The sequence below is a fragment of the Phoenix dactylifera genome, chromosome 15 (assembly GCF_009389715.1).
Source record: "Phoenix dactylifera cultivar Barhee BC4 chromosome 15, palm_55x_up_171113_PBpolish2nd_filt_p, whole genome shotgun sequence".
NCBI classification, from domain to species: Eukaryota; Viridiplantae; Streptophyta; class Magnoliopsida; order Arecales; family Arecaceae; genus Phoenix; species Phoenix dactylifera.
This window is the reverse complement of record NC_052406.1, coordinates 11,952,806-12,024,894: the sequence shown is the minus strand read 5'-3', so window position 1 is coordinate 12,024,894 and position 72,089 is coordinate 11,952,806. Positions and strand designations below refer to the sequence as shown.

Genomic DNA, 72,089 nt, shown 5'->3' with positions numbered 1-72,089 from the left:
CTTTCACTTAGGCCTTCATGTTTCTGGGGTTCACGCAACATTTCGAAGCACATATTTACTTGGCCATTTCAATTGATGCCTAACTATGAAGCATAAACACAGATATAAGATGGATTATGCTCCTCTAAAGAGGAGAGGGTATTAGTTACCAAAAAAAAGAGGAGAGAGTATCCTCTCAATTCCAAAGTCAATAAAAGGGCATTCAAATCAAAGATCCACATTATTGATCATGATCTTTAATGATATATATCACGACCAACATTGTAGATCTTTAAGTTGGATGCTCCATTATTGATTTTGGAGTCGAGACAAATAAATACCCTCTCCCTCGAGAAGAGCATAGTCATCTCTTTTTAAATATATCTATTGTTATGTATACATATATGCATACATGCACACATGCATATGTATGTATACATACATACACACACACATGGGTTATATGTGTACACACACACATAGGTCCATGTATGTATGTACGTAAAAAGCATCCAAACAGCAATTTAGAATATCAAAACAACATAGTCCATACTTCATACATCAACTTCTACATGATTGCCATTCAGTTATCATTCAAATCTATAGAATTTATTCCATATTTCATATTTCAATATTAATGTCATAGACTTAAAAAAAACGAAAACATCCTCCACTGCATATTTGAAAGTGGCATGGAAGTATTTGGATTGTAGAGTTTATCCAAGAAGTCTCCGGATTGTTTTTTCAATTTTTGAAAAACAAGATACTTGACACAAGTATCAAATGCATATCCAAATGTGATGCATGCCCAAAGCGGTCATGCATGTGATTTGACATATCTGTGCTTTCTAGGTGCTTGACATTCTTTTATCTTCTAGTCAAAGTTAAATTTCACATACTCTTTCGCTGGTCTCACTAATCCAATTCACTACACCAAAGGAATATGAATGGTGTATGTCACTTTTTCTGTATTTTTGACAGAATCCCAGTTCAAATGGAAGTATATTGGTTTTCACCTTTTTTTTTTTTTGGGGGGGGGGGGGGGGTGTTAATGTTTTCTTTTGTTCTTTATATGTGAAAGTTGCTTTCTTCAGGGACACAATTTAAGCTTATAACACCATGACTATATGTTGTTTTTTCCTCTTTCCTTATCATTGCTTATGTGGCTTTGTTTTTCTTAATTCTAGGCAGATATAGTTGTTAGAGGTTATGGTGGGTATAACACGAGATGGGCTTTGTTTTTACTTGATCACCTCTTTCCTCTGGTAAGGTTCGAGCCAATTTGCAATAGATCTATTACCATTATGCCTGTTTCTTTGAGTTAAATACATAGATATACTTAAATACAAACATGTATATGTATATATATATGTGTGTGTGTATGTATATGTATATATATGTATATCTACACATAAATGCAGATGATTTGTTTTTCTTTTTTTACTTTTCTCCTTGACGTGTCAAATATTTCTATGCTATTATATCGTGCAAGTGCTGTAATTAAACAGTTTCCACAACTCGTCAAACTTCTTTTAACTGGGCTAGATTGGCTCATTGCTTGTCTATGCCTAGATGGAAACTTTCTTTCCTTTCATTGCTTGTCTATGCTATGTATATCAAATTTAAATCTTTTGGTGGTCTGCGCACATTTGCATCATTTAGTTGAGCTTCTAGGCTACCTTTATGTCTATATTGTGTTGATGATCCATAATATGCAATCAATACTTGCATTCCCAAATTGATAAACATTATCTTGATATTTGTGTAACTTTCTAGTTCAATATCTCTATGCTGCTGTTCCTTTTGCATATCATCATTATTATATAGAAATTCTGATTGATTCTTTTTCTGATTTATTAATTCATCTTAAATGACAATGCAAAGTTCACTCTTTCTTTCTCCTCAGAGCTGTCCAACACCTCCTGTTGCTGCAACTATATTTTTTGGCGCTAATGATGCAGCCCTCCTGGGAAGATCAAATCAACGACAGCATGTGCCTGTTGAAGAGTACAAAGAGAATCTCAGAAAAATTGTTGATCATCTAAAGGTTATAAGTTATAGGTTTTTATATTAAAATGTCTATAGGTTTTATGTCTAAGAGTTTAACTCTTGGACTTTGCTGGTTCATGTCAGGCAGGTATTGGCACGCAGCAATAAGTTGGTATGGTGTAGTGTCAACACACTGGCACAGCTTGTGTTTTCCAGGACAACTTGTGCTGTGTGTCAGCATGGCATGGCATGTACATGCTACCACTGGCTAGCACATCCCAGGATAGAGAAATTTAAATCCTTCATATACATGCATTTATATGAATATATGTATGTATGTGTTTATCTATGTATACATATACATATCTATGTACATGTATATGTATGTATGTACAGAGAGACTACTCTCCTTTCTGAAGGCTCAATCCTATGAAACTAAAATTAAAAATAGACATTCTGAATGAACGATCCACACTGTTCACTATGATCTAGATCATCAAAAATATGTATAAAGTAGTAATCATGTGTTGGAGATGATTTGCCCATGTATTAACTCGGTAAGAAAAACTATTTTAATGGCTTGATATTCAACACTAACATCTTCTCTGGGGCTTCTGGCCCTCCATTTATAAGAAGATCAATCTATCAATTAAAGCTGATGATACAGCTTCTCTGACCCTCAAGTGCTGTTTCAGGTCTCTTCCACTATCTTTTTTCCTTCACTGGTTTTTATCTATGATTGGCAGCATATAAGTACTAAAAATGACCAGAAAGCCAAATATTATATCCTTCAGCTTAGCATTATAAATTCGCTTTCGTTATTTGTCCAGATCAAGGTTCAGTTTAAGTTCTTTGACATACCACCACTTACCATCCATGTTTCTATTGAGGAAAATCCAATGTCAAGGGGCCTTAATTTAATTTATGATTTGGATTAAAGAATGTCGCTTTACATCGATTAACTATATCCTGATAGATAGCAAGTTACACTCATCTCAAGCTACTCTGGTACAATTTCCATGATTTGTGTATAGGATATGAATTCTCAAGTATCTTCAAATAGATTTCACAACAAAGGATGGCTACGTTAGCTGTTTTGGAAAATTACAAGTACTAGTCATTGTTAGTGTTGTCTCATCTTGCATGAAAAATCCTAAGAAGATGTTACATGAGTGGATAAAGGACATGTTTGACCTAAAAAAATGTTGGCCTGTTTGTTTCTTGAAAAAATTATGTCGAAGCCTTGAAGGCATTATGTGCATTCTAGAATAAGTTGTTGCTGTTATTGCAGTCTAGATATTCCTTTCTAATTCTAGAAGTATTATGGAATGCTGCATTCTCAAAGTATAGAGCCCAGCTGTAACCAGTATTATTTTGGAGATCATAGCCTGGTAAATTTAAGAGTTTTTTTTTCTTTTTTTCTCCAGTTAGGATATAATCAAGAAATTTTTCCTTTTTTTTCTGCTATTGAATTCTCGGCATGATTGCCCTCCTAATTTCTTAATTTAGATGCTTTTGCATGTTTTTCAAATCTTAATTTATATTTGCACTCTTTTGTATAGATGCATAAATTCCAACCTGGTATCATCTCATGCACTATGTGATCTTCCAGGAAAGTTTATCCAACATGCTGGTGGTATTAATCACTCCACCTCCTGTCGATGAGGATGGACGGAAAGAATATGCACGGTTTGATGTCTTCCCCTTCCATTTTCATACCATAGGGATTTGTGATATTTCTCATATTAGATTTGGTCCCTGTTAACTGATTGACTAAACAATATACTGTAATTAAAATTCCCTTGCAAGGACCAGTATTCAAATGAGTATGACCCAGAAATTATAACAGTATTTTCCAAACTGCAATTAGATTTTATGAAATAGAAATACCAACTTCTAATGGTTAATTAACTATTTGTAAAGCATTTAAGTATCTTAAATTTTTAGGTTCAAAACTATGATGTTGAAAAAGTTTTCTTGTGGAGCCTCCATTCATTTTTCATCAAAGTTAGGTCACAAAGGTTTACAAAATGCTTGTTTGGGTTTAAAAAATGCTGTTGAACATTTGAACATATTCGAGTCAGCTCATGACACATTATCTGGTTAGTTATTTCCTGAAATAAAGCTGCCTTTTTTTTCTTAAGATCTGTATATGGTGAGAAGGCTGCGACACTACCAGAAAGGACAAATGAGATGACTGGCGTCTATGCAAGGCAGTGTGTTCAGTTGGCTCAAGAGTTGCATATTCCTTGCATTAACTTATGGTCGCAGATGCAAGAAACTTCGGGATGGCAGAAAAAGGTTCCTCAGGTGAGTTGTCTTACAGACTAACTTAAAGGTATTGACTAGTAAGGTGGTTAGGTGGCTTATGATTTTCAGTAGTTGTCTGCAATATGATAGCATATGTTTAAAACTAGCATGACTGCAATAATATTACCTTTTATCTGTTACGATGCTTCTACAAAGAACTTCTCTTTGTTTATGTATGGTGAAAGATCATGGTACTTTCTTTTGGTGCTATGTATGTCTTACGTTTTTCAGCATCTCTGATGTCCTTATGCGTTATTCCAAGCTTTTGCATGTTTTTACTGCAATATGTCTTCATATATTGTTTACATGAAAGTCCTCCTGGTGAATTTGAACCACATTCCTATTAATGCCAAAACACATTGAGACCAAATAATTTAGAAAGCATACTGTTAATTTTTACGATTTAAAGTACTTAGACGACTGCCTAGAACTCTGATGAAACTTTTGCATCAAAAGTGACCAAAAAATCAGAAAGTTTTGATGCTAAGAAAGCACCCACATTTTAAATGCTAACTATACAAGTTTTATGATGTCTATATTATTATAGCAGCTTGAATTTTTGTTAAGTAAAATGCCTTTATTCCTAACAACCCATGCTGTACGACACACAGATTTGCTCTTATCCATACCAGGAGCTAATTACTTGTGTTCTACCAAAGCATGATTACTCTACCATAGCATTATGACTCTACCATACAATATACATGCCTGCATGCATGAAAAATACATGCATAGGTTTGTACATGTGCAAATTGTGTATGCATGTGTCCATCTTTCTGTATATAATGCCCAATGCCCAAGTTGAGGCTTTCTACACCATTAGTCAAATATGTAGGTGAAAGAAAAAAGTTAAATACACTCCTTACAGGATAGATATACTCTGTCCTCCCTCTTGCACAGACATGCACACGAGCGAGAACAAGAAATGTGGATCAAACTAAAAATGAAAGTATATTCACTAATACACAGGAATGTAAAAAAGAAAAGCATATATTAGTTGATGGAACCATATGTCTCACATGCCATGCTAAGTATGTGTCTTCATGCCTGGAGAGATGAGCTGCAATTCTTTTGGGGGCCGGGCTCAAATCCTACCAGTGCAACATGAGCATTATGCCATTTAATCTTTACTTGACACCATTAGCATGATCAGCAATATTCTAAGCCTATGATCCAAAATAGAAGTTTTGAGGTTTTTTAAGATTTGCTTAAGCGCCACTGAGGTGGTAGCCCAATGGGAGCGTGGCCTTACTTCCAACAAGTGGTTCCGAGTTCGAAACGCACGGACGTCGATTAAATTGTGGGGACCGGATGCTCCCAGCTCGGACACGGGGTCTGGAAGGGCATATCGCTCTGTTGGTAGCCTCGATGGTGCCAGTGTGACGTACTCACACGTGGTATTCGTACCGGAGCCGAGAGGGGTAACCGAACCGGGCCCACGGGTGGGAGGGTATGAGTAAAACCTGCCGGGTGCCCAACACACGGTCATTCTGCCTGCATCGAACATTCTCCTGGCGGATGGGGGCCCAGTGGGGGCTGCTACGTGGGGTGGGCTTATCCCTTCCTCCCCCCTTTCCCTTTTATTTACCAAAAAAAGGATTTGCATTAAGCCATAAGAATTGACAGTTCTTGGTACCAAGTCTTATGGATAGTCTTTTGTCTATGCGTCATGTGTGCTGACCTTGTAAACTTTTTAGTCCTTGCAACGTTTATATGGCTCCATAGATATTCATATATTTCAGTGCAAGCAAAACAGATCTCAAGATCAAGATCTCTAACTTTATTCTTTCTGACGTGAGAAAACAAACCTTGGCATCAAAAATATTTTAGATACCTTCATTTTCCCTGTGATGGCTTGCATCTGCCAGCAGAAGAGAAGTGTTTTTTATATATAATGAAAGGACAGGGATACTTTCTTTTGGAGTTGTTCGGTTAATTTAACTTGAGTTTCCATTCATGCATGCATATATATGTTTGTGTATATGTATGCATGGTCTATTTTTCAGTATCTGGTGTATCTATACTTTATTGTAGGCTTTATATTATCTCTATTGCATTGTATTTTCATATACTATTTATGCTACAGTCCTATGGTAGGATTTGAAACAGATTCTTATTGCTGCAAAATACATGGGGGCTGTCTAAATATAAAGGCACACTGTTAATTACAATCTCCAGTATTTAAACTGCCTACAACTTCAATGTAAATTTATGCGTTTTTTTATGCTAAAAACACATTTTGAATACTAGCATATACAAGTTTAAAATGTCTAGTTATACTAGACAGTTGAATTTTTGTTAAGAGAATGCCTTTAGTTGTAACAACCTATGCCTATATGAAATAAAAGTTTGCTATCATCCATTTTTGCCAGGAGCTAATTACTTGTGCTCTCTAACCAAAGCAACATAACTCTACACTATAATAGACGTACCCACATGCTTGCGAGTACATGCATAGAAATGTATGTAGATGTGTAATGGCGTATGCATATATGTATCTTTCGATATATAATGCCAGTGCATAAGTTGAGGCTGCTACAGTGATCGTCTGTCAAATTTCTAGGTTGAAGAAAAAGAGTTAAAATACACTCTTACAGGTTTGATGTACTCTCTCTAACGCCTGTGCATGCACGTGCACACACGCATACACATGTGAGAAACAAGAAATGTGAATCCACTAAAAGTGAGTATATTTATTAATATACATTATAGAAAGAAGAAAAACATATTATTGGTTGATGGGAGCATCAATCTAAATTCCATGCTCTCATTTATGTATGTGTGCGCACCTGTGCGCGCACGTGCACAGAGAGAGAGCGCGCACACACACAGAGAATTAGTTAGTTAAGCTGTAATCCTCTTGGGCAGGGTCCAAATCCTGCAATATTATCAGTGTGCCACTTAATCTATACTTAACACCATAAGTGATGGCTAACAATATCTTCATGCCTAAAATCCAAAATGAGGTGTTCTGTTTTTTTTGTTCTTTTTTTGCATGAGGCCATCAGAGAATTGCCAGTTTTTGATACCAAGACATGCATAGTTTTTCATCGACGCGTCATGCATGCAGACCTAATAAAGCAGATCTCAAGTCACAATCACTAACTTTATTCTTTCTGTCTTTGTGATAAACAAACGATGCCTGGCATCTAAAGTATTTTACGCAACTTCATTTTCGCAGTGATGGCTTGCATCTGACAGCAGAAGGCAATAATGTTATTTACAAAGAAGTCCTGCAAGTATTCAACAATGCTCATCTCTCTGTTGAAGAGATGCCTTATGATTTCCCTCATCATTCTGAGATTAATGGGATCAACCTGAAAAGGTGTTCCAACAGAAAATCTAAATGTTCGCTTGCCTTTCTGTTCTGTGAAATTCCTGAGCTACTTTAAACTTCCTTAGATCCTTTAGGCAGACTGTTACTGTGAGATATTATTGCCTAAATTGCTTGATTCTATTGTTCTTGGTCATTATATTTCTTGGAAGTACAGTATGTTTGACATGCCTTTGGTCTTTGCGCCCGTCTCCTCCATCAGATGTTCCTGTTCTTTCTCTGGAAATAGAATAGATGTATATTCATGATTTGCCGCTGTCATGCTAAATTACTGCCCCCCACTTTTCTAGATTTGATATTTTGTTTTTTCCTTGTATAAAGATTAAGCTAACAAGTCCGGTGAATTACACAGTTTTAACTCACACAACGCGAACCAGTATTATTTAAACCCACCATGTAAATTGTTAGTCATATTTGAAGACATCTGAGATTATTGGTTGTCCATTTGATTTGTTTGTTCAAAAAGAGCTTTTTATTCAATTTTTAAAAAGATGTTTCTATTTGTCCATAGCAGCATTAAACGGAAATGCTAGGTTAACAAGTATTCATAAAGCCAACCACAATATGCGAGGCAAAGTTTGATGGCTACGGCCGTTGTAAGAAGAAATTCTTTCGCTGTTGCTGCTGCTTGTTTTGTCCGTAAGTATGCGTTCAAGCATTCAAGCACACGTTCATATGCAGTCTATTTGAATGCAATTGTAAATTACCCTTACCTCCCTCATGTAATCAATATAAAAGAAATGACTGATCTTTAAAATACAAGAAGATTGTGAAGTGATCCATTCAGGAGATCTCATTGATGACTTTGTTGTGAATTTTGAAATCCCTGACAAACCAAACTGAGAGACAGTTTTAAGTGGCCTTAAATGGAGCAGAGGAGTTCAATTGAACGCTTTAGTAGGCATGCTATTCGAAGGGGGTTCGCGTATCAACTGTTCAAGTCCAACCTGTAGAAGGTGGCAGAAAGAAGCACGGATCCTTTGCATGGCTAGTACATATCTGCAAGGGTGATTAGGGTGTTAAAGACCCTCAAGGTCAATAAGTTTGTTAGTGTGCATACATGTAGCTGATCTGGAAGCAGGAGCGACCCAATGTATTTGGGGGCCTAAGGCTATTTTGTCTTTGAGACATTTCCTGCAGTAGGTCGGCCTAAGCAAACTCACAGGAGGAGCCTTTTTTCTTTCATTTTGTCTTTGAGGCTTTTTCTGCAGTGGCCTTCTTTGGGCCGAGGCCTTAGGCAACCGTCTCAGTCGCCTAAGAGTTAGGCCGGCTCTGTCTAGAAGAGATAACCGGCAATGCAATTGCTCCCTTATATGTAAGGAGGTCAGGCAGCAAGTGCTTGATGATGCGAGGTTCAGATCCAATCAGATTCAAGCTATGCTACAATCTACTTTGGGTGTCAATACAGGCTACTAGAAGACCTACCCCTTGCAAAGTTAGAAGTGTCCGAGGAAGTGCAAGGCAACTTTGAGCAGTTGTTCACATTTCTGCAACATTACATGCGAGAGTCATCCTGGTAACTACTGCATTCTTAAGTGGCATGCTGGAAGCTGCTTTTGTAGATCTTTTTGATCCTTCTCTGCGTCTGCATGCTTCCCAGTCATATGAGGCCAGTTATTGGATTGCATATATGTTTTTGAGCGACAAGTTCCTTGGTGTCATGGTTATAACTGTACCGATGCACAGAGACAATCACGTTCTCCCCATGCATTCATTGTAGTTGAAAAATTTATATTTGTGATTTGAATTGCCTCGATCATAGCACTGATATGCTTATATACAAGTTGAACTTCAAATATAGCAGAATATGGTATCAGAGCGGGTTTTTTCTTGATCAGTCAATCCTTCATTCTTGTTTTCTTGTCATCCTTTTGGTATTTGTTTTCCTTGGCCCTCTATTCTCCATTTGATAATCATGGCTCTTCTACTATTATTTCCAATCTTAGTGTTGATATAACGTCATCGTTCTTTCTCCATGACTCAGATAACCCAGGCATGGTCTTAGTCTCTCAAGTCCTCACTGGCGATAATTATCCTCTATGGAGGCGTGCCATGAACACCGCTCTTTTAGTCAAGAATAAAATTGGCTTTATTGATGGCTCGCTTAAGAAGCCTGACAAAAATTTAACAACACTTAATGCATAGCAACGTTGCAAAACAATGTGCTTCTCTAGATTTGGAACGCAGTTCAAAAAAATCTTGAGTAGCATAGTTTATTTTGAAACCGCAAAAGAGGCATGGAAAGATTTGGAGGAGCGTTTTTCTCATGGTAAGGCTGCCCAAATTATCGTATCAAGGGAGATACTCAATGCATATTCAAGATCAATCTTCTGTTGCCTTTTATTTTACCATACTCAAAGTATATTGGGATGAAATTAATGATCTATGTCCACTTCCTACTTACACCTGCGGTGCAAAAAAGAGTTGAATCGGATATCTAAGATGAAAAAGTTTTTCAATTTTTTATGGAATCAATGACTCCTTTTCAACCATTCGGAGTCAAATACTCATTATGGAGCCACTACCTACAGTAAGTAAAACTTTTTCTCTGATTTTACAAGAGGAGAAACAAAAGGCACTACAAGTCAAACCGATGACGTCTCTTGAAGGTGCTGCCATGGCTACTTCAAGTTTTGATAAGCACGATTCTAGTCACTTCGTAACCAACGAGGAGGATGTGGTCGTGGAGGTCATGGCGGTCGAGGACGATCACACCATGATTACTGCAATTATCTTGGTCACACATACGTGACACTTGCTACAAATTACATACCTACTCGAACCATCATGGAAGAACCAAAACTCCTACTCCTGCTACAAATCACGTTGTCAATAGTGCAAATCCTCTCGGCCCATCTATTGTGCCCCAGCTCACTCCAAAGCAGTATGTCCAATTGCTATCCATATTAAACATCGACAAAGCTACCACGTCCATCAATATGATAGGTATTCCTTCTAACTCACAACCTATGATATGGGTAATTGACACAAGTGCTTCTGACCACATGGCCTCCAATTTTAATTTTTTTATCATTTGAATCTTTACCAACTCGTCAATCCATTAAACAACCTACTGGAGATACAGCAAATAACCCAAAAAGGGACCATTACAATGTCCCCTTCTTTTTAGTTAAAAAATTTTCTTTGCGTGCCTACTTTTAGTTTAAATTTACTATTCATTAGTAAGTTTACTAAAACATAATTGTGTTGCAATCTCTTTTTTTTTGACTTCTATGTTTTTCAGGACCTATCAATGAGGAACCTGATTAAAATAAATGATGGTCTTTACTACTACGGGGTCCAGTTTCTCCTATGTCTACAACTTATTTCACCCAGTTAAGTCTTTGACATAATTGTTTGGGTCATCGTCAACATTAAAATTAAAAGTTTTAGCCCAAGATATTTCTATTCCTCTTTCTACTTTTCAAAAAAAATAAATTCTTGTACTCTTTGTCCCCTAGCCAAACAAACTAGAATTTTTTTCCTATAAGTTCTACTGTTACTTTCTTCATTTTTGGACTTATTCATATTGATATTTGGGGAGGTTATCCTATTCCATCTCATACACTATTTTTTAACAATTGTGGATGACTTTTCACGTTGCACATGGATTTTTCTCATATGATTCAAACATGAAACATTTTATTTGCTTAAAAACTTTTATTGCTCTTGTAGACAACCAATTTTCTCGTAAAATTAAAATGGTTAAAAGTGATAATGGGATGAATTCATGGATCATCAATTGCAAACTTATCTTGATTCTTTAAAATTATTTATCAAACATCTTATGTTGGCACGCCACAGCAAAATAGTATAGTTGAGCGCAAACATAAATACCTCCTTGAAATAGCTCGACCATTACATTTTCAAGCCAACCTACCAATCCAATTTTGGGATGAGTGTATTTTAACTACCGCTTATCTTATTAACTAACTTCCTTCTTCTATTTTAGATGGTAAATCTTCTATAAAATGCTTTTTGATAAAAAAAAATTTTACCACTATTTAGGTACCTTCGGACGTCTTTGTTTTGCTCTTATCCAAACCAAAAATAAATTTAGACCTCATGTACATAAGTGCATTTTCGTAGAATATCCCTATAGCCAAAAAGCTACCGCGTGCATGACCTACTTGAGAAAAAATATTCACTAGTAGGGAGGATGTTTTTTATGAATCAGTTTTTTTATTTGCTAACACATCTCATATTTTTCCTTCCTCCCAATCACCAATTCTTCCTCACATTACTAATAATGGTGATGAACTCATCCTCTCTATTTCTTCCACTTCTATTCAAGATTCTATCGAACCAGTTGATCTTTTTGAAACATCCGTCGATTTATCTCCAAGACGCACCACAAGGATCCGACGTCCTTCCTAATGGCTTCAAGATTTTTAGTGCTCTCAGATTTTATCTTTTTCGTGCCGATACCAACAACCTTGTGATAGGTACCAAGTATCCACTCCAAAATTATTTTTTTCTTTGATAAATTCTCCAACTCTCATCGCGGTTTTCTAGCTTCTATTTTCTCTTATCAGGAACCGAAGTCCTTTTTCTCAGCAATGAAACATGTTCACCAGCACGATGCTATGGCAGATGAAATTAAGGCCTTGAAGTTTAATCACACTTGGACCATGATTTCACTTCTACCAAGCAAACATGCTATCGGATGCAAATGGGTATATAAGATCAAATATAAGTCTGATGGTAGTATTGAACGGTATAAAGCAAGGCTTGTTGCTAAAGGCTACAATTAAACTGAAGGCCTAGATTATCATGAAACATTCGCTCCTGTTGTCAAATTGGTCATAGTTCGTTGTCTTATTGCACAAAAAATGGCATTCTTCTGCTTTGCAGATTTTTCTTTCACATTCCTGAGATTCTACATCTCTTTACTTTCGATAGCACTATTGACCTTTCCACTAGTGGAAGGACCCCTCTCTCTTAGCTTGCCACTCTACCAAATTTGTTCTAATGAACTTTTAATTGTAAGGCTTGCATTTTTTCCATGAGATACTCTTCCCCCATGATCTTTCCCATAATTTTAGCATGTGGATCTTGGGAATCAGTTGTTGTAGAAGCGCCTTCTTCTTCCTTGGATTTCTTTCTGGTGAAGGAGCATCACTGGACATATAGTACATTTGCTCTTGCCACCTTTTGCATTTCAATTGAAGTGGAGGCTGTGCGACTTTGTTTTCTAAAAATGTGCATTCGCATATAATAAATGCGAAAGTATATTCATGGTTTTGAAGCATGCATTGATAAACAAAATGTGTGGTATTGATAGATGCGAAACTAAGCATCTGCAAAACCAAGAAGTGTATTTGATATTAAGTGTATATCACGTTGAACTAAATGTTTATCTCTACAAGCATATATGCTGAACCCTAAAATGTATATAGCTCATTACTGAAAGTGCGCATCGAATACTACAAACATGTATTGACCGTCAATAATGTTTGTATCGCTAAACAATAAAGATATATGTGTACCAACCCTAAGACTTAAGTTGGGACAAATATGTAGAATCTTCTGTATATAATGTGTCTCAGAAAAAAAAAAGTTTACACATGAAACGCGATTATCTATCTGTATTCCATACATCATGCATTTTTATTGCTTATTCAATATGTGTTTAGCATTCAGAGGTCTACAAAGTTGTTAGTGTTAGAGGGATAATGTTTAATTGAAGGAATTGGCATGGATTTGGCTCCTATAATGATTAATTAAGCTGATTCAAAATAAGTGTTTTATTTGAATTAGCAGCGCTAGAATGGAGTGGAGATGAGGGAAAATGGGGGATATGCCTCAATAAGCTTGAAAGGATCAAAAAACATGAATGGAGGTTGATTGCATAACAAATCAGATGTGATCGCACTTTAAAGTTAGATTTTTCAAGTGGTGCACATTTTGCTATGGCCGAGAAGAGAAAAATTTGGCGAGGAATGTGACTATAGGATCATAGAGGCCTACAAGGAGAGGGAGTGGATGGGGTGAATTAGCAAGAGGGAGACAGAGAGAATAAACCTTTACTGATAGCAGCATCGACAAGGCACACAGAGGCACGCCCAAGACTGCAAACCATCGGCTGGGGCGCCTCCACGATCGGGACAGGCATTTGGTCATGAGAGCCAGGCGCAAGCCAAACTGAGGCCACGAAGGCCAAGCCAAATAACCAGCCGCGTACATGGTCTAGATGCCTTTGGCCCAGACCAATGCGCATGCGAACCCACAAGCAACCGACAGAAAGACCGGCACGACCGCGCCATGGTAGTCCCAGCACAAGCCAAGGCACGCGCACGCAAGGCGGCACACCTTGTTTAGGCCAACGCCAAGAAGCAAGAAGGGACTCTTTGGTGTGGAAAGTGAGTGACCGACACTTGTCCCCACCAATTTGGTGCTTTCATTGAGAGATCTTCATCAAGGAAGACACTACAAGGTTCAACCCTTATTCTGGTGAAGAACATCTTGAAGGTAGCGCTACTTAACAACTTCTGAACTTTCCTGCAAGTAAGTCAAATCAACCTTTATTCATCTTACCATTTTCGAGTGGTAAAAGAGGGAAGGGCCACGTGAGTGACCTTGTGGGAAGTGAGGATTCACTACTAGTTTTTCCCTTTGAATGCCTTTGAAGGATTGTTCTGAAATCATATAAAATTTCATGGATTCCAGGGATAACCAAAGATTAGAAGCCCTTGAAAGTCAGTCCAACCGAGTGAGTAAAGTCTTAGAAGATCTTTCCAATTCAATAGCTGAAATGAGGAGAAAATTCTAACAAGGGCCTTGGCCGCATGCTAGTGAGCAGGACCAAGGAAGGGATAGTGAAGAAGAATTAGCAAGCAATCATAGTGGATTTCGGGTGAGAGAAAAAAAGAGTGAAGGAATAAGAAGAGGAAGTCGAGTGGAAGGATTTGGGGTGTGTGTGGACCGATTTGAGAAAGGAGTAGAATATGAAGAAATCCTTAGTGTGAGGGAGTCCGAAGAGGAACCCTGGATTACCACTAGACCGAGAGGAAGAAGAAGAGATGAGAGGAGAAAAATGCCTCAACTTGGTGAATCTGGTGATAATGAGGAAGAGCCTAGAAGGGAGATTAGGAAGCCATGAATTGAATTTCCTAAGTATAGTGGTGAAGATCCCTTCGAATGGATGGATAAAGTGGAACAATTCTTCTATGTCTATGAAGTTCCACATAGAGAGAAAGCGTCCCTTGCTAGTTTTCATCTTGAAGACAAAGCAAGAAAATGGTGGAGATGGTTGAGAACCATGTATGAAAAAGAAGGGAGGAGATTAGGATGGACAGCCTTTGTGAAGGAGTTTATGATTCAATGGGGGCTTTCCCCTATTGTGAATTATCATGGGCGATTGGCAAAAATAAAACAAGAGGGAAGAGTGAGGTCCTATGTAGAAGAATTCCGCCATCTTCAAACTTTGGTGACAGGTTGGTCGGAGGAAGCACTCTTGGGCACATTCATTGATGTCTTGAAGCCTTGGCTTGCCAAGGAGATCAAGTTAAAGCAACCCTCTTCCATGTAAGAAGCCATGCGAATGGCTGAAATTTTGGAGGAAGGATTTCAGTCCGAAAGGAGGATGATCAAGGAGATAATCAACCGAGAGGCCAAGTTCATTCCACCCAAAGTTCTTTGGAAAGGCAAGGATGCAGCCGACACCAACCCAAGAAATCAGCCACAGTAAGTGAAGAAGCTTTCAAGGGAAGAAGTCCAAGATTTCATCAAGAAGGGCTTGTGTTTCAAGTGTGGAGAGAAGTGGGCCGTGAACACAAATGCAAATCAGGCCAATCTTTCCTCATTGATGTGCTGGAGGCAGAAGTGGGTGATGAAGAAACCACAAATCCAAGTGAACATGAAGAGGAGCCGACTCCAACCCATGAAGATCATACAAGGGCCGAAGATAGTGATGCAGAACTTTCCCTTCATGCACTAACTGGAGTACCAAAACCCAGCACTATGAGGCTCCTAGCATGGATCGGAAGACATGAGGTTTCATTGTTGGTTGACAGTGGATCATCCCATAATTTCATCAATGCTTCAATCGTGGCCAAGTTGGGACTACATTCTATTGACATACAACCATTTGAAGTTAAAGTAGCAAGTGGGGAGAAACTTACATGCAAAGAAGTCATACAAGAGGTGAAAATGAACATCCAAGGGGTAAGAATCAAGGCTGATTTACATGTCCTTCAGTTAGTTGATCTTGACATAGTCCTTGGTAGTGTATGGCTTAGAAGTGTTGGTAAAGTGATCACCAATTATGAATCCATGACTATGGACTTCAAATTGGACGGCAAGAAGGAGAAGTGGATAGCAATACAAGGTCAAGAAAATCTGCCAATGTTGGAGGATCCGTGGCTACTTTAAGAGGAAAGAGAGTTCATATGTTCTGCCATCAGCAGGATAGAGTGGAGGATTTGGGACCGAATCAAGGAGGCGCTCAGTTAGATGCTCGATCTCAAGAGATCCAAGAAAAAATTGAAGCTACTTCGGATGGAGTGAAGAATTTCAGAATTAGGGATGATCTCATCTTCTATAAATCCAATGTTTATGTACCGAATGTTCCAAACTTAAGGGTGATATCCTTTCACATTTTCATAATAGCAAAGAAGGTGGGCATTCCGGATGGTTCCGCACCTATGTCCGGGTGAAACATTTCTTCTACTGGGAAGGTTTGAAGAAGGATGTCAAAGCCATGGTGGCTCAATGTGACATTTGTCAAAAGGTAAAATATGATCCTCGTTTACCTATGGGTACCTATTCCTAATCAAATTTGGGAAGACATCTCCATGGATTTCATTGAAGGGCTGCCAACCAGCAAGAGCTATGAAGTGGTGCTGGTGGTGGTGGATAGACTCAGCAAATATGCACATTTCATCCCTATCCAACATTCTTTTACGCCAAATCCATAGCCCAAACATTTGTGGAGTTTGTAATCAAGTTAGATGGAGTTCCTAGAAGTATTATATCTGATAGGGACAAGATCTTTATGAGTATGTTTTGGAAAGAATTGTTATCTCTACAAGGAAGCATGTTGAAAGCAGGATCATCATATCATCCCCAAACCGATGGACAAACGGAGGTGATTAACCGAATACTTGAGCAATATCTTAGGTGTTTTTGTCATGAACAACAAAGCAAATGGGCTGATTATCTACCTTGGGCGGAGTATTGGTACAACACTTCATACCAAGGATCAACCAAGAAAAGTTCTTTTGAATTAGTATATGGTCGTCCACCCCCTACACTTACTCGATATGAAATTGGGACAACCAAGAATTATGAGGTAGAGAAAGAGTAGCAACTAGAGATGAAGTTTTGAAGAATGTAAAAAGGGAATTGAAGAAATCCCAAGAAAGAATGAAGAAATTTCATGATCGGAAGAGAAGGGATGGTGAGTTACAGCCCGGAGATTATGTATACTTGAAGCTTCAACCCACGCAACAAAAGTCATTAAGAAAGAGGTTCAGCTACAAGTTTGTTAAAAGATATTATGGTCCCTACAAAATGTTGGAATGAATTGGTAAGGTTGCTTATAAATTGGAGTTACCTTACAATTCCTTATTACATCCCGTCTTTCACATATCATGGTTGAAGAAAAGAGTGGGAGATCCCTCTAGTATTGGAATCGACTTACCAAAATTTGATGAGGAAGGATGAGTAGTTCTTCAACCTATGAAAGTCCTCCAATATCACATCAAAAGAAAAGGGAGGAACAAGAGAAAAGTATGGCAGACTCTCATTCAATGGAAGGATATGCCACCTGAAGAAGCCACATGGGAAGAATATGATGAAGTGGCAAGAAAATATCCCAGATTCCACCTTGAGGACAAAGATATTCTTCAAGAAGGGGGGAATGGTGAGGTTCCCTCTATATCTCCTCACCAAAACATCCAAATCATGGAGGCCAAGGCAAAGCAAGAGCCAAGCTCATGTTCGCCTAGTGGCCATCTTTCATTCTTGGGGGCACAACCGAGGTTCGGCCAACCTTGGCAGGCAAAGGCTGGACTGATAGCAGCATCGACAAGGCACAGCAGAACACACCCAAGACTGTAGACCATCGGCTGGGGCGCCTCCGCAATCGGGACAGGCGTTTGGTCATGAGAGCTAGGCGCAAACCAAACCGAGTGGCCATGAAGGCCAAGCCAAATAACCAGCCGCGCGCATGGTCTGGATGCCTTTGGCCCAGACCAGTGCGTGCGCGAACCCACAGGCAACCGACAGAAGGATCAGCATGAGCGCGGCCATGGCAGTCCCAGCACAAGCCAAGGCACGCGCACGCAAGACAGCACATCTTGTTTAGGCCAACGCCAAGAAGCAAGAAGGGACTCTTTGGTGTGGGAAGTGAGTGACCGACACTTGGTCCCCACCAATTTTTAGTTGCTCTGTTGTTAGGATTCTTTGAGATCAAGTGCGGCCAGGGTCAACACCAACCCCCCATCCTGGCCCTCCAACCCCTGCTGCTCTTCTTCACTGTAGCCAACACAAGCGAACATGGTGGATAAGGATATGAGAGATATATGAAGATTGGGAAGGTGAAAATCGCTGGAAGATAGAAAGCTTAGAGGGAGGTTGAAGTTGCTATGAATACATGATAAGTTGTACTCTCTCCAATTCTCAAGCTGTGCGCATCGTCCTTGTGAGTCCAACATATTTTTTTATTTTTTTATGTATTAATTGTTCGTACCTGTTGCTGGAAATTGGAACCCGGAGGTGACCACTGGTCGAGAAGGAGGAGCTCCGGTGCTTGTGGTACATCGACGGGCTGCGTCCTCCGGGAGATCTGCAAAAAGCTGGTGGCCCGAGCTTCCGGCGCCGGCCCTCCGATGCTTAAGTCAGAGGGGGCTTAATTTGAAGAAGGATATGAGCTATATATCGGAGTCTAAAAGTCAGAATCCTCCTTCAAGAAAAAGAGGTTCTCCTTTTATAGGAGGGGTACAGGGTTATCTGTGATGTGACCAGACGAATTAAATGAGCTATCGTCATGATTGAGCACGATCGTGTGAATTAATGCATTGTCGTGGAGGGCTAGACTGGAGTCAATGAGTTGTTATGGATGACCGGATGTAGTTGAGTGAGTCAATTGGTTGCCGTGGAAAGTCTGAGATTTTGAGTAGGCTGGAGGTCCGTGGAGATTGCGCGCATTTAATGGTTGATAGTCATAGCAGGGTATGGTCCCTGTTGATGTGTCGTGGCGTGGTCGGCAAGCAAAGCATGGTACAGTAAGACTGCTGCAGGGCGTGGCCGCAGCATGTGGACAACGAACTCGGTCTTCGGAGCTTAGCCTTCTGGGCTCGGCCTACATGAGCTCGGCCTTCTAGGCTCGGCCTGCAAGAGCTCGGCCTGCATGAGCTCGATCTTCTGAGCTCGGTCTGCATGAGCTCGATCTTCTGAGCTCGGTCTGCATGAGCTCGATCTTTTGGGCTCGGCCTGCATGAGCACGGCCTGCATGAGCACGGCCTGTATTAGCTCGGTCTGCATGAGCTCAGCCTGCGTGAGCTCGGCCTACATGAGCTCGGTCTTTCTGAGCTCGGTCTGTATGAGCTCGGTCTTCTAAGCTTGGTCTACATGATCTCGGCTTGTGTGAGCTCGGCCTGCATGAGCTCGGTCTTCTGAGCTCAGTCTGCATGAGCTCGGCCCGCGTGAGCTCGGCCTGCATGAGCTCAGTCTTCTGAGCTCGGTCTGCATGAGCTCGACCTGCGTGAGCTCGGTCTGCATGAGCTCGGCTTTCTGAGCTCGGTCTGCATAAGCTCGGCCTGCATGAGCTCGTCTGTATGAGGTCAGGCTTGCCGTCGGATTTGAATGCTTTAATTGTACTTGTGGGGTAGTCCATTTTTTTTCCCAACACTACCCCCGACTTTCGAGTTCGAGCTGCTTTTTGGCTCGGGCAAAGGAAGTAGCACAGTCGTCGATCGTCCTGTAATATAGCCAAATGTCTATGAAGATGTATGTGCTCAGTAGGGTGTACCTCTCGTGCAGTCGGAGCTAACGGCCTTAAGCCCGAGCTATCCAAGCCAAGCTAAAGCAACTTTTGCTTCTGAGATCGACTTCAGCAGCCTTCTTTGGCTTGTGGTCGACTCAGCAGGGTGCCCCCACTCAGATCGGGGCGTGTTGTCGTAGGAGGCGTCGAATGGCGTTGAAAGGCATCGAATGGCATTGAATGGCGTTGAAAGGCATCGAATGGCGTTGAATGGCGTTGAATGGCGTCGGATGTCGTCGAAGTAGCGTCGAATGGCATCGAAGTGGCGTCGAATGTCGTCGAATGTCGTCGAATGGCGTTGAATAGCAATATCGTCGAAGGGCGTCGAATGGCGTCGAATGTCGTCGAATGACGTCGAATGGCGTCGAATAGCATCGAATGTCGTCCAAGATTGCCGAAGGACGTCGAATATCGTCGAAGGGCATCGAATGGCATCGAATATCATCGAAGGGCGTCGAATGGCGTCAACTGTCGTCAAAGGGCGTCGAAATGGGCGTCCCGAGCTTGGTCCGGGGCATCATTGGAGACACATATAGAAGATGGACTTCGTCCGTTGGCGATCGTGCGCCCTTACTCGGAGCGGGGAGACGTTGGAGATAGAGATACCCATAGGTCGTTTTTTGGATTCTCCGACCTGAAATAGATAAAATATTGAAATTATTTGAAGCCAAAGTGGCGTCCTGTATCTTTTGAAGATATTTTGATGGCTCTCGAGCTTCGAAGTCCCTCAGGACTTGGCTCAGCACCGGCCTTTTGAGGTTGGCCTTTGTAGCTCGGTCTTTTGAGCTCGGTCTTCGAAGCTCGTCCTGCATGAGCTCGATCTTTCGAATCTCGTCCTGCATGAGCTCGATCTTCTGAGCTCGGCCTGCATGAGCTCGGCCTGTATGAGCTCGTCTGCATGAGCTCGGCCTGCATGAGCTCGTCCTGCATGAGCTCGGTCTTCTGAGCTTGGGCCTGCATGAACTCGGCCTACATGAGCTCGGTCTGCATGAGCTCGATCTTTGAGGTCAGTCTTCGAAGCTCGTCCTGCATGAGCTCGGTCTTTTGAGCTCGGCTTGCTTGAGCTCGGCCTTCTAAGCCCGGTCTGCATGAGCTCGGCCTTCGGAGCTCGGGCCTTCTGAGCTCGGTCTGCATGAACTCGGCCTTTTGAGCTCGGTCTGCATGAACTCGGCCTTTTGAGCTCGATCTTCTGGACCATGAGAGGATTTAACTTTATAGTACTTTCTTGGGGTGGAATCTCCTATGAATCTAGCCATAGGAGCGCTCATCCTTTGGAAGGCATTACAAAATAAGGCATCAGCCAAGCTTTCATTATGTACTAAAATTCTTTTTAAAGCCTTGCAATGATAAAGAAAATAGTTATAGCGTCGTCATAAAGAGGGCTCAACACCCTTTTAGTCTTCATCGGAAAAGAAGATGACTTTCGCAGTGCACGGATGCTTTGAGGAAGCTCCTTCTTCCGAGCTCGATGTTTCAGGTGCCTCTACTTATCCGCCCTCTAATGATATTGTTGATGCCCGCGAGAGGTCAGTTGTCGTCTTGCTCCTCATGCGGCACTGGATTTTGTTCCTCAGGCTCTTTCCTGTAGGCATGATCACAGACAAAACAACTCAACCGACCTCGTCGGACAAGTGCTTCGATCTCATCACGGAGCTCGTAGCAATCCTCCGTATCATGGCTGCGATTTCGGTGGAAGTGGCAGTACTTTTTCGAGTGTTTCCGCGACTCTATCGGTCGCATCTTCAATGGAGGTCGGAGGTAGCCCTGATCCTCAATCTCCATGAGGATCTCTGCTCGGGTGGATGTGAGGAGAGTGTATGTCTGAAACTTTTGGAGGGAAGACCTCGAGTGAGCTAGGCTCTTGGGCCAAGGAGCTCTTTCTCATGCTAGGGGATCCGCTGCTTGGTTGGGAGCGCTCCTCGTGGCGTGTCTTCTGCATCTTGGCAGGTCGTTCGGCTGCCTCCTGCCGAGAGGCCATGGCTTCCTCAGCCTTGGCGTACTTGTGAGCTCGAGCCAACATTTCAACAAAGTCGGCGGGAAAGCTCTTCTCGATGGAGAAGAAAAATTTGTAGGACCGAGCTCCAGTCTTCAATGCCGACATGGCGATTGACTGGTCGAGATCGCGAACCTCCCATGTGGCCGAGGTAAAGCGACTGATGTAGTCTTGTAAGGATTCTCCCTCCTTCTGTTTGATGGCGAAGAGAGAGTCTGAGGTCCGGTATTGACGTCGGCTAGTAGTAACATGGGTGGCGAGCTGCCTGCCCAGCTAATTCAAAGGAGAGAATCGAGCTGGGCTTTAGTCCAGAGAACCAAAGACAAGCTGCCTTGCGGAGAGTCCGTGGGAAGGCTTTGCAGAATAGAGCGTTTGTGGCTCTTTGGAGTGTCATAAGGGCCTTGTAGCTCTCCAAATGATCCAGAAGATCGGATGAGCCATCATATGGCTCAATTTGTGGCATCTTGAACCTCTGGGAGATTGACTCCATCCATGATCTATTGAGGGAATGGAGACTCTGTTGTAAAAGTCAAGGTCGGCGTCTCGCTTCGGGCCTCGGTCTAGAAACATCTGTATCTGCCGCTCCAAGTCCTTGACTTTTCTGCCGAGCTCGGGTAGGGCAGACCCCGCCTCAGATGGGTGCTCCCGTACTCGAGGCATCAGGCTTCGGCGCGAGCTCTCAGGATAATGGATGCACGATAAGCCCTCCCGGATTGGGGGTCGAGCTCGGTGGGAAGCTTCGGTGGTGGCGACGCTCTACAGAGAAATAACATCGCAAGCGGCGTCTTGAGGACTCATGCTCGTGAGGAGGGAGTAGAGGTTGGTCTTCTACTTGCTGTAGGCCTTGAACGGCCGCAGTGAGTGCTTGGACTTGTTGAACAAGCAGGTTGAACTTGGAGGACTGGATCCGCCGGAGGCCTTGGTGATGGGGTTATAGATTGAGTGTCCAGAACTTGGTACGCGATGCCGGGAGGCGTTAGAAGGCTCCCTTACTCCTTAACTTCATAGCCACGACTCGAGCCCTTCCTCTAGCGCCAATTATTACTGGAAATTAGACCCGGGGGTGACCACTGGACGAGAAAGAGGAGCTTCGATGCTTGTGGTATGTCGGCGGGCTGTGTCCTCCGAGGACCTGCAAAAAGCCGGTGTCCGGGGCTTCCGGCGCCGACCCTCCGATGCTTAAGTCAGAGGGGGGCTTAATTTGGAGAAGGAGATGATCTGTATATCGGAGTCTAAAGTTAGAATCCTCCTTCAAGAGGAAGAGGTTCCTATTTTATAGGGAGGGGTACAGGGTTACCTATGATGTGACCAGGCGAATTAAATGAGTTACTATCATGATTAAGCATGATCGTGTGCATTAATGCATTGCCGTGGAGGGCTAGACTGGAGCCAATGAGTTGTTATGGGTGACTGACGTAGTTGAGTGAGTCAACTGGTTGTCGTGGAGGGCCTGAGATTTTGAGTAGGCTAGAGATTCGTGGAGATTGTGCGCATTTAATGGTTGACAGTCGTAGGGTATGGTCCCTTGTTGATGTGTGGTTAGCGTGGCCGGCAAGCAAATCATGGTACGGTGAGACTGCTGTAGGGCGTGGCCGCAGCATGTGGACGACGAACTCGATCTTCGGAACTCGACCTTCTGGGCTCGCCTTCTGGGCTCGGCCTGCATGAGGTCAGGCTTGCTTTCGGATTTGAGTGCTTTAATTGTACTTGTAAGGATGGTCCATTTTTTTTCTCAACAGTAATTATTTTGCATAAGCATAGTTAGCTACATCAAGTCTACCTTACGCGTCGTATTATCAAAATCCGCATATATAAAAGAAAAAAAATAAAATCTAAGCGCCATGGGCCTGGGAAGGCCGGCCCATAGTGACAGCCGCTCGGCATTCGAGCCCGATGATGAAAGAAAGTAATATATAAATGGCCAAACGGCACCGTCAAATCCTCGGGGGCCGCTCATTTCTTCCTTGCTCAGAGAGGAGAGGGGGGACAGAGAGAGACAGAAGGGTCGGGGAAGAGAGCCAGCGAGCGCTGTAACGGGTGGAACGAGAGAGAAGCCGATCGAAGAAGGAAAGGTACCCCACCCACGCGCGATCCATTTCATTCCCATAATCCATCACATCCGTTCCTCTCCCCACCCCCTGCGCTCCTAGGGTTTGAGTTCTCCATCCGATCTGATCGGGAAACCCCTAGGTTCCTTTCCCCGTCCCCTCTCCGTCTCTCCCTCCTTTCTAGAGAGGGCTTCCTCCGGTCTCCACTCTCCAGGCGGCGCCCCCCTGCCCTCCCTCTCGCTAACTAGGGTTTCCGTCATCCGCACTCGCTAGGGTCCCTTTTACTCTCTACCCCGAGAACCGGAATCGGCGATCTTTCGATCGCATCCAGCTTCTTAGTATCTTGTCCTTGGTTCGTTTCTGGGTGTTATCAGAGAGCGGGCAAGCTTCTTGCAAGTTTTGTCGTCAGACTCTCATCCCCCATCTCCGACATGACTGCGGCCGCGTCCAAGTCGTCCTCCCAAGGGCCCGCGCTATGCGCCAGAGGACCCCACGCTGCCCAAGCCTTGGAGAGGCCTGATCGATGGAACACGGGCTACCTCTATTTCTGGAATCCAAGACCAACATCACCAGTACGAGCGCCCCCTAGCGGAGTCACTCCCACCCTCTCTCCCAAAATCCCTCGGCTCCTCGCAGCAGCCGCCGCCCCCTTCTTCTGGCCACCGCGGCTTCTCACGAGTATGAAGGGTCACGAGACGATCAGGTATCCTCTTGCTGCCATTCCCAATTGATTTGATCGATCTCGCTTGTTTATATTGGTATTTTAAGATGAAGTAATCCAGCAAGAAATCTTTCTTTCTGTCGGAAAAACTAAAATGAAATGTTGTTTTTAATGGTGCACTGGGAATTGCACTCTGATGCATCCTAGTTCGTCGAGGTTGTCGTAGCCATTTCCTACGGTGGCATGCTGTCAATTCCCCGTAACCAGTTGTTTTTCTGAGGGAAGTGGAAAACCATGTACCAAGTGGATCATGCAATGCAGTTATTCCTGTAAAGAGCAAACGGAAATGCATGCTGAAATCGCTTCAAATTGCTAATACTATTGCCTGCCTTTTATGCAAGTATCATGGCCAGTAAAATTTATGAAAATCTATACTTGTTGGACTGATGATAAAAGTGTTCTACTGTCAGTACCCTGATGCTAGAAGTGGCTACTCTCCTTCACTGAACGGCTTGGCCCAAGTTGGACATGAAGCATCTAGTCAAGGGCACAATGCACAAAATCCAAGGGCAGCCGCTCGAGGACATGGACTATTGGAAGGAAGAGGCAGTTCATTCAGCAGAAGCCTATCGCCGTCAGCATGAAATAACTGTCACTGTATGGATCCCTTGCCATTTACTCATTGCTCAGCTTTTTTTCTTTCCCCAACATTACTGAATTGCGCAGAACATCATCAGGAATGAGTAGTTATTTGCTATTTTATGTTTTGGTTGTATTGTATCGGCTTTTCTATTGGAACCCCCCAGTTTATATGTTTCCAGTTATTAAGGGATTTGATACCTTTTTTCCCCTTCTTCCTTCATTAAGTGGGAGCATAAACAACCTGGAATTAATTGAATCCTTCCACAGCATGGTATTGGGTGTGGGTGAAGTTGCTTTAGAAAGTCCTTTAAATGGATTTTAATGGAAAAGTCCTTCCTTATTAAAGATTTTGCACTTAGTGATTTTGACTTCATGGTGTTTATTTTAATAAGCGAAAGCCATGAATCTATGTTTGGGTGAGGCTAGATAATCAAGCTTCGAGCACAGTGATGGGTGAATACGCGATCCTTATGTTTATCTGATTTTTGAAATTTTAGTTGCAGCTCTCTGTCGTATAAATTTTTTCTTGTGCATTTTTTCATCTTTATATTTTGTTTCTTGGCAAAGAATCACTATAATACCATAATTTTATTTGGATTTTTTTTTTGTGAAACTTTATTTTAGGGAGATGATGTCCCAGTTCCATACACAACATTTGCGCTAACAGGTTTTCCCTCAGAAATTCTCAGAGAGGTTACTTTCCTCCCTCTCTAAAATCTCTTTATATTTGTTTTTAATCCTCTTTGCATTATGATGTCTCGAGCCTGTGTAAGTTTGCTAGATTTTGAATATTAGTGTTTTGGATTCTAAGTTTCCATTTGCTGGAGGTTCAATTATGAGTTTCAGTTCTATCTGTATTTATTTTTCTTTCCATTCTGTATTTTTTCTGTCGCAGGTGCGATATTCGCTCCTAGGAGCTAATGTCGTACGCTGTGAGGCGTTGGGCCACCCTCTGTGTGGAGGTTTTCATGTTGTTTTGACGCCTTTCACGGTGGACCAATTTGTTCCAGGGAGGAGCTAATGTTGTACGCAATGCTGCATTGGCAGCCCTCTTTGGGGCACCCTCCATGGTGGACTTATCTTTAGAAGGGATTTCCTGTCACCTGCTGCTGGTGATTTGGTCCAGTCTGCTACACCGAACAGAAAGAGGGCTCTTTCTACTGCTCCAGCTTGCATCTGCAAGCAGCCTCTATTTTAGACAGTGTGCTTCTGGATTGGCTGAATTCTCCAGTTTAATCCGGAAATAGTATGAAAAGTAAAGAAAAGAAACAGAAGATATGTTCTTATGGTGCATTATGGGATGTTGTTTTTCTAGGTACACCATGCAGGCTTCTCAGCACCTACACCAATCCAGGCTCAGTCATGGCCAATTGGCTTTGAACAATCGTGACATTGTCGCCATTGCAAAAACTGGATCAGGAAAAACATTAGGATATCTTATCCCAGGGTTCATTCATCTCAAGCACCTCCATAATGATTCTAAGATGGGTCCTACAGTGTTGGTTCTCTCACCGACAAGGGAGCTGGCAACGCAGATACAAGATGAAGCTGTGAAGTTTGGTAGATCATCAAGAATATCATGCGTGGTTTGTTTCCTCTTATCAATTGATATTATGAAATTTTTAAATTGAGCTTTTTGGTGTATGGATTATGTGCTGCAAACCATGCTTTACAAGAATATCATGTACTTTGCTCTCATAAGTTCAAGGTTTTAAGCAGTGTGATAAGCTTTGTGGATACTTTGAACATTGCGAGAGTATCCTGCTTTATCCAGCTAAACATTATCTTTTCTTAGAGAACCATATATAGACGATGCTAATGGGCATCACAGTATCTATCTGATCCATCTTGGTAAGAAGTGAAGGGGTTGTGGGGGAGGTGGGTTAGCAGTTCTCATCAGCTTAGAAACAAATTAATGTTTTCCTTCAAATTACATATTTAAGCCTGCTAGCAAAGCCATTCCATCATTTTTTGTTTTAACAAACTTGTGCTTTTGCTGATATTGCATTATGTATTTTTTATTTGTATTTTATTGTACTCTGTTGTTGACACTTTCTCTTCATGGTCATGTGATTTTAAGTGTTTATATGGAGGTGCTCCAAAAGGTCCTCAGTTGAGAGATTTGGACCGAGGAGCAGATGTTGTGGTTGCTACACCTGGAAGGTTGAATGACATTCTGGAGATGAGAAGAGTGAATCTTCATCAAGTTTCTTATTTGGTTCTCGACGAGGCTGACCGTATGCTAGACATGGGTTTTGAGCCACAGATACGGAAAATTGTAAAAGAGATTCCCGCACGTCGCCAGACTCTAATGTTCACTGCTACATGGCCGAAAGAAGTTCGGAAAATTGCTGCAGATTTACTGGTTCATCCTGTTCAGGTCAACATTGGCAGCATTGATGAATTAGTTGCAAATAAATCTATTGTCCAGGTGCAGATGGTTATTTTGATTATCATGTCAATGATTTTGACCAATATATGTTACCCCCAATTATCTCATTAATTTGCACTTGATAAGAATATTAATATTCCAATTTTGTTCTGTCTTCTGCAGTATGTAGAAGTAACTACACCTATGGAGAAAAGTAGACGGCTTGAGCAGATCTTGCGATCACAAGAACCAGGTTCCAGAATCATAATATTCTGTTCTACAAAGAGGATGTGTGATCAGCTTGCTAGGAACCTTTCTCGTCATTTTGGTGCTGCTGCTATTCATGGTGACAAGTCTCAGGTTGAGAGAGACTGGGTCTTGAGCCAATTTCGGACTGGAAAATCTCCTGTACTCGTGGCTACCGATGTTGCTGCTCGTGGGTTGGACATAAAGGATATCAGGTTACATCAAATTGTCTTTATTCCATCGGTTACATGCCTTATATCGCTGAGTATTTGATGGAGAGAATAGGAGCCAAAAAAAAAAGTTCTATTGCTTGATAATGCATCCTCATTTCTATATCTTCACTATTTTTGTCTATTGCTGCTGATATGTGAACCTCTGAATGTTGCTTATGTTATCCCACTTTTTGGGCCATCTATTAGCTACTCGAATCACAGCTTTGAGAGTATATCATGCAACTTTAACAACCTCTTAATTTTTACTGCTACAGGGTCGTGATCAATTATGACTTTCCAACAGGAGTTGAAGACTATGTTCACAGGATTGGGAGAACAGGTAGGGCAGGTGCTACTGGAGTGGCCTACACATTTTTTTGCGACCAGGATTCAAAATATGCACCAGATCTTGTCAAAGTGCTGGAGGGTTCTAGCCAGCATGTTCCTCCGGAGTTACTGGATATGGTGTCGCGTGGTGGATATAGTGGCAAGTCTCGCCGTTGGGGTTCTGGCGGTCGTGATAGTGGCCGTTCGCATGGCGGGCGTACTGGTTCCAGCTATGGTGGGAAATGTGGTTGGGGCTTGCCACTGTCTTCAGGTTGGTCAGAAAGTTTCCCTGGTGGTAGTGGATTTGGTGATCATGGATCCTCGCATGACAGGTGCATATGGCCAATTCTCTGTTTTCTATTGTATGGTCAATCTGTTGTATTGATAATATTGGACAAATAGTTTAGTGAAGTGCTAAGTAATTCATTGTGTTTAGATCTATGATTATTTATTGAACTTAATTGTGCCAGATCTGTGCACCTTAGTTAAGACTTCGTTCATTCACTAAGTTGGCTCTTCTAACTTTGCTGGTCTCAAATGTCAAACTCCATGGACCATCCTGGTTGACAGGTCCTTTTTAACTTTGCAACTATGATCTGTCTTTAGCCTTTTGGGATCATCGCGTATGGGGAGCATTCAAAGGAGGATTTTATTGATTCATACGTGAATCTTTGATGAGTGACATGATGATCTTTTTGGCAGGTATGGCTATGGTGGTCAGGACGATCGACGTGATTCAGGGGCAGGGGGAGGTGGAGCCCAGAGCCGCAGGAGTATTAGCCCGAGCCCCACTAGGGTGACTGGAGGATGGGACGATAGCCGCGGTAGGAGCTGGAATCGAGGCCGCAGTCGGAGTAGGAGTCGCAGTCGCAGTCGCAGCCGTGGCCTCAGCAGGTATGGTGGGCCCAGCCTAGTGTGCGGGCAGTCGCCGCTGCCAAGCAGGGAATCTCCAACGACCAATTATAGCACTAGCGATCCTGTTCGTCCGCCGGCACCATACTTTCAACCGCAGCAGCCGGTATCGGCAGAGGATGACAGGAGCATGAGAGGGGTTCAACTTGATGGTTCTCGTAGCCTGCAGAAGGAGAGGCCTCTGTCACCGTACAAGCATACAGATGCTGTATGGGAAAGGCACGGACATTCCGAGGAGCCAAAAGAAGAGTCATTAGGACTACCTAACAATGGAGAAGAGGAAGAAGAGGGAATCGTTCAAGCGAATGAGGATGGCATGGTTCCCTTGGTGGCGGTCACGGATGCCTAAGGAAGTAGGCCACAGGAACCCAATTGATGGTATTCAGGTTTAGGAGCCTCGTCTGCCATCTGGCTTTTTGGCTGTGTAGCAAGATATCGTTCAATTCCATTTTGATGTGTTGGGTGGATGTTATAATAGGGGGCCGGCATGTGCTATAGTCTGATACTTTCTCGTTGCTGTCAGAGAACGATGGAGCTTATAATTTTTGGAAGCACTGCGTGCTTTGTTTACCTGATATTTGGATGGAGCTTATAATTTTTGGAAGCACTGTGTGCCTGGTATTTGGAAAATATGATTGAAAACAGATCGGATATAGATTGGGTATTGGTATATCTATATTTATATTTATAATTTTTATTGGTATAAATTTAGATATGGATATTAATGATAAGTATCTATATTTATCTTAATCAAATAAGAGTACAAATTAAATATTAAATATATTTTTATTTATTTTAAATAGATATAGATATAAATTAAATTTATTTTTTTTAATTGAATATAGAAATAAGTTGGATGTTTTTGCAGATATATGTTAGTTTTTAAGTGAATTAATAAAAAATAATATAAATGTTGCAATGAAGATGGGTATGGAATCTAACATCAAGGTTGTAAATGATGCACAGCCAACCAGGTAAGGCTCTAAATTGCAGTTATTGAATTGGCATTGAGGCTGATCCGAAAACTTTCAAAATCTGCATCTGGATCAATGTTCGGCAAAATTCATGGATATTTGGATTACCACATTCGGATCCATATCTAACAAAATGCATAGGTATGAATTTGGATACAATCAAATTCAAATATTTCTAGCTGAATCTTCTCTGAACCGGATACAAAGACGAATATGGTTGAACAATATTCAACCCTACTAGGAGCAGTCCTTTGTTTTGCTGTATAAGAGGGCTATTAAAGAGCTTCATGCTTATTGTGGTTCAACTTCGGCCTGAGGGTCACCATGCCGGAGGAGTCGGAGAGAGCTGCCGGATGGGATGGAGAAGGGAGTTGCTTCCTACACGCCGGCGGACCTGCACAAAGCCTCACTGGTGGGGTTCTGGTGAGGGCCCTCCGATGATGAAGTTAAAGTAGATTTTAAGTGGTCCAGCCAAAAGTTCCTTAGGCGTTAATTGATGGGGCTATTTATAGTCTCCGCGGAGGTGCCCAGGTGATGTGCAACCAAGGCTTGCTTGAGACATACGGTGTAGGTCGTCCTTGTGAACAGCATGGCGTTAACAGAGGTGGCAGGATATGGCCCCTGGTTGACATGTCGTGAAGCGGACAGTAAGAAAAGCATGGTGCGGTAAGGTTGTAATGTACAACCATATATGTGGGCATAGGGGCACGCGTAGGTGCGCACGTGGACGTGGCTATGGGCGAGATCGGGCTCGCTTGGAGGCCGCAACATATGCTTGATGAGCACTGAGATCGGGCCAACTTGGGGGCCGCGACATGTTTCATGAGGTCGGCTCGGCAGGCTCTAAGGTTGGCCCAGCCTCCTCGGCTCTGAAGTCAGCCAGTAGGGGGCCTCGAGCTCGGACCGGAGCGTCATTGTGGATACTTGTGGTCGACGGGGCCTCTCCGGTCCTTGGTCGATCCTGCAGGGCGCTCCAAGCCTGGCTCAAGGAGAGTCGTTGTAGATACCTGTGGTCGATGGGGCCTCTTTGGCTCTTGGTCTATCCTACAGGGTGCCCCAAGCGGAGAGGTCTGGCCGAGATCTGCCCGATCTTTTGTAGGGTCTGGGGTCGAACTGGTGCTCAGCGGGATCGGGGTATGGCATGCTCGGTGCTGATGTCTATTTGGCTGAAATTGGGTGGTCCCATGTTGTGAGCAGAACGATCAATTTTGCCCCCCATCAATGCTCTATAATCTTTTAGTATTAAGGTGATGATGGTATCCTTGTTTCAACATATTCAGGTGTCGTAATCAAAAGTTCATGTCCAAAAACCCCTTTATGTATGGGGCTAAGATCAAATTACATCTGGTGAATTGAATGGTAAGAGTTCTGCACCGAGAAGTGTTACCACACTTCAGGTGTCGTAATCAAAAGTTCATGTCCAAAAACCCCTATATGTATGGGGCTAAGATCAAATTACATCTGGTGAATTGAATGGTAAGAGTTCTGCACCGAGAAGTGTTACCACACACACAAAAAAAGCAGTGTAACGCATCTATTTTGTTATTTCTCTACTTCATTTCTGTTTTGCATGTAATGTGCCTCCTTTTGATGTGTGAGCATTAGACTAATATCTTATAGATGAGTCTGAAAAGTGATAATGGTGGAAATTCACATGCTAATCTACTAAGGCTGCTTATTACTTCTAATGTAAATAGTACAGTTTAGTAGAAATAAATCCCGGCCAATTAGGAATGTTATCGAGTATTGGACAAGAAGAAAAAGAATTAAAGTACATTAAGAGCGATATTAATAACAATAACAATCTACAAAGTTAAGAGCGTGTTGATTTTGGTTTTCGGTTTCCCAAATTGCTCTAAGGAATAATAGACTTTAATATGCACATAAGTAAGCTTGCATACAAATTGACCCAAACACCCTCTTCCCGATATTCTCTAGAAAATACCTACAATGCAATATTATTTGCAAGATAAAATAAAACATGACGAGTCTCTTTCACATTTTTGTTACTTATTAAGAACATAGGCTCTTTAAGATGACGATGGAGAAATTTAGTAGGTTGCCTTGCTGCATTCCTTGGTTAAAGTAAGTAATGCCCCCAAACCTGTTTTGCTTTAGATTCAAAACTATGATAAGAAAATCTTAAACATTGAGTTCTAATGAATACTTTATTACACCATCTCTCTTTATATGTCATATCTATATGCATGCAACGAATGTTATACTTTACTTATAAACAGCGCCTTTGGCTATACACATCCATGCATGTTCTATGAGCAATGCATCAGATATACAAAATAATTCTATCTAATTAGATAGAAAATAATTGATAAGAAAAAGCATTTTTATATGTTCAATAAAAATATCTATTTTAATTATATACTTACATGCACATGTATGTGTATATATATTGAGAGAGATTTGGATACATACGAACGGAAAGTCAAGTTTAGATCAAATGATAAGAGTCCCACATCAGGTATTGGATATAATCTTCTATTCTGAGCTGCTTATATATCAAAAATTATATAATATAAAAATTTCTATCTTATGCATTAAGTAGTAAAAAATAATTTAAATTATATAAAATATTATATATATATATATATTAATATTTGATATATAGATTAGGGTTTTTCAAATAGAATGATTTTTGGTGCATAAGTAGTTTAGAGATTTTATCATATTCGAGAATTGGGATCATTGATGCAGAATTTTCATTATCTAATTTGGTTATTTTAAATTTCGTGCATGGTGATGTTGCTTTTTTTTTTTCCAAAAAAATGTAGAATCAATACAATGAAAGGTTATATACGTCATCTTGAAATATTAGATGAGGAGAAGCGGGTTCCTTTTATGGTACATTTTAAAAAGGCCTTGAATGCGTTCCTTCCCGTACATAGCACACACCCAAGCCCTCAAATCGGTCAAACGCTTGGAAGTGAGGGCAGGCCAATCAACGCCTGCCGTGTAGACTCTTTTAAGTGGGACCCTAATCCCTTAGAAATGGGTTGGACCAGCCACCATTACTCCTTTCCCCAGTCCCACCCTTCGCTAGGACAAAATCCCGTCCCACTCCCCACCCCGCGGCCGTGCCTGGAAGCCTAACAGTCACAATCACCAAGTCTCTCCGACCGTCGGATTAGACCGTGGATGAACGGCCATCGATCCGCATGAATTAGTGCATGCCATTTGCCCCCCTCCAAGAAACGACATGCCATCCCAAACTCCTTCCTCAAAAGAAAACACATCTCGGACCAGCGCTACCGCTGCTCTATCCTCCGCCACCACCACCTTCCTCCTCCTCTCTGTCGTTCCTCCCGTGGCCCCCCTCCCCCAATCACCCCATGGATTTCGGCTGCTTCAATACCCATACAGGGGACGGGCTTCCATTCGAATCTGGGGTATTCCCAGTTGGGCTTCAAGATTTCCACCATTTTGACGATGCTTTTGATCATGTCTTGGCAGTGGCAGACGGGTACCCTTCCGGCTTCGACCTCAAGGCCTTGTCGTCACCACCACCCAGCCTCCAGACCGGGATGCCCGTCGAGGGCCTCCAGGGCAGGGCCGGTGTATCATCAGGCTATCCGCAGAGAAGCCTCAGCGGCCGCACGGGGCCGGGTCCCGGCCAGTCCTCCATGGTTCTCAATGTCGAGCCTCTCATGGCTTTCGGGCCTACTGACGAGCTCTCGTGCGTGACAGGCGATAACAGATCGTGCAGGGGGGGAGTCGAGATGAACAGCAAGTGCCCGCCTGTGAAGAAAAGCAGCGGCTGCAAAACTCACAAGAAGCCGAATGTAGTGAAGGGGCAGTGGACCCTCGAAGAAGACAGGTACCTGTCGGCCTGCACTCTTTCCCCTGATGCATTCCTTTTTTCTTGCAACAAGTACATGCGCCTTCTGTCATCCTCGATCCGATGTCATTTTAGATCATCATGTACCAAAAGATTATATCAACCTCATGAAACCATTAATTAATTAACCAATTGATTCTCATCGATCGGGGGAACTAATAAACATTTGTCGATTGATTCCACCCTTCTTTTTTTTTTTTTCTGAGAGAGAGAGAGAAGAATTAATTCTACAGAATTTGACCTACTGATGGATATGTGTGGGATCTTCATGTAGATTGTTAGTGAAATTGGTGGAGCAGTATGGATTGAGGAAGTGGTCGCACATTGCTCAGATGTTGCGTGGGAGGATAGGAAAGCAGTGCAGAGAACGATGGCACAACCATTTGAGGCCTAACATCAAGGTTCAACTTCTTCCTCTGAAAAATTTCCGGGATGCATCATGATCTTCTTTCTTCTTCTTTGCGTTATTGGAAAGCATGCATGTGATTTTATATTATACGTTTCTCCAGAAAGAATTTTTTGTTTGCATAATTAATGAGACTCTTCTTCCCATCTCTTCCCCGCCCCCTTCCTTTTTCTTCTTTCCTTTTTTTTTTTATTGATTTTGTTTTGGCTTAAGATGCAAGTATATCGTCATTAATGTGGGTAAGCATAAGGCGCTAACAACTTACAGCTAATACACCAGGCGCCCATGGTGCATGCAGCAAGGCTATTAGCATGTGTTGTGTGGCCGCCTTGCCACGTGTATAAGGTATGCTTGGCGTATGCGCAGAGTTCTTACCTTGCAAATTAACCTCATTTGAGCTCAGTAGTAGAAGATATCGTGCGCTGAGGCATGCATTAGTGGTTAGGCAATGCCAAATTTAGCAAGACCTTCTTCCTGTTTAGTAAGATGCACGTACGTATATGATCATGCCTATATATATATATGTGTGTGTGTGCGCGTGTGTGAGTGCATACATAGATATGCTTGCATATGTGAACATCGTAGTATCGTGCGTGCAAAGAAGAGGTAATAAGCACGAATACATTTAAAGAAAAAATAGAGTGAGAGCTCGGATTTGATCCAAAGAAAATAAAATAACAATTTTTTTGAATAAACTTTTTTTCTGTCCCATTTTTTTCCACTATTATTTTCTTCCAACAATAAAAAAATAAAAAAAAAAGTTCCTGCATGTTGGAAGAGTAATGCTGCTATATGGAAGATTATACATCTTAATTTTATCCCACAACAAGCTGTGTACATTTTAACTTTCAGATGCACGGAGCATTAGTCAATATGAAGCAAAACATTAAACAGATAATAAGTTCTGGTATCAAAACGGCCATTGTGATCTTCAAAATGGTAGACATATAGCTGACTATATATGGTGAAAATCTCCTTCACCAAAATACTCATAAAATCTCCAGCGAGATCATTGGATTAGCTCTACTCTTGTTGAAGCTGAATGCCTATTAATTCCAATATTTAGAATTATGAACCACTTTGCATTGGTGTCTATATGCTTGTTGTTGAAGTTTGAGATAAATGCCGAGCCTTGTTATGGGAAGGTAAATAAAGGATAGTACTACACTGCCTAGTTCAAGCAGAGCTGCAGAGTGGTCTCGAACACAAGCTCTATCGCTGCATACAATTACTCTCGGCCCTTGGACGTGAAGACGCAATTAAACTTAGAAAATCAATCAAACTCCTTTAAATAAGGGCTTACTGTGGGAGGTCGACGTTTATCATGATCCAGTGTCCGTGTTTTGTGAATTCGGAATATCTACATGCATCAAAATTCATCGCATTTACTAGTATACATCATACGTGTGATTGCATTGTCAGGGCAGTTTGCAAGGACAACCAGCTACCAATACATCGAACAACCACTCTGTAAAATTAGTGCCCCTGCAAATTAAGGTTCCAAGTATCCCTAGTTGGAGCAAAGCTATTGGATTCATGTTTAGAAAATATTAGTATTATGGACCCAGCCTCATCTTTTGATTCATTGGTGCAGAAAGATAGTTGGAGCGAAGAGGAAGACAAGATTCTGATCCAAGCGCACTCAGAAGTAGGAAACAAGTGGGCGGAGATTGCCAAGAGGCTGCCTGGGAGGACCGAGAACTCCATCAAGAACCACTGGAATGCAACCAAGCGGAGACAGTTCTCCAGAAGGCGGTGCCGCAACTCCAAGTACCCCAAATCAGGCTCCCTCCTGCAGAACTACATCAAGAACCTGGCTCTGCAGTGGGGCACAGCACCAACAGTCCCAGCAGCATCCGCTGCAGCGCCGAGGACGCCGGCAGACGACCACCTCAAGAGCACCGAAAGCAATGATGGCGGCTCAGAGGCTTCGATGGCCCTGACATGCGTACCTGTAGAAGGTCTATCCGCGGACGTGGGTGCAGATGCCTGCGGAGGCAGCGACGACATCCTGGCCTGCGACTTCAGTGACATGGCTAATCTTCTGCTTGACGACAACAAGGTTGATGTGCCGCCTGAGAGATACGACATGGGGTACCTCTTTGACCTGCTGGGTTGGGGTCCGGGGATTGCCAAGAAGAGCTGCCTTGACATGGAGATGGCGTGGGATGAGATGCCGACACCATGCGAGGCGAACACGAAGGTGAAGGTGAAGAAGGAGATGGACCTGGTGGAGATGATCGCTCAGAACAACGAGGCTGACTGCAGCAGCCGTAACCAGCTCTGAAATATGATGGTCGGGGAATCCCCGTGAGGATTATATAAGGTTTGCGTAAATTGGAGTGGAAGTCCTTCTTTATCAGTCATATATATGCATGCCTTCAAGAATCTGCCCGCATACATAATATAAATATATATTATCTGAGGACCCAACGAACTTAATTAGCGGAGAAAGAAAGGACAAGCATAAGAATAATTATGTTTATGGTACCACAGTGACATATGCATGAATAAGAGACATAAGGATGTCATGATCTTTTTTATTTTTCCCCTCTTTGCCTGCTCCGGGTTATGGCTATCAATATGTCATGCTGGGTTTGATGGTGCTAGCTGGTCATGGTTGCATTATTGCTATCAATTCCAGTGGAAGCAGCACCGTTTTGGCAATACAACATAGAATTATTTGGCTTCCAACAAACGCGGCACTGTTCTCTGTTTGCTACTGAAATTCCACTGTGCTCTTCAATGGGATTCAAAGGATCGCGGTGCAACCAAGTGAACTGTACCAAATAATCTGTTTCAACTCTTCATACGAGAGATTGCAAGGGATATTAGTCAACCAAACCAAGCCTGAACGATCATTTCTTTGAGCCAGGCTAATGTATAGACTCTGTTGCCGCTAGATGAAGGTTGAGGTTGGTGGGGGACCGAAGCAACGATGAGGTCAGCTGCGCTCCAAACTGGAATGTCTTTGGCTAATGAAGATGTTAGATGCTTGCAACGGGGAATATTGATAATACAACCGACCAATCTCTTAGGCTGCAGAACCGACCTGAAAATAAAGTTTTCTTGCTGGAGTTTTTCTGGTGGGGAACCGTTGGACGTTCAAGTCTCTCGAACTCTAGAAAAACAAATGGAAGAGAGAGAGAGAGTAGAGCCGAGATATTCCCTCACTTGAGAATCCCCCATTTCCCTCTATGGGATTTGTGCCCGTTACTGTTAATCGGGGCGTGCAATAACTGTAGCATCTGGTCTTTTTAAGCGAATTGGGCCTGGTCCATTCGACCAGCCTAGTCAAAATTGGCCCAAAATCACACACACACACCCACACACACAAAAAAAATTGGGCTCATGGGCGGCCTGGAGTGGCCAAGCCCAGCCCAATCCAAACTAGACCCGCCTGTGGGCTAGCCCGAATAAGCCAGGCCCAAAGTGGACTCGTGCTCGGCAAGTTGGGGGGGGGGGGGGGGGGCGGTGTGGGTGGGTGAATGGGGAAGAAGACCTTGGCTGAGTCTTCTTTCCTGCCCCGATTCCAGTAGAGTTGGAGGCTCCCACAAGGCGATCTGAGTTCGATCGCCCAGTGGGAGTAGATGGATTCTACAAAGATTCATTTGCCACAACCATTCCGACGAACATGAGTAGTGGGAGTAGATGGAATCATTTGCCCAGGGTTAAACGTGAGCCATCATGAATGGAATAAGTAGTTATTAAGTTGTTTGCCTTCTAGTATAAATAAATAAATTGTATTTTCAGAAGGGGTACTTTTCCACATTATCAATCTATCTAATTTATTTTTAATTATCTTTGTATTATTTTTATTTTATCTTGCTCTTAGATTACCTCTATTTTACGAGTTCTATTGCTCTTGAATATGTGCGATTATCTTTGTAATATAAGAGCAGTAAAACTTTGAAATTTCTTCAACCGTAGCACTGGCTAAACCTGCGCGATTATCTTGCTCTTGAAAGAAAGGGGCCCAGATTCAAATACTGAAGATGCACCTCATGAGACTTGAAGCTGAAACCTACCCTACCCGAGGAACATGACCAACGGGGGGAATCACCCAACTCAGGACGGCAAATATGGTCAGGTCAGGTGTTGAATGCCCACATACAAAACTGAATCCTGGTCGATGAGTAAACCTATTCATCAAGTGGGTCGAGCCAGACTTAGCCCAAGATATAACTAAAATTAGTTAGGCTTGAACATGCCTATTTCTTAGGTCCGAGCAGGAGATTTACTCTAGCTTCGAGCTGGGTCTCAAGCTCCCTTTATTTTTTTAATTTTTTTAAAAAAATATTAAAGCGGATAGAGAGAGAGAGAGAGAGAGAGAGTGGAGGAGGACGGAGGAGGTGAAGGATTACCAAGTTATCCAGGCCGAGCCAACCTCGGGCTGGGCTTAAAGGCCTAACAGACGGGCTCATATTTTGACTCCACCCAGCCCGTCGAGCGTCAAAATTGACGCCCAAGCCCATCCGAAAGCCTTCAAGCTCGGGCTTGAAGGCCTAATCCCGAGTCCAACCTAATTAACCGGCGGACTCATATTTCAAGCTCCGCCCAACTCGCTGAGCTTAACATCCAGGTTATATGGAAGCCTTCGAACTCGAGCAGGCCATCCATAAACAGGTACACTGGTGAGAATAGCATGGATCCTGACAGAAAAAAGTGAAGATCATGTCTACAGGTAACTGCTGGCATACATCCATCCATCCTGGCAATATGACTGGTAATACACGAGTAAGTGATAAAGAGATCATAGAGTATAACATGCAATCATCCCCGCTGCCAGATCCCGGTACCCATCTCAGTTCCCGTAGTTTGCAGGTTGCACACCCAAATTACTTTCCCCCAGACAAAGCATACTAGATGATACGCTCCTTGGAAAGCAGATGACGTCTCACATGCTTCCTGGCTTTGAGTTTGTAAGCATTTGGTCAGGGCTGCGAAAGATGGTCATGCATCTAACAATAGACCTGAGTATGGTTGATAACCATGCGTCCATCAATGGACCTGAGCATGTTTGTATTTGAATTTTTTTTTCCCCCTTCCCTCCAAATTCGTGTAAAATAAACCACCTATTTTTAACCGGTCACTCAAGAAAAAGCACATCCTTTCCGGGCTCCATAGGCCCAGGTGGCACGAAACTGTTCTCAAGTTTAAGATCAATCCACGCCTCATCGGCACCTGCTAGACAATGCAGTTGCTCAATCCACCCACTGCTGGTTCTCCATATAAGCCAGAGCGAGAACTGAAACATATAAAGAGAGAACAACAACCTAAGGGAATGGCCATCCCTAATGGTCTCTTGGTTAGACAAACCCTCAGGCCATGTAAACTGGAACGCTAAAACTTCTCATGGTTTGGCAGACCGGGCAGACCTCAATGAAACGCTCGCAATCATCACACAAGCAAAGGTGCCTGCATGGCATCAGCAACACAGAGACCTCCTTGATCTTGCAGGACTTGCATGCCATCTGCTCACTGATCATTCGCCTGCTACCAGGCACGCTTGCTTGAAGGATACCACCAATAACACCACCTGGGTTGTAAGAAGAGACCACATCATCTCCTTCATTGTCCCCACACCCTTCCCTCACATCATCAGCACCCTGTACCATGGCTTCCTTGAGCCTGTTCTTAAGCATATTCACAACAGACTCATTGTGCCGAGCTCTGCACTGCCAAGACTGGGCTTCTACAGCCACTTGCTTGATTCGTTCGATGAGTTCCTTGTTCTTCCTGTTCATGTTCCCTATCTCAAGCTCTTTCTCCCGCAGTTTCCTCCCAACCCCTTTCTCGATGGCATTCAGGAAAGCAACCATGTGTCTTTGCTTCATCTCTTTCACACCTTTCATGATTTGCCCCTCCTGTACATAGAAAGAAAAAAAATAAAATACAATACAACTCCAAAACAGAAAAGCAAAAATGATAGAGAAAACAAGACCCACCAAACATTATTAATCTCTATCATTGCCTGTAGGAACATCTAGAAACCGAGCAAATTCATTTACCATGGCAGGGTTGGTTAATATAAAAGATGACAACAGAGTCCAAGACAAATTTATTTTCCATAGCAGGGTTACTTGATATAGAAGAACAACATAGTCCATAGATAAATTATCACAATTTAGTGTCTCTGTTAGTTTGTGAAAGATATAGATTGATTATAATGCCGAAAAATTGTGTTATAAGTAATTAAGCTGTTCTTACATAAGAATGCAAATAATTTTACAAATGTTAGAAAGGGTCTGGTGAATCTAAGTACAAGTGACTCGTTTTTAAGAATTGGAAGTTTGTTACATAGCATATAACACAGTTCCCACCTTCATTCTTTGCTTTTCCTTTTTCTCCTCTTCTTTTTTTTTTTACTGTTCCATTGACATAAATTCTGCAGACTCAGCCTGGAATTTGAATCAGGCAGCATTAAACCGTTTCCTTTAAAGATGCACTAGATCTCTCCCTAAGTGAGATCCACATAACCTTTTTTTTCAAAAGAGAAGCAAATTAATGAATGACCTTGATTGCTTCTTTCTTTCCATAATTGATATTAGGAAGGACTCTAATCTCTAATCTCTATCAGATTCCCAGTGTTAAATGTGAAGGGATAAATGACATTTTTTTCCTATTGTTTTGGTGCTGCATACATGAGGGCTCAGGGGAAGCATTGAAGGAATTAAAATACAGAGGCTTCAAGCTCCGAAAACAGCTGCAGGAGGCCATCCTCCAAGCCTTAAAGAATATATATAGTAACATAACATATAACCTAGTGATCAATTAATAACATAGTAGTAACTAACCACACACATATTTGACTAACTTCACAGTTATCAGGCAAAAGACCAGATTAAAGAAAAGTTTGGATCCCTCCAGTTTGGGGCGGTACTGGAGGTCCAGTCTTGCAATCATGGTTGTCCATGTATTGTGCAGTGGTCATAATCATGTGGGTATATGCAGGGCATGGGACAGTGCTTCATGTACCATGCAGGGCATATGCAATCACAGCCATCGCAACTATACATGGAAAGCTGTGATTACAGGACTGGACCTCTTCCATCCAGCCCCGAACTACAGAGGATCTCGATTCATTAAACAAATATGCAAAAGAGAAGAGTAACTGTCATACAACAGAGATAATCTTTTTTTGCATGCATCAACATATTGCAAGCAATCAAAAAAGAAACTATTGTATTAAATAACGAGTACCTGAATTCTGATGTAATGGTCAAATTCTTCCTTTTGAAGATCAATCTCAGTCCTCAGATTGTCACCAAGGGACATGACAACAGGAAATGATTGTAAGCTCCCACTTGCAGAGGTAATGGAAGAATTGTGTTCATCATCGTCATAGGAAAGTCTAAGCCCAGTTGATACAGCATTTGGATTAGGGATACCTGGTGAATGATCAGCCTTATCTTGACTAAAATCATTCAAGGAAATCTGAGGCTTGTGCCATCTTCCAATATCCTCTGTCTCCCTCCTCATTTTGTTTGAACAGTTTAGAGCAGATATATAATTGTTTCCAATGTTGTTGACAGGAGTTACACTGCATGTAGCAGGAACTGCAATGCAAATTGGCTATATTGAAAGAATGTGTCTAAATGAGATAAAATGCTCCAGGAGAGCAATTCCGTAAATTAAATAGTTGGACAACCAAATGCAAGATTCCATTATGTGTTGCATGACATACAACAAAAGCAATATATACAAGCAAGTTACATGCTTTATCTAAGAAAATAACATACATTAGCAAAGAAGCAGATAATTGGAAAACTTATGGGCGTAGTGACAAAATCATCTCAAGTTAACAATTTGCTAGAAAGAGATATCATGGACTGAAATGCCATGCAAATTCGACCAGAAAAAATACAGAAAAATTGAATGAAAAAAAAATTGGCCGCAGCACCCTAATTGCAACAGGCAAAAATCAATAGGATCCAGGATATTTGATCATGACAGGGTTCTAGTGTTCCAGCAAATGGTTGAAAAAGTTCTGGTTAGGCCCTGGCTTGTCTAGAAGGCAGAGAAGTAGGAGATTCAGCCTCATGCATCAACATTATGGTTTGTTCTGTATCAATTAACAGAGGGGAAAAAGAGTTTTTACAACAATAAGTAGACTATATGAAGGATTATGCAACTTGGGTTAGATGGTCATTTGAAAGGACAAGATTTCTAAATATAATTCAGAGGCCTGCGTAAAACAACATTGTATTTGCCACACCAAAGCTAGCGTAGATCAACCTGACTGATAAAAATAAACTTCTTTCAGTTTCTCCATCTTGTACTGCTTAAGCATTAGCAAAACATTTAAAAATTACAAATAAACAAGGATTGCTTATCAGATAATATATTGGAATGCAATCCCATGGATGCTAAACGATATCCATGGGATGAACTAGAAAAGGTGATTTAAGCTCCTTGATCAGCTCTGTACTCATTTTTCACAAAACAATTGGACATGGGACATTTGTGTTAGCTGGATTTCCACAGTCTGGAAAATGTAGCAAGTTTTCATAGGTTTTTGATAGTCTATTTTAAACATTACAAAGACTGACATAATCAGATGCAAAACTTTATAGGACATGTAAACTAGCACTCGTCCATAATGCATCTAAACTCATAAAATGTCATCACAGCCTTCAAGGCCACTTATTTCAAGTACGGACATTCTACCAATTTATGTTTGCCAACAAGAAGAAGTTGAAACAACATGAATAATCATCCAAATGGAAAGGTACCATCATCAAAGCAGACCAATTGGAGTCTCTGTTACAACTTAAGAAATTTATAATGCAATCATTACTACTTCAGACATTTAAAGTTGTGATTATCATGATGGCAGTGAATTACATGGTTTATCTATTATTAAAAATTGAATTTTGTGAGTCCAACAGAACATAAAGTCTAGTCTGGGCCTAGATATGCTCACCGGCTTGATTACCAAATTGACACATCAATTTGCGTTTGCATGTGGATGCATCTGTATTCTCTTGTCTCATCATGCCAAGATTTTGGATTAGCCAACAATCATATGGTTGTCATAGTTTATCATAACATAACAATCATTTGAGGCCAGTCCTGGGTTTCTTATTAATCTAAGAAGATCATAGATCAGAATTATGAGGATCTAACAAAAGACCGAGGGAAAAAGTCATGCCACTATGCATGAATTTCTTTAAGGAGCTTGAGTGGAAGAGAGGAAAATAAAGAGCTACAAGTGTAAATTCTAATATATAGTTTAAAACTTGATCAGTTGTATATGTAGCCTACTGAATACAGAAACTTGAATCTATATTATAACTCTTCAAAGTTTTATGCCCCAAAAGAGCCTCAAATACATGGCTCATACCCCATTTCATGCGCAAACTAATTCTCTAACAAAAAGTTATTACAATGATCCCTCCATTTTACAGTCAAAAAGCAATTGAAGGACATGGCATCATGAATTAGATGTATCATAAGGGCAATGTTTCTATGGTTTGAATCAACGTCGGCAGAACCATCCCGAACCGCTTGGTTCGGGGCGTATCCAACCATACCGGCGGTAGACTGGAATGGTTTCAACCTTCACATCGAGAAATAGGCAAGGGATGGGGAGAGGGAGAAGGAAAGAAAGGAAAAGAGAGAGAGGGGGGAGAGGGAGGAAGGGAGGGAGAGAAAGGGAGGATGGCGGAGGGCCGGAGAGGGGCATGGAGAGGCAGAGGGAGGGCTCCACCCTCCGGTTCTCCTATTTCGTTCAAAACAGGGGTCTTCAAGGGGCCTCTTTTCTATTTTGAAGAATTTAAGTGAAGTCAACAACCATCTTGCTGGCCTCACTAATTTTTTTCCAAAAAAACACTTTTTTATTCTTCAAAAAAGAAAAGGGGCCTCTCTGAAATCTCTGTTTCAAACAAAATAGGAGAACCGGAAGGCAGAGCCCTCCTTCCACCTCTCTGCGCCCCTCCCCGGCCCTCCGACGGCTGTCCGCCACCCTCCCTCTCCCTCCCTTCCTCTCTCTCTGTTCGAAACAGAGGAACCGGAGGGTGAAGCCCTCCCTCCGCCTCTCCTCGGCCCTCCACAGCCCTCCAATGGCCTCTGCCACCCTCCCTCCCCCCTCTCTCCCTCTTTTCTTCTCTCTCGTTCTTCCTCTCCCCCACCCTCTTTGCTATGTCGGTAGAGGCCCGGCACGAAAAAGCATACTATACCGTGCCATTAGGCAACCGATACAAGCCTGGATATTGGCACAGTGACCATTGGTTTGAACTGATAAGGTTTAGATAGAAAAGTTCATCGCACTAACAAATGCAAGGGATCAAATGGCAGCTAACGCAAAATAGAGGAAGCACAAGATTCAAAAGGGGCCAACCCAAGATGACATGGGCCTGAGAGCATAATTTCATCAATCTTTGCATCCTCACTACAAAAGAGATCAGCTCAGTTATGCAAGAGCTATAAAATATGAGACTAGATTACATAAAGTCAGGTACATGTGCTTTACACATTTTACTTGGACTAGTTAAGAAATTCCTTCATGCATATGGTTCAAACAGAATAAACTGACCTAGATCTAACATGTAGCAGTCCTCACAAATTATAAGGGACAAAGAACCATGAGTCCAGTTTGACACCAATAGAAGCAAGACTTTGACCGGAACTTAGAAAGAGTGGAATTGCTCTTGTAGAGGAAAAAAATAATATGGAAGAGATTGTACATCCAAACAATTTCTGGAGGGCTGGTTTAGGTTAGGTATGTAGCATGTATAATTGACACTATTCAACAAAAAGACAAAACAGGAAATGAACTGTATTTATCTCAGACTACTATGGTTAATTATCAAATTATTATTTAAAAAAAAATATAGTCACGTGAAAATTTGCCAAAATGCTACACAACCAACTAGCACCCTGTTCCGTCTAATAAACAATGATAGCAATAATGATGACAACGATACTGATAAAAGTAATGTTCTTGAAGTCTATAAAAGTTGTTTCCATATTATTTGCAATAATGAGATTTCATAATACCTTGCATAGGGAAGATAAAGGGTTTGCAAGAAAAGGTTGAACGGGGCATATGCACAACATAATGTCTTCATCTATCACTCTTGCGAGGAAGGTAATGTATGATATTTCACATGCATATATATAACAAACATACATACGTACATACAAGGTTTGCTAATCCAGTACTGGAGGGCATACCAGCTGACAATCGGTTCAGTACGATACGGTTTCGTATCGTACCATTCTGAGGCATACCAACAAAAGGAGAGCCAAGGAGGGAGGAGAGAGAGGGAGGGAGAGGAAGGGAGGAAGGAGGAGAGAGAGCAATAGGGATGGCTCAAAAGCCTTCATATCCCTACCTCTCTCTTCCTCTCTTTCCTTCTTCCTCTCTCTCCAATTTGAATCAATGGATTAAACCATGCTAATAACCGACCAGTCCTGTTCAATATGCCTCGAACCAACCAATTTGATACATCTCAGCAAACCTTGCGTACATATATAGCTAAGGTTTTGGCTACATGACTAGCATGAGAAGTTGCGTTGTTTAAATACTTTTGATGGATTGTTAATAATAATTCATAAAAACTTTATGGCATGTCACTCTTCTTCACTTACTTCTCATTCTTTTATGGAGATTGCTGAATGTTGACATATAAAATACTGATTAACAACACAGAATTGCAAAAACTATATATTATGCAGAAGAAAATGTTAAGCTGACAAAAATAGAGGAAGGGAAAGAGAGCATGAGAACTTCACGGGAAAACAATAGTAACAACAATAGTAATAATAAGTAGCACCATAAACTGATAGCAAACAAACAAAGAAAAAAAAAAGCAAACCAGATGCTAGTATGATCACATAGTAAATGAAACAAACAGAATAAATTAAATTAATACCTAGTACATTAAATATGTCGTAGTTTGATAGGCCAATCTTCATTTAAATAATAGAATTGCCAATCAAAATGGTTACATCCAATTCCATATCATAGCTCTTATAATAACCAAAAGATCATTTGAAAAGACAGATTTGAAACTCTTTCCCTATTACTATGGGTAGCAAAACACAAACACATTCTTTGCATTGGTTTTCCAACGAACAATAACATTCTCACATTGGTTACCAGGGTTCGCCGTATCGAGCTGAACCGGATGGTACACCCCGTACTGTACCAATTCGGTACCAGTACCTGGTATGAAAGGCGTACCGACACTTCGTATGCCGAAAAGATCTTGTACCGTAACCATAACGACACAATACTAGTGTGGCACCAGCATGGGGTCCGGTACCAAGATGGCAAGATTTATTGATTATAGTAACTTAATAATGATAAGAAGAATTTTATTCTGTCATTCAACTCATAATAGTTTTGCTTTTGAAATCTCCCGACTTATACCCATTGTAATAACTAAAAATGGGAACGAAGAAACTCAATCTGCTGAATTCAGTTGAATTCACCTGCCACTGATTACCATTAGATCTGAAAAACTGTTGATGTAGACTGTTGCAGAGAATAAGGAACATACATGGGTAAGTTTGTTGCCTCTAAATACATACCTCATTACTCACTACTCACTATGGATCTTGAAAAGAGTTGATATAGAGAATATACAGGAACATGCACACAAGGACAAATTTGCTGCCTCAAATACATATCTCATTGCTCCTACTTGCTTCGCAATTATTAGATGATGAAATCTTTATCACGTAGTTAAATGTGTAGATTTCAACTTCCAATTGTTTAGGTTCTACTCAATATATTGCTTTTTTCATGTTTGGCATCTCCACTTATCTTTCGCCCTTCTAAAGTAGTATAGCAGCCCACTCGCTCAATCAACTAGCTGATTTTCCATAAATACTTACGCAGCCATGAATCCCCTCATAACATTGAATTTAATTGGGAGTAAATTAAAATGTCTCATCTTAGATAGACTTTAAAGTCCATCAATTTATAAAATATGGCAATTTAAGCACAATTTAAAATCCATCACATTTTAAATATCTTTCCAACGATCACATGCATCTCTTCTCCTCTTGTATACTAGCAAATTTACATCCTCTTTCTAGAATGTAAAATCTCTCATAAGTTATCTGATGCAGCACTGCTTCATGAGAGGAGTGGGAGAAAGAAGGAGAAGAGAGGAAAAAGGATGAAGAAGAACAGAGAAGGGAGAAGAGGGAAAATAGAAGGGAAGCAATTTTTGTTAAACATTCATCACCCAGTCAACAAATGCATAGACACATATATAGGGTTACAAAATACAAATAGGTCCCTCCAAATAAACTAATCCCAATAAGACCCTAACATAACATAACAATATGTACATAAACCCAATCAACATAACATAACATAAAATAAACTAACATCAAATCAGTCTAGCCATAACGAGAGTGGCTGGATCCTCCTCATACGACGATCGTAGACCCGCGTCACAGGCGGTCCGGTACTGGTGTCCACACCAACTCCCTCCGGGTCGGAAGAAGTCGACCTCGACGAACGTGGCGCAGTGTAACTCTGGTAATACTCCAAGAGGTCTGGATCAATATGCTGAAGCTCCTCTCGCGTGATCCAAGTCGACTCGAACTCTGGGCAGCCACGCCAACGAACTAAAAACCGTTGAATGCTACCAGTACTGGATAAAATGGTTTGCTCATCCAAAATGACATCAATAAGTTCTTTCTGTGCCAGTGGGAGAGGCAAAGGAAGTGAAGATGGAATAGAATCAGGAATATGGGAAGTAGTAGGCTCAAGAAAGGTCTCAACAAAAGGGTCATCTGGGATGGATGGTGGACCCTTGTAAGCAACCAAATCTTCAATATTAAAAGTAGAGCTGATACCAAAATCAGAGGAAAGTTCAATAACATAGGCATTCGTGCCCACCCGGTGCAATACCCGAAATGGCCCCACGCTACGCGCCTGCTGTTTCTTAACGGTCCCATGCGGAAACCGCTCCAGCCAAAGACGTACCACAACATAGTCCCCAGGTTGGAATATTTTGTCCCGTTTATGAGAATCAGCATGTAATTTATATTGAGCATTACTAGCATGGATGCGCTTTTGGATTTTCTGATGTAACTCATGAATATGTTGTGCAAATGCGTGCGCAGACTCAGAAATCCTAACATAGGGTGACATGGGTAAAAGATCTAAAGGTTTTCTAGCTTTGTAACCATGTACAACCTCAAATGGACTCATGCCTATGGATCGATTGACCGAATTATTGTAAGCAAACTGTGCGACAGGAAGAACTGAATCCCAGTTACGAGTATGCTCACCCACAAGGCACCATAAAAATATACCCAGACTTCGGTTTACCACTTCTGTTTGGCCGTCAGTTTGTGGATGGTAAGCAGTAGAAAATTTAAGTTTCGTACCAACCGAGTACCACAAAGTTTTCCGAAAGTAACTCATGAAACGTACATCCCGGTCAGATACGATGGTGTGGGGAAGGACATAAAGTTTAACAATCTCATCAAAGAAGAGTTTGGCCACTTTGAAAGCATCCGAGGTTTTGGAACATGGAATGAAGTGGGCCATTTTGGAGAAACGGTCCACTATGACAAGAATAGAATCATGTTTTCGGGCGGTCCGGGGAAGACCAAGCATAAAATCCACACTAATGTCATGCCAAGGACGATCAGGTACCGGTAAGGGAGTATAAAGACCAATGTTTTGTTTTCAGTATTTGGCTAGTTGGCATGTGCGATATTGGCCAGTAATTTTAGCAACGTCCCGTTTTAGGCTAGGCCAGAAGAATTGGCGTTCTACCTCTTCGATGGTCTTATCTCGCCCGAAGTGTCCGAAAAGACCGCCGGCATGTACTTCCCACACCAAAAAATTTCTTACTGATGTCCGTGGGATACAGAGCTTCACTGCCTTAAACAGATATCCATCCTGAAGATAAAATTCATCAATTGAGGGTTCATGTCCATCAATAATGGTTTTGTAGAGTTCGCCAAAATCGGGATAAGAGGAGTAGTCATCTCTGAGTCTGTCGAAGCCCGTAACATATATGGACATAGTCGAGAGTAGGGTCACTCGCCGGCTCAGTGCATCAACAGCAGTGTTGGAGGCACCCGATGTGTGTTTAAGGATAAAAGTGTTCCTAAAGGAACTCAACCTATTTGGCATGCCTAGAATTCAACTTCTTTTGGGAGTTAAGGTAGCGAAGAGCTTCATGATCGGAGTAAAGTACGCATTCATTGGGCAGCAGGTAGTGGCGCCAATACCGGAGAGCTTGGACTATAGCATAAAATTTCTTATCATAGGTAGAGTATTTTTGCTTAGCCTCATTTAACTTCTCACTAAAGTATGCTATGGGATGGCGTTCTTGATTGAGCACCCCACCGATGCCGAGGCCAAATGCATCACACTCCACTTCAAATGCCTTACTGAAGTCAGGCAAACGCATAACTGGCGCCTCCATCATCATCTTCTTGATATTGTAGAATGCATTAGCAGCAGCACTAGTCCACTGGAAGTCGCCCCTTTTTAGGCAATTAGTGATTGGGGACATAAGTGTGCTAAACCCATTAATGAAACGACGGTAAAAAGTAGCAAGCCCATGAAAACTGCGAACCTCGATGAGGGTTTTAGGTTCAGGCCACTCGACTATCGCAGTGACTTTATCAGGGTCAACGGACAAATCTTCTGAGAAGACAATGTAACCTAAAAAGTTGACATAAAAAGTAAAGAACAAACACTTCTTAAGGTTAGCATAAAGTTTGGCATTCCGCAGGGCTGTACATACCAGTCGTAAATGATCGAAGTGTTGCTCCTTTGATTGGCTGTAGATGAGGATATTATCAAAGTACACGACTAGAAATTTGCCCATGAAAGGTAGTAATACTTATGTCATCACTCGCATAAAAGTACTAGGAGCATTCGAGAGGCCAAAAGGCATGACCAACCACTCATACAGACCAGCTTTTGTTTTAAAAGCCGTTTTTCATTCATCACCTGGACAGATCCGGATTTGATGATACCCACTTTTTTAAATCAATTTTGGAGAAGATAGTGGCGCCTGCCATCATATCCAACATATCATCGAGATGAGGGATGGGAAAACAGTACTTGACTGTGATTCGGTTGATGGTCCAACTGTCGACACACATCCTCCACGTGCCATCTTTCTTTGGAGTTAGGAGTACAGGTACAGCACATGGACTTAAACTTTCACAAATGAACCCCTTTCGGATGAGCTCGTTAATTTGCTGTTGCAGCTCAGCATGCTCAAAAGGATTCATTCGATAGTGGGGTAGATTAGGCAGGGCAGCTCCCGGAACTAGATCAATAGCGTGCTGTATGTCACGCAAAGGCGGCAGGTGATCCGGGAGGTCCTCAGAAAAAATTTCAGAAAACTCCTCAAGGATGAGCTGACCTTCTGATGGTAGCTCGCTTGGCGGAATCAGTTGATTTTCGAAGACAAGTAAAGCGTACACCATAGAATCACTAGAGACTTCCCGTTCAAATTTGGACAGACTCAAGATATGGAGTTCCTTGCCCTTTGTCTCACTTGTCTTCTTGCCCTCGTCAAGTGTCCTAGACCGTAGGGGATTAAGTTTAATTCGCTTGCCCTCAAATATGAAGGAACAAGAATTAGAACGACCAAAGATGGTGACATCAAGGTCGAACAACCAAGATCTTCCCAATATTAGGTGCCCTACGTCCATCGGAATTACATCACACCAGATGGTGTCTTTATACGAAAGAATTTGAATTGGGACGAGACATTGTTCTTTGATTTGAATAGAAGACGTATCGATCCAGGAGACCTTGTAAGGTCGGGTCTGAGGAAGTGGAATCAAACCCAAACGAGAGACAATATTTGATGATATTGCATTAATACAGCTTCCGCTATTAATGATAACTTTACCGTCCTTGTCTCCGCACTTAAGATAAGTGTGGAAGATCGAAGTACGCCTCTAGTCAGCCTATTCCATGGGTTGGGCGAGAGCACACCGTACTACATTCATAACGGACTGAGTTGATTCAGTCACAACCGATGGAGTTGTGGTTTGGATGCATCCTAAAGTGTCGATACGTTCTTCTTGGTCATCATCGACGTCATGGATGTCATCTAAATTTGGTTCATAGATTTGTTCTTCTATTTCATCATCATGATCCTCTTGTTCTTGCGCTGCAATGACAAGAGAGGTGTTCACACATTGGGAAGCGACATGACCAAAACCCTGGCACTTAAAGCATTGGATTCGGGAACTTGCCTTTGGGGCTTCGCCAAGAATGCCCTTGCCCTTATTGTCCCAGTTAGAAGGAGGGTTGGAGGAAATAGGTCTAGAAGGCGTGGGCCCAAGCGAATGTCGGGATCCTGAAAGGGAAGTGCTGGTGGGTGGTCCGCGAAGGTCAGAACGTCGAGCAAATATAGACCTGGTTACCTGCTCAAAGTTCTGGGCAAATGCGTAGGCCTGGTCGAGGGTGGATATTTCTCGAAGGATGAGTTCCTTCCTGAGCTCATCATTAAGACCTCGTCGAAACCTGCTCAGGACCATCCGTTCATTTTCTTCCACATTACATCGCATCATAAATTCGTCAAACTGGGCGATGTAATCACTAACGGACCGATTGCCTTGTCGCAAGGTATTCCACCGGTCGAGAAGATCATCTTGGTAGCTAAAGGGGAGATATTTTTCTTTCAGTTTTTCTTTCATCTCTACCCAATCGATAATCGCGTGTTGATGTCTCCTAGCTAGCAAAAGTTTGGCGCTTTGCCAGAAAAGTTTGGCGCTTTGCCAGAAAAGTTTGGCGCGACCAACTAGCTTCATCCTAGCAAACCGGACCTTTTTGTCCTCAAACAAATTATACCACTCAAAGAAGTGGTCCATTTCGTGCATCCAGTCTGAAAAGATCTTTGGGTCTAGACGACCATCAAAGATGGGGGCCTCAACATGAATGTCCTTCAACACGTCGTCCTCATGGTCACGAGGCTGTCTAGGTTCCACATTATAGCGATGACCCTGGTCAGCATTAGGGATGGTGCCCGATCCTCTAGGGCATAGGTAGGCATGATGACGTCCTGGTAAGGGTACAGTGTCAAAATTTTCCTGTCGACAGAGCCGTGAGGTTCCAGGGTTTCATCGAAGTCGAGATTGGGGAAGTGGGCAACACTATCTTCTTTGGATTCTATGAGCCTATGTAGGGAGGATTCAACCGACTCAAGGCGGGCATTGGTATGGGTGGATTCAGTGGTCAAGTCTTCAACAGCTTTCAGTAGGGCTTCGATGCAGTCGTCCATGGTAAACTGGGTGTCGGAATGTGAGAGGACACGACCACTACGAAGGTGCATATGAAGATTAAACTTAATTATATGCTATCCTATCATAAGATGACAATAATGATGTGAAGTAGACCTAATGCATGCAAAAACGATTAAAATGCAAGGTGGATGCTCAATATAACACAAGACTATGCTCGAACGGAGAAATACTCCAAACTGGGAACTAGAAAGGGACGCAAGCCAACAAGTAGCCGCAGTCAAGTAGAGTAGGTGTCCAGTGGATTATCAGGTGTCACAGAACCTTGTAGGCCCCAATGATAGCTAGCTCTACAATTAATAGTAAAGAGGGTTGTCACAAGGGTTGCTGTGTGTTGCGTGGAGGTGTGTGAAAGCGTGTGTTTTGGATATTCAGAGTATGCCACCAAGCACAAAACAACTATTTGATGCCAAAATGAAAGCAAACAAAATATCCAGGAAAGGGCAAACCTGATCTGGTGGAAGATGACGATTCAAGTGCGGCAAACCGGCTCGTTAATCGGCGCAAATCTAACCTGCTGGGCCGTGGTCCGAAGAAAGGAGGGAAAAGGGCAAGCTGCAGTGGGCTCTGCAGTGACGTAGCAGGCCTGTGGGCTGGGTCCATGTGGACAAAATTGGGTCAGGCCACTGGGCCGAGGTCCAAAGGGAGGAAGACGTTCGGGCTCGGGCCCGAGGAAGGTCGGGCGCGGGCCTGATGAAAGGGTGGCCGTGAACTTGTGGAAGCGGGGAGGGGAAGAGGGGAAATGGAGCGATGAGATGGGGGATCGGGGAGGTGAATGGGCTTGAGATGAATGAAGGCGGTAGCCAAGGTAAAGGCAGCGGCGAGCAAGGGAGGTGGGGCGGCAGCGGAAGAAACGAAAGAGGTGGCGGTTCTTCAACGGCGGAAGGGTGGTCGTGAAGCTTGGGCAAAAGCGGTGGCAGTTGGACAGCCGAATGTCGACTGGCCGTGAGGTGGTAGAAGATGCTTAGGAGGGTTCAGGACCCTCCGATCCTCCCATTAGTGGGGTGGAAAAGGGGTGGAAAAAGGTGGTGGGAGGTCGGGAAGATGAAGGAGGAAGGAAGAGATGGGGGGGCGTTTGTGGTGGTGGTGGTGGGAGGCGACGGAAGTGGCGAAGAGGCTACGGAAGTGTGGGGTGCGGCGGCAAGAGCGGCGACTCAGCGTGCGTGGGTAGCAATGCGTCGACGGGGGCGGCGGAACCCTAGATCTAGGGTTCTTCTTCGTCGGGACGAAAGGTACGCCTTTTTTTTTTTTGGAGAGCACGTGCAAGTCACGTGCTTTCTCCTGCGGTTGTCACGTGCGGAAGTCACGTGCGGGAGTCACGTGAAGGTCACGTGACCTTTCGTTTTTTTCTTTTCTTTTTCTTTTTTTTATATCTCGGAACGGATCCGGGTTACTGAAACGAGGGTTAACGGGTTTGGATCTTACCCGTTAACCAACTTGAAACTCACCGACGGTTTCAAGTGAGCGTGCCGAGATTTACGCCCACGGTTGCAGGTGGTTCTCGGCGGCCGATCATGCCGAAGTTCACGCCAGCGGTTGCAGGTGGATCTCGGTGGCCAGTGGCGGTGGCCGGCGACCGGTCACCCGCTCCGACACTGGTTCTCTTCTCACTAGCGGTGTCTTTCCGGCTCTCTTCCTATGTGCGGTGGCCGGCGGCTGCTACGGTGGGTCTGAGAGACAGAGACGAAAGAAAAGAGGCGATGCTCCTTCTCTTTTTGGCAACGCAAGTTGCGCGTGGCCCGTCAACACGCTCGGCCCGTCAACACGCTCAAACGTCTGTGGCGCTCGGGGTATAGCGTAGATCTCGTGCGCCCATCGGAATCCTGGAATCCGACGCTGCTCTGCCATACACCAGGGTGGAGCTTCTGTGGGCCGACGTTCTCCAGCAGAAATCAGTAGTGTGGCGGCGTTGTGAGGCAGTTCCGGCGGTGCCGGCGGCGACTGATGGCAGCGGTGGGCTCAAGTGCGACGATGGGGAGAACCAGCCAACGAAGAACGGTTCCTCTTTTTTTTTTCTGGTGCGAGATCCGAGAGAGAGGGAGGAGGCAACAGAAGGTGTTTTTTTTTTTTTTTGGAGTACTGTCTCACTGCAGCCCATAGAAGAAGATGGTTTTGGCAACAGAGGCAAAACCAGGGGCTCTGATACTAAACTGATGCAGCACTGCTTCGTGAGAGGAGTGGGAGAAAGAAGGAGAAGAGAGGAAAGAGGAGGAAAGAGGATGAAGAAGAACAGAGAAGGGAGAAGAGGGAAAATAGAAGGGAAGTAATTTTTGTTAAACATTCATCACCCAATCAACAAATGCATAGACCTATATAGGGTTACAAAATACAAAAAGGTCCCTCCAAATAAACTAATCCCAATAAGACCCTAACATAACATAACAAAATGTACATAAACCCAATCAACATAACAACATAAAATAAACTAACATCAAATCAGTCCAGCCATAACGAAAGTGGCTGGACCCTCCTCCTGCGACAATTGTAGATCCGCGTCACAGGCGGTCCGGTACTGGTGTCCGCACCATTATCTTTCTTAAAATCTCATTATTCTACTCTCCTTTTGTATACTAGCAAACATGGTTCGCTGTACCAGCCCAAACTGGACGGTACAAGACGTACGGTACAAGAGGAGAACCAATACTCGGCATACCGAAAAGATCTCATACCGTACCATATCGACACAATACTAGTGTAGCACCAGTACGGAGTCCGGTATCGAAACAGCGAACCTTGCTAGCAACTTCATGTCATCCACTAGGTATCTTGAATACCACACTTACTTATGCACAATGACACATCTCCCGGAACCTCAAGATATCGTTCAGAAAAATTGCCTCGTGAAAAACTAGTTGGCTCTTAGATCCCCCTATATCCACAAGCAATCCATATCCATCGCATTTCTTACTATTTTTTGGGGCTAGAAACACCAGATAAGTCATTTAACATCACGTGATATAAAATTCCATCATTGAAGTAATCATATTTTCATCGGTCAATATAATGGAAACACAAATATTTTGATCTTTTATTGATAAATGATGACATTTTATATTTCAGTAATTATTCCTAAAATACCCTCCATTTGCATCTCATGTGTTTATCAACAACGCATAGATGGTCTTAAACCTTATCATGAAACTTCCACATAGGGTAGCACAACCAATTTGGAATCTCTCTAGAAACTTGCCCCCACAACCCCTCTCAAAGCATTTCCTTATCCATTTTTCTAAGAGACCCCCTTCCGCATACCCATAACCAAACCTACTCCCACATCTGCACCACTTCTGGTATCTATACTTTAAACTATTATTTAGAAGGCATCATCTCGCTTACAAGCATTTTCATAGATTGAACTACCTGGAACATATAAGGAAGGTATACGAACAAGATTTTGTGCAGGTACAGGTTAAAAAGAAAAAAAATTAGAAGCATAAAATTATGGTTGAGACATGAGAAGTTGATGCCATCCCTCCCACATACAACACACATTCCACAGGCCAAGGAAGTGAGCAGACTAACAGCTGGTCACCTTCATGCAGGATCACTTGACGTGCACATATCAAACTCGATATGATAGGAACCAGTACGTACATTTCTATTTTGATATATATACTCCTCTTTTGCATATGTCTAAAGCATTTCTAAGGAGAAATGCATAATTGCAATGCACGATTCCGAAATGGATAGGTATAAATAGTATTCTTTACAAAAAAATTAAGAGAAAGACTGCACAATCATTAGGGTCCTTTCATAACCATCTGGCATGTCGTGAATGATACTGAGCTATGCATGAGTGAAGAAAACTATGATTAATTCCTCCATAATCACATATCTGGATCACCTAAGCACGCATTGCAAGCACGTGGCAACACTAATATTGTCAACTTCGTTGCAGGAAAACATCCATATATTCTTCTCACAGCACACCAGGATTAAGATGCTGGCTTGCACCATGTCAGCTAGAATAAGTATGGTACAGTAGTATATTCCAATGCATAGTGCATATTGGTATATACTGGTCCATAAAAGAGCACACAAGTTCAATACAACCCGACATAAAGAGTATAGTGAAAAATGGGCTACCCAATACTCCTTGGTATCTGTCTGGCCATTTGAGCTTGCATTACACTCTTTCGAAGCGTAAAAAGACTCCCACTCTAAGGTTTTGAAGATTCAATCTTAGGATTGAACGTGTTAACGATGCAAAGTTTTCATCCTTCATTACATTCTAACATTAATAAGGAGAAATCCAGCTATCTTTACTTGATGAATCATTAATTCATAAAAATACCAACATGCAAGAGTTGCACATATAGAGAATTACAGCTACCACATAAACAGATATACGAGTTGAACACGCATGTGTGCACAAGTGAGAGATGGTAATTGCATTTAATTAGAGTCGAAGAATGATGAGCAAGAACATAAATCAGAGGTATTAATTGTTCAGAAATCTCACACTCACTGTTTCCAAACAACTGAAGCTGGGTAGGTGCACTGGAGTCATAATGGAACTGATTAGCCTCCAGAACAGATGGCAACATCATATTGGAGTTGTTGCTTCTGAACATTTTCCTCCTAAAAAAAGCACCATATCAGGTTAATAATTTGTCCGCTGCAATTCCATGATCAATTAGTACCCCAAGAATACATAATTAAGCAACGCAAGAACTTTGAAGTGGAAGATGCTAAAGCAGATTAAGAAACGAAAGACCAACAAAACTGCAGCAAGAAAAAATACACACAAATCTTGAGAGACTAGATAGGAATAATGATCTTATCATATCAAACCTATGAGACCAAGAGGAGAACAAATACATTTAGTTCTAGATAAATATCACACGAGAACGAAGCCTAGCTTCACAAACCAAGAGGCCATGGTAGTGCAACAGAGGAAATGGTTGATCAAGGCGACCTCCTAAATAAAGCCCTTCCTATCTCAGACCTAAATCGACAGCAGATGGCGAGAAGATATAATTCTACAACACAAGGACCAGTAACAAAAATAATATAAAGTAGAAACTACGAATAGCAAAAGAATCACAGGGAATAGAATAAGCTTAAAAGCGGGGTGGGGGAAAAAGAAGGCTTGGAAGGGAAAACAGATTAGAACAAGCATGCATGACACCATCGCAGCGGCCACATCAGCACCTATACAAAGCAGATGAATACTGAATAAACAGATTGCAAGCGGACTCGTATCCAAAATAAATAAATAATAATAATGATGATGATAAACGGATGAAAAGGAGGAGCACGCGTGATGGAACACGACGATCTGCATCGACGATATGCCATTCGATGGAGAAGGCACAAGGATCGCCGTGAGAACATCCCAACCAGACCCAATATCCCAATATTTTTCTTCTTCTTCTCCATTCTTTTTCTTTAACGAAACAATTGAAAACAGCAATTAAAACAAAAAAAAAAAGAGAGCCGAGGAAGGCAGATCAAACCAGGAACAGGGATGGTTCCGATCGCGCGGATCTGTGGCGTCTGGCTAGCCGATTCGAGAGCTCAGAATTCGTCCCCGAAGGCCGGCTCCGTGATCATATAATGATGCGATGATATATCACATAGATCGGAGGAGGAATCAAAGCGCGTGCACGGAAAGGAATGGACCCAGCAATCAATTCAATCCGAATATATCGTTCTCTCGCTGTATTTTTTTTTTTTTTCCCCTTCTCTTCTGTATATACAGGCAAATTACTAGAATTTCTTCCGAGTTCGCTTAGGAAGGAGGAGTTCCACCGTCCGCTCTCCCCTCTTAAACTTTGCAAATGGATTTTTCTCTAAAATAAACTGCTAATAGTCGTTGCTGAGGGAAGCGACGATCGTGCTCCCGCTCGTGGGCCGCCGCAGGGGATGGGAGTCACGTGGCCGTTTGATTTTTGGTTCAGGGCGTTCGCCTTGAGATGAGCAACTCAGAGCTCGGCGTCCCTATCTGTCCATCCGTTTGAGTCGGCCGGCTTGGAGCTCGCGTCGGATTTGCATCCCAACTTCCATCATGGTTGTGGATGCTCGTTGGATCGATCAGTTACCGGCATCATCCGATTGTAAGCCTGAAACGTATAAACCAGCTTTGCCCGGTGTTTCTGAATTTAGAATTTCGAGATCTCGCTAACTTCGGGATTGATGAGTTATCTTTGGTGATCGCGTTCTAACAACCCGTAGGAGATTCCACTGTAACTACATGAGATTCGGACTGTAACCGTCGGGATACACTGTAATGATTTGGGATCATGCAGTAATAATGGCGGGACATGTCGTAATCGTATAGATGAGTGGATGCTAGCCGTATTCAGCATCTCTGGTTGTTATCTGAGATGAGAAGGCTCTAGTCGGCTTGCTGCAGAGTCAAGAAGTTGTCTAACAGATCTGGGAGTTTGATCTTGAAGATCGATTGCTTCTACTCTGCTTGGTTTGACCGTCTGATTATCTTAGTTAAATCATGTCAAAGAGATCTCGAAGCTACCATACTGGCTATGACTCGATCAAATCTGATGACGTCACGTCACCAGACTCATATAAGGCTACATTAGATGGTAGAACCAACGCAACTCTATTTTCTAGAGGATGAATAGTCAATTTGTAAACTTTGTGAACGTGCAGACGTGAAAACACTTAATATAATGCTATATCTTCAAGGGAGATTAGCCAATGTACCATTCTTTATGAAAAAAATATTTTCTTCAATTCGTTCAACTCGAATCTCGAAAGATAACTAGAAAAAAAATAGAAAAATTTCAAAAGTAGGACTTTTAAGTTTTTTATTGATTATTAAAAAAAAAGTACATAGCCTCTATTTATAATGTGAGGTTCGTCCTAATATAATTTGGATCGGATTCCTCTTCCTAAATCTAGTAGGACTCTCTTTCCTAAAATAAACATCTCTAGTAGAAATCTTTTATTAAAAGCTAAAAGTTTTGAGAAGGTAGATCTCGACTTCTACATCAGCTCTGCCTTCTATCGCTCGCTTGATTCTTCTTGGATAGAGAGATACGCTCGATCAAAGTCTTATCGGAAAGAAAAAAAATCAGTTTGACCAGCCCGTTTCGGAGTCTAAATAGTGAAATTTCATCCCAATTCAACCTTATAGTTGTAGATCTAGAAAGATACCCAATTTTGAAAACAAAATCATCTTAATCGGGTATCATATGGCCAAGTAATGGCCTTCAGAAGTTTGACCTACGACTTGGCTTTCTGATGTAGCGGATCCCACTCTTGAACTCTGTCTAGCCCCGCTCATAGTGGCCAAAGTAGTCCATATCAAATCTGAGGATCCTCCTATATCAGGGCTCCCCTTGTTTAGGAGATTTAGCCTCCGCTAAATCAGAATTGAAGATGGAAAAATGTTTGCTTCTCCATCTTGTGGTTGAATCTCCTAGCTTTGCTTGGAGATGGTTTCTGGCTTGGCACTTCTTCGCTCTTGAGTCTCAACGAACTACTTGCTCTGCTCCTGCATCTGGACTTCATGGTAGGGACACTCCTTACTGTCCTTCCTTATCGATGACAACTATGGCGACTCCTTGGTCTTGATCTCGATAGATCAGTCAATGAAACCAAAGAATAAGAGCTTGGCCTCTGATAAGTAGTATCAGATTTTCGTACCATCATCACAAACTTATTACATGCATTAATAAGTCACTTCCTTTGGACAACAATTGCAAAGTCAATATTATCTTATATTTTGGAGGCATTGATCATGAATTCCTTTCCATCCTTTACAAGATGATACTTCTTCAAATGCTGGTAAAAGATTGCAACTCGATCCCAAATATATGGATGGACTCCCAAAGATAACCTGACAAACATATAAAAGAACTACTTCACAAATCACCTTATCAATATATGTCTCAGTTATGATAAATTTGAAGGTAGACTACTTAGTAATCTTCAATTCAACATCCTCCTGAATCCAACCAAGAGGGTAGAGATGTGGATGAGACTTAGTCTTCAACTACATCTTCTAAACCAGATTTTCAGAGATGAGGTTTTTCTAGCTTCTATGATCTACGATAGCCTTAATGATGCTCTACTTCACCTGGATTTTTAAGCGGAAGAGTTCCTCTCGTACCTTTAGATCTGTTTTTTTTTTATGTTTCAGGTTTTCTCGCCATTAGGCTCAATTTAGAGTTTGCTTGCTCAAACTCAGGCAGCTCCTCAACTTCTACAACATTGGAAACCATCTTTTTCTTCTTCTTGGAACTCTCTTCTTTCTGCATCTTCCCCTTCTTTCTCCTCTTCCGACAGGAAGCCACTTTATAAAAAAAGGAAGTACTTATTTGTCCTTATTTGAGCTATGCAAATCATGGCCCTTTGTTTCCAATAGAGCTCCTCCTTCTTGTATGGATCCTCAAGAAATTGCTTCATGATTCTTCTAACATAGAATTTCTTCGAGGAGAGGTATGCACCTTCTTCTTCCATTGCTTTGACTAAAAATCTGATTCTTTTTAGTTGATCCACCAAGCTTCAAACCTAAAAATTCTTTGGCATTGAGATTTACGGTTGCAATCCAAGGCGATTAGCACATGATCTAAAGAAGCACTAGGAAGAGTTTTTTGTAGGGAGGCAAGAAAGAAATGTAAGCTTATGAGCTTCTAAATGTGGCCCAAGTGACCACGTAGCTGTTCACATAAGTGTAACCCACTCCGGATGGGCCTAAGTGATTGATTATTGGGCCTTTCACTTATATAAATGCTTAAGGTTATTGGGTTAATTGTGACGATCCCATCCGTCGGATCTTGGGAGTTATCTTTGATGGGGAGAAACTCCACTAGTATTTATAGGGTCTTGGTCCCCCTCCCCGACTGATCGATCATTTTTCTCTTCTATCAAGTGGGGTATCCCTTCTGTCCATACCAAGAGAATGATCAAGTCTCAGGAAGCGGAAACCAATAACCAATACAATGGAATCATATTCTATGGGTAACTGATCTCTTCCCTGAATCTTTTGGTAGAGATTTGGCAAATCTAATTTTTTAGGGAATTTCACTTACATTGGTGTCCGAGCCTAAAAGTTTTCCTCGGCCTCTTCTGCCGTCAAACATGGAAAACACAATTCCCTATGAACAGTGGGAATCAGAACAGGGTGAACAGTGGAAATTGTGATTTTCACTATTCACCCTTCTTCCTCCTTCCTTTCGGAAGTATTTTCGTTGGGTTAAAAAAAAACAGAAGCGTCGTTGGCGGCCGAGATCGCATCGCGCGCAATGCCCACTGCGCAATGCGACCACAGCCGGCACCGGCCGCATGTGCAACACGACCACGGCTGGCACCGGCTGCTCGGCTGCCCTTCACGGCAACCTAGATGTGTTTTGTTCCCATCTAGGCTGTTCGTGAAGCAGTTCAGGCCGGCGGAGGAAGTTTGCCGGGCGCCGGCAGCGACAAGTCCTGGCCGCTTGTTGTTCCTGCACGGCGATCGGCGGCGGAGGGAAGCCGATGTGGTGTGGGCGTGGTAACAATCGCAATCGCTGGCTATCTCGATCAGATCGTGGACCGTTTCCAATGGTTTCAATCGTGTTTGAGATATTGTTTTTCAAATGGGTTCTAACTATTTCGTTGAGAGGAGATAGGTTGGCATCTCCTATGCAATGGACGTGTAAAGCCCATTCAACAGGACCATTAAACAGTAAGGTTACAACCTTCTCAATGGCCAGTTAAAATAATAAAAGGGCTATTATATAGTTTTTGGGGTGGCCAGGAACCTGATTAAATTGTGAATATTGCTGGTTATTGGATAATGTTCTTGTATTATGAGTTCTATGTAATATTCATGGGGCCTGTTTGTAACAATGGCTTCCAAGTTGTAATCATTCATCTTTTGGTTTGTATAATTGGACTTTTCGGACATTATTATTCTTTTATTTGTGATGATGTTGTTGTTATGTTTAGGTTCCTGGTCGAGCCCTATAGCCCTAATCTCATCAATTTAGATTCATATCTCTAATTATGCTATATACATGTTTTATACATGTTGTTGCCTTATATGCTCATATAGCATAATTAAATTTATGATTGATTGATGGAATGCATAATATATATATCTCTGTGTAACATATATGGGTGGTATCAACTTGCATTTTCGACTGTCTGAGTGCAAGCCAAAGCAGCCTCAAGCAGAAGAATCTGACAAGTTCATCACATATGTATTCGTGTTCACACAATCTTGCACCTGAGTTCTAGCATGTCTAGTCTGCTCCCAAAGGAGGGCTGAACATGATATTAGACCCAGGATGGAGCAGGATGGGAGTGTTCTGTGACCTATTTTGTAGAGATCTGGACTGCCCAAAGGTGTCAGACTCTATAGAAATTGGAAACTTTAGAACTCCTAGTCTTGCAGACAGTTGCTAACCGTTAGGATGGGTGAACCTAGAGCAGCTATAGATCTACTCCCAAAGGAGGAAATATGGTGTTGCAATTGGTTACTCTCCAAAATATGTCATTAAATTTTTGTATGCGATATTTTGGGTTCCCAAGCATTTTTAGTTTCATGAATACATAGTGACTTGGGATATTTGTGTGGATGTCTTGTGATGTGTTTTCTTTACTTATTTCTGTTTATTTTCAGCAATGAATGCTCCCCCATTGTTACCCATGAATAATTCTCAACCAATCCTTAACGGTTCCAACTATACGGAGTGGAAGGAAAGAATGCTTATTTTGTTGGGGGTGCATGGATCTTGATCTAGCGTTGAGAGTTGATAAGCCACCTGCTCTTACAGAAGGTGCAACGCTAGAAGAACAGGCTTTTCATGATAAGTGGGAGCGCTCAAATCGGCTAAGTTTGTTGCTGATGTCGGTGCATGTCGGTAGGAACATTAAGGGATCGATCCCTGAATGCCAGACAATCCACGAATTTATGGAGGCAGTAGATCAGCAGTTTGCTTCCTCGAACAAGGCACTGGCTAGCACCCTAATGGCAAAGCTCTCCTCCATAAGGTACTTGAAGGGAGAATTTCCCGAGTTGTCCGATAAAATCGGACGCCAGGCATGAAAAATCAGTTTTAAAATTTTTATTTATAACAATTATAAATATTAAATATACTAACATGTAAAACATACCTTGATCCCGCAGCGGAAGTTGGATGAGGTATGCCGGATCTGGATCTGGATCCCTGAAGGTAGCTCTGCGAGGCCTGGATCTGCAGGCCCTCTACTTCGCACGCACGTTGAGCTTTGTAGGAAGGTAAGATGACCTTGATATTCGTGCAAAACACCTTTTGCAAAAGGGACCCTAGAAGAAAAGAAATTCCCTTTTTCTTTTCTTCTCTTTCTTTTCCTTTTCCCTAACAGCAAATCACTGTTTTCTTTTCTCTCTCGTTTCTTCACGGCACGCCCGAGAGTAGTGACACCCGAGTTTGATACCGATCACAGAGGAAGAGAGAAGGCAGGACAGAACGCCGGATCTGAGTCGGACTCCGTACCACCAGAGAGAGAGAACTTCTTCCTCTCTCTTCTTCTTCTTCACTAAATCAAGACTACCTCTCTCTGTCTGACGTTTTCTTCCCAAGAAAAAAATTCTCTTTATCTCCTTCTTTGAGGAAATGGTGGCCTACAAATAGGCCAATGCTGAGAGGAGTTAAGAGGCATAAATGGCCGAGCGTTATTGTATTCATTCGTTATCTAATATGAATGAATTTCATAATGTTTGTTTCAAAAACAACCGTGGGGAAAAAACAGCGATTAATACCGATAACTGCCTTATTTCAAAAATCAAATTGAACTGGAATGTAGCCGGTTCAAAACCGGACATTACAGTCCAAACAGCAATCCAAATGGAGTCCGGATGGAGACATGGAGTGGCTTTGAAGCATCGGCGGAAAGTCCTCTGTTTTCTCCCAGGCTTTCTCTCATCGCGGCTCATAGGACACTTTTTAAGGGTCCATAGCTTTTATCCATCACGGCTCATAGGGGATGCTTAAGGGTCCACGGGTCCATGGGTTATTTAAATGGGGATTGGGTCAGCAGTTCAATCAATTGGGTTAGCCTACTTGGTTCTAAACCAAATTGATGGCCCAACTGAATGATTTTTTATCACAAAAAATTCCACATGAGTCCGACTCATGGGAATTCAATTGGGTCCAGTCTCGGCTCGATCCAAGTCCGACTTAGATCAAAACAAATACAAAATTAAATTTCAATTAAATCATGATCGAACCCAATTACTCTAATTGAGACCCAATCAAACCCAATCTCAACAATTGAGTCCTGATCAAGTTCAATTACATTAAATGAAACTTGATTGACCCTGAATACAGACTTAATTAGTTGTTTATCCATGAAATTTAGCATGTACCTCATGTTCAGTGCTAGCTGAACATAGACAGAACCAAATTCCAAATGACCTACAATTTAATTCTTAATTAAATTGGGTCAAGACCTTCCTACTTAGCTTGACTAATGTGCGTGACTCCGATAAGTTCGAACACTAAGCCAGTAGTAAATGGACTACTCCATGCACTAATCAAGGTGACCATCTAGCAATGATATCCAATGTCCGGATAGGTCGAATATGCAAAGCAACATTCAAGAACCTAGACATATGGTTATTGCATAATTCATCCCTATGACCATCGATGCTCAAGATGACCTCAGAGTGGACTGTCAAACTCTGGGTCCGATCATCCATAGTGTATTTCAAATAATCAAATCAAGTGACATATCACTTGGTTTACCCTGCCTAAGATTTTACTGAATTGAAATACAGCGAGACATCAACTCCTATAATCTGAAGCGGTCAATCCCATCTTGACTCATACACAGACTTCGCGAGTACTTGACGGCACCCAGCATCCTTCCGATCCCTGAATTAGAAATTCAGGTCGTCCAGTGTCTAAGTACAATGAGTTGCTTGCAAGTCACCGTGACAGTCTCAGGTCTAAGGGGTACTTATGCCCATACGCTTTACTAGCTAACTTCTGACAGTGGAGTGCTACGCAGGTGAGTCACTATTCAGTGACGATGTACTCCTACATCTCACCCATATGCCATACAGTGTCTCCACACTCCTTGGTTTAAGAGGACAACCAACTAAATGGCACACAACGACCTATACTTGACATAGCTATCGTCCAATTGACAGCTCATCATTAGGTCGCGAACTGGTTTAAGAACTAAATGATAAAATCTCCTTTATCCACTAAATTAGTTCTAAGGACTTCATCAGAATACACAGGAGTTCAATTTGAAGATGTAATACTTGTGATGAATAGAAAAATGCCAGAATAAATTTTTATTCATTTTAATAAAATATATACATACACCAATTTCTTACAATTAAAAAATTAGCTTTGGGACACAATTCCCAACAGTACTCCAGTTTGAGCTCCATTCGAGAGCATATAATGGAGATGCGGGATATAGCCTTGCAGCTGAATGCGATCGAGATCACTATCTCGGATTCTTTTCTGGTGCAGTTTATTCTGAACTCCCTGCCGCATGAATTCAGACCCTTCAAGATCTCCTATAACACGCATAAGGATATATGGTCAGTAAATGAACTACTGACCATGTGTGTTCAGGAGGAGGGCAGGTTGAAGCAAGAGGGATCTCTTAGTATTAATATGATCTCTCATAAAGGACAGAAACGTACCAAAGGAGAGAGTAGCAGGTTTGCTAGACGTGACCCGAGAAAGAAGAAAGCTAAACAGGTGTCAATTGCAAAGGGAAATCAAGCTGGCATTCAGGAACGTAGATGCTTCTTCTGCAGAAAGAAAGGACATATGAAAAAGGATTGCCCTCGTTATGCCAAGTGGCTTTAGAAAAGAGGTAATTCTTTTATTTCAGTGATCCTTGAAATGCATTTAGTATCTGTTTCGTTCAATACTTGGTGGATTGACACTGGTGCCACTGTTCATGTGGCAAATTCCATGCAGGGATACCTGAACAGCAGGTTGCCAAGAGTGGATGAGCGCAGCGTGATTACTGGGAATGGCGTGCACTCAAAAGTTCATTTAGTTGGCACTTTTAGGCTGATTCCAGATTTTGGTTTTGTATTAGATCTAGAAAACACTCTTTATATTCCTTTTTTTCTAGAAATTTAATTTCTGTATCTAAACTTGATATGTTGGGATTTTCTTTTAGTTTTATCAATTCCCAGTTTCAGTTATGTTATAAATCCCAATGTGTTGGCTCAGGTATTCTGATTGATGGGTTGTATAAGATTCATCTTAATACTATCCAAAATCAATCTTAGTAACCTTGCATAAAAATAAAGATACTAGTAGTCAATTATCTCTCTTATGGCATAGGAGATTAGGGCATATCTCGAAGGAGAGAATTCAAAGGTTAATAAGAGAAGGATTACTGGATATTACCTTCTCTGACTTTGGAGTCTGCATGGACTGTATAAAGGGAAAGTTGTTAGATATATGCCCAAGAAGCCAATATGGCTGACATATTATTAATTCTGGGACATAGTTTTGTACTTGACTTTATTATTATTGAATAATAAATAGGCATCTTTTTCATTCATATTGTTTATGTGTCTATAAATCATCCAAGAAATTAATAAGATGATGATGCATATTCTCAAGTATTCAGAATTTGAGCCATGTATCATTGGTGATTAATTTCTAAATACTCCTGATCGATCGATCATTACGAGGACGGTGATCGATCCGATAAAAGCAGTGCACACGTCGCTTTCCTTATGGATGGACGACACTCGAGTCCACAGTGTGGAAATACTGAAGTGATAGTGCAGGTGCTTGTTAGAGAATAAGGGTACTGAGCGTGACCAAGATAAGAAGTCACTTGGATGTCTATCCACTCGTCAATGACTTGCTTGATGTTGCAGTGGTGTGATTGGTCCTTTGACCTGCGGTGCTTCGGCTACTCACAGTGAGGTTATTGTAGTTTGACTGCACGTATTTATGGTCTCTAGATATATGGGTCCATGCAGTGTAGATTGGCTGCAGTAGGCTCACTGTAGGAGTAGGGTATGCACCTACAAAAAATCTAACAACCTTGATAGATGAGGAGAGATCCTAGGTGATTTATAAGACTGAATTCATAAGACCTCGATCAGGATAGTATGCACAGTGGAGAAAGAGTTTTTCACTCTCGAACTTAAAGTCGAATAAATCTTGACATAGACAGACGATGGGGTTTGACGAGTTGTCCATGACCTCCATCCCGTAGGAATCCACGATAGAAGAACGGTATCATACGATAACTGCATCTAGAGGTTCATCATTCCATTCTGCTGGGTAGCCACTACATGCTGCTAGGTGTCACTAGTGGATGGTGAGACTCGCAGGAACTATCTCGATAGTCGATGATCCCTGATAAGTTGAATTAGAATTGTTCCAACCTATTGAAAGGAGTTTTCAATGATATTGTAATAGAGATCGCAATATATCTCACTACCAGACAAAATAGAACCTATGGGGTCACACGCACTAGAGGTATTGACCGATCCGATGGTTGAATTGTGATTATGAATCACGAATAATCAATTTGATTGATAACGAGTTGAAGAACGAATAATGGGATTTGATTAATTGGACTTAAACACGAATCCTACTTGGAATAAGATTCCTAGAGTCCTAATTGAATTAGGACTGGACTTAGAGTAGAATTCCTAGAGTCCTAATTGAATTAGAATTTTGAATTCGAATCAGAGTCCTACTTAGAATAGAATTTCTAGAGTCCTAATTTGATTAGGACTTCTTGATTCAAATTAAAGTCCTAATTGGATTAGGACTAAAATTGAGCAAGTCCTAATTGGATTAGGATTTCTTAAGTCCTAATTAATTATTAATCTAATAAATTAATATTATTCCTAATTGGATTAGGATTGAAGAGTTCAAATGAGTCATAATTCATATGAGTTCTAATTGGATTAGGACTAGCATTGATTAAATCCAAAATTGGTTCATCCTTGGTCTAAGCCTAATTAGATTAGGACTTAACCACATTAGGGCCTCCTAATCCTCCTTAGAGGAGGACTAGGTTAACCAAGAGGGAGGGGCGCACGCCCCTCCTCTCTTACTTCCGTGGTGCGGCAAACAAAGAGGGGTCGGCGTCCCTCTTAGGAAAATTGTTAGGAGCTCCTAAAAGTTAGGAGCTCCACATCCCTTTTTAAGGAGAAGAGGAGGCGGCACCTAGGGCATTTAGGCCCTCTCCATCCATCCATGATCCCCCTCTTCCTCCTCTTGGTTTCAGCCGCAAGCAAGGTGAAGGAAAAGAAGAGGTTTGGCGGCATCCTTTCTTCCCTCTCTTGGGTTCCAACGCAAGCAAGGGAAAAAGGCTGCAAAGGCTTGGTGATCTTCTTCCTTGATCCCTTCTCCTTCTTCCTCCTCCCTAAGCCAATCAAGGGTTAATTCAAAGGAAAGATTTTAGCCATCAAGAGTTGTCTCTGTAAGGGAGCTAGCACCCCGGGGAGACAATGAAACTTTGATCAATCCTCTACTTCGTGTGGATATCCGTAGAGGCCGGACGCGTGTGCGGCTTCTAGCGAACCTTCATCCAAAACTACGAACATCAGTTTGCGGTGATCATCTACCCGCACAAGATGAAGATCTGATCTTCTTAATAGTTCAAAATTTTTTAATCCTAATCTATCTACGAACGACGGTTTTTGAAATACGTTCATGCGATGAATGCCGATCCCGCGCATACCCCTTCCGCTGCGCTTTTCTGATCTGATTTCTCTGCGGCTTGGGCAGATTCCCAACAGTGATATCAGAGCCTAGGCTTCGTAAATTATGATTAGGATTAATCAATAAAGGCATATTAGATCTGAAATTTAAAGGATTAAGCTTGCTGAAATTTCTGCATGCAGAATTTCAGGTTGCTGATTTTTGTATGCTTTGATTAATGATTCTATTGCTTTGATAATATGATTACAAATGTTTAGAATCATATCTTGTATGATCAGCAACTCATGGAATGACGTAATCAGTTAAGTTTCAGATCTGTAAATTATATTTTTGTATGTGATGCGAATGGTGATGATCATGGATGAACCCTTTACATGTGCTGAAATGTTCTGCGATGTTCTGCGATGTTATGTGATGGCATGTAAATCAAATTTTCAGATGCCTGCGTGCATCTTAAACTCATGTATTAGAGGCCTGCGTGTCTCATGAAAAAGGGTTGTAATTATTCTTTTATTTTTAAATTTATTTGGGATGTAATCTATGATGTGTGTTGCACGTCAATGGTTGATTGATTCATACCTCTACAAGCAAGACTTGCGCGGATTGAGATCAAGGGTTGATTGAAGATGGATCAAGGAGTTGATCACAATTGGACCTAGGGGATCAAGATCGAGTCAAGAGTTGAAGATGATCTAACCAATTGACGTGCATGTGCTTGTACTATAACCCCATCCTGGATCCATGATCATCACCAGTTACTTTTAATTTGTTATATATGCCTGGATGTTTATGTTTATGCCTATGCATAATGGGTAGATGGATATGTGCATGAAATGTAAATAATCAATCGAAAAGGATCTAAACTAAAACCTCCTCAATCAGTCGAGAGTGAACCAACATGAGCAAGTCATATTAAATTAATTGATCTAATTGGTGTCTAGGAAAGCATGAAAGGTGGTTACTTAATTAGGACCTTACTTTCTGAGTAAGGGGAGCCTCCCACCTGCTTACCTGGCCAATTGTTCGATTACCTCTTATGAAAAGCTCAAGGTTGCAAACACTAAGACATGATTACACAATATTAAATCCATAGGTCTTCCATCGTAGTAGAGTTGTTAAAGTCTTTCCGGTGTTGATTTATCTCGGCTGGACACAATGGGCAAGTTACATCGGGGACTGGACCTCTCTATAGACATGAGATGTTGTGGGGTAAAGCTGGGGTTGGGCACCAATAATTGTTAGGTGAGGACCTAATGACGACTTTATTTCTACGGTTATACGGTGGGTCTGACTTAACTAAGGAATGGGACCAAGTAGCACTGCAATATGCTTGAGAAGCATTGTACAAGAGTTGTACACTCATCCATTTATGTGTCACCAATAACTGTTATGTGAGGTGGCATGTAAATCGGTAGGACCGCAGTACCCACTAGAAACCCTAGTCGCATAGGATTTTCGTTGCTCTACCAGGTAAGGGATTCAAGAAAATAGTGAGAGGTACATTTGTTCTAAAAGACCCTAGAACAAACTAAGATCAAGTACAAAGTCTAACTAGAATCTTTACTCTCTACAGATCACAATGTCAGCTTCAAATCCTTTGACCCGTATCCTTGAGACCAACCGACTGACCGGAGCCAATTACAAGGACTGGCTTAGAAACCTCAAAATCGTTATAAATTGCGAGAAACTAGGCTATGTACTCGAAAGAGATATCCCCAGACTACCAGCACGTCCTACTGATGATCAACGTGAGACGCATCAAAAGTAGACGGATGGTGACATTAGGGTTAAGTGCTACATCATGGCATCCATGTCCAATGAACTCCAATGCCAGCATGAGAATATGAAGACTGCTAGGGAAATATTGGCACACCTGCAACAGTTGTATGGTGAGCAAAGTCGCACAGCTCATTTTGAAGTGTCCAAGAGGCTCTTCAAGGCAAAGATGCGCGAGGGGCAGTCTGTCCATGATCACGGTCTAACTATGATCAAGGACCTAGAGAAGCTTGAGAAGCTCGGTATGAACATGCACAAGAAATTACAAATAGATCTGATCCTGCAATCCCTTCCTGATTCATTTGGGCAGTTTATAGTAAACTACCATATGAATAAGATTGAATGCACTAAGACTGAATTGTTAAATATGTTGGTAACAACTGAGGGAGCCTTGAAAAGTTCAAGGGGCACTGTCTTTGCTGCTGAATTGACTTCTGATTCCAAGAGAAAATCTACTTGGAAGAAAAAGAAGACAGCGAAGAAGCAGAAGAAAGACAAGAAGCCAAAGAAGGAAGTTCAAAAGAAAAAAGCTAATGATAAAGGAAAATGTTTTCACTGCAATGTCGACGGCCACTGGAAGAGGAACTGCCCTTCGTATCTCGAGAGCCTGAAGAACAAAAAGGCAGACACACCTGCAGAAGGTATGTTAGACTTGCTCGTAGTTGAAACTAATCTTACGGTTTCTTCTACTTCTAGTTGGGTTATAAATTCTAGTTCTAGTGCTCATTTGTGCACTACTATGCAAGGTCTAAAGGAAAGTAGAAGGCTGGCAGAAGGTGAGGTAACCCTTCGGGTTGGCAACGGAGCAAAAGTTGCTGCTGTGGCTGTGGGCACTTATCCTCTGCGACTACCGTCTAGTTTTAGTTTATTGCTTAGAGACTGTTATTATGTACCTGCTGCTAGTAGAAATTTGATTTCTATTTCATGTCTAGCACAGGATGGTCATATTTTTATATTTGACAAAAACTGTTGTTCTATTTATTTCAGAAATAAATTAGTCGCACGTGGTTTTATGATTGACAGTCTCTATTATTTGTACATGGATGTATCTGTAAATATATCTAAGCAAGAAGTGAGTGTCATAGGATCCAAAAGATCCAGAGATCAGATAAACCAGAAATATTTGTGGCACCTTAGACTAGGCCATATTGGAGAAGACAGAATGGACAAAATGGAGAAAGATGGGCTTCTCGGCTCATTGACTT

The 72,089-nt window shown here is 42.0% G+C and overlaps 3 protein-coding genes and 1 pseudogene across 6 annotated transcripts; 3 read left to right on the top strand and 1 right to left on the bottom strand.

The window, feature by feature from the left end:
* Positions 1-1,166: 1,166 nt before the first annotated feature.
* LOC103723536 (GDSL esterase/lipase At5g62930) lies at positions 1,167-7,807 on the top strand (the record flags this gene model as incomplete). Its single annotated transcript, XM_039134502.1, has 5 exons — positions 1,167-1,244; positions 1,886-2,026; positions 3,581-3,657; positions 4,113-4,278; positions 7,460-7,807. Coding segments are annotated over 5 exons (465 nt in total), but the record flags the coding sequence as incomplete, so codon positions are not given.
* Positions 7,808-23,530: 15,723 nt separating this feature from the next.
* Positions 23,531-29,654, top strand: LOC103723534 (annotated as a pseudogene).
* Positions 29,655-33,241: 3,587 nt separating this feature from the next.
* LOC103723537 (transcription factor MYB13-like) lies at positions 33,242-36,786 on the top strand. The gene is made up of 3 exons (XM_008814481.2): positions 33,242-33,816; positions 34,112-34,238; positions 35,838-36,786. Exons 1-3 carry the CDS (start codon positions 33,332-33,334, stop codon positions 36,528-36,530), a joined length of 1,305 nt encoding a protein of 434 aa, XP_008812703.2. The 5' UTR covers positions 33,242-33,331; the 3' UTR covers positions 36,531-36,786.
* A 2,090-nt stretch (positions 36,787-38,876) lies between these two features.
* Positions 38,877-58,477, bottom strand: LOC103723535 (BOI-related E3 ubiquitin-protein ligase 1-like). 4 transcript variants are annotated; one of them, XM_026800132.2, is made up of 4 exons: positions 57,958-58,477; positions 56,961-57,079; positions 41,447-41,818; positions 38,877-40,110 (listed from the first exon to the last, which is right to left on the bottom strand). In XM_026800132.2, exons 2-4 carry the CDS (start codon positions 57,006-57,008, stop codon positions 39,565-39,567), a joined length of 966 nt encoding a protein of 321 aa, XP_026655933.1. In that variant the 5' UTR covers positions 57,009-57,079; positions 57,958-58,477; the 3' UTR covers positions 38,877-39,564. The 4 variants fall into 4 exon arrangements, with proteins under 4 accessions (XP_026655933.1, XP_008812701.1, XP_008812698.1 ...); XM_008814479.4 differs by having other exon boundaries at positions 56,967-57,079; positions 57,958-58,476; XM_008814476.4 differs by having other exon boundaries at positions 41,447-41,802; positions 57,958-58,475.
* Positions 58,478-72,089: the final 13,612 nt, after the last annotated feature.

Excerpts from the sequence above, each read along its gene's own strand:
- LOC103723537 (XM_008814481.2), top strand. The coding sequence starts at position 33,332 with ATGGATTTCGGCTGCTTCAATACCCATACAGGGGACGGGCTTCCATTC. Across the intron at positions 33,817-34,111 it reads TGGACCCTCGAAGAAGACAG|ATTGTTAGTGAAATTGGTGG; the intron begins GTACCTGTCGGC and ends ATCTTCATGTAG. Across the intron at positions 34,239-35,837 it reads ATTTGAGGCCTAACATCAAG|AAAGATAGTTGGAGCGAAGA; the intron begins GTTCAACTTCTT and ends TCATTGGTGCAG.
- LOC103723535 (XM_008814476.4), bottom strand. The coding sequence starts at position 57,072 with ATGTTCAGAAGCAACAACTCCAATATGATGTTGCCATCTGTTCTGGAG. Across the intron at positions 41,803-56,960 it reads GTTGTTTGGAAACAGTGAGT|TTCCTGCTACATGCAGTGTA; the intron begins GTGAGATTTCTG and ends TTTGCATTGCAG. Across the intron at positions 40,111-41,446 it reads ACCATTACATCAGAATTCAG|GAGGGGCAAATCATGAAAGG; the intron begins GTACTCGTTATT and ends TTCTATGTACAG.